The sequence below is a fragment of the Oncorhynchus tshawytscha genome, linkage group LG04 (assembly GCF_018296145.1).
Source record: "Oncorhynchus tshawytscha isolate Ot180627B linkage group LG04, Otsh_v2.0, whole genome shotgun sequence".
NCBI classification, from domain to species: Eukaryota; Metazoa; Chordata; class Actinopteri; order Salmoniformes; family Salmonidae; genus Oncorhynchus; species Oncorhynchus tshawytscha.
This window is the reverse complement of record NC_056432.1, coordinates 32,873,446-32,943,445: the sequence shown is the minus strand read 5'-3', so window position 1 is coordinate 32,943,445 and position 70,000 is coordinate 32,873,446. Positions and strand designations below refer to the sequence as shown.

Sequence of the window (70,000 nt, the reverse complement as noted above, 5' to 3'; positions counted from 1 at the left end):
TGGCAGGATAGCACAAACAGACTGGCCCTCAGTCTAGGAAACGGGGTTATTGGCATTATTGGCATTGCTGAATTCGATTTTCATAATTATAGGGTGTCCCCGGCTGGAGCTGTCCCCGTTTTTAACTATGCGTTAAAAACAGACTGCAAAGTGAAATAATATTATACGTGTCAAGACCGGGCAGCAGAGCCTACCGGTTGACGTCTCAATCGCGTTGTGCTTGTTTCGTCCAGCAGAGGGGGCTGCTCGCTATGGTAGCTTCACTCACTCTTCTTCTACTAATTACTTGCTCACGCTAGTTTTACAGAAAACTGCTGTGGAAAACTCGGCCAGAAGCTAGCAAGTGTCAAGTGAATCCACAATATCACCACAAACAAACAAAGTTACACTTGTTTGAGATACTAGCTAATGATGTTATAATGTCACAATTTATTATATAGATAGATGCTCTGCTTTATAAGGTTTTAAATAGGTTATGCTAGCTAACATTAGCTATGTCGACTAAGTTATCTAGCTAGGTTAGCCAGCTACTGTCATGGTAACTAGGTTAAAAAAAACGTTCACATGTAAAAATGCAGTGGACGGGCTATTATGAAAGTATGATTATATTAAATTCATGCACAATTAATTATGAGAATATTTATTTGTAGATTACAATTTTAATGGTTTGGCATTATAAGTAGTGTGAAAATATATTTAGACATTTTCATGGATAACATTAGCATAATGTTTTCTGTTAGAGAGTGGAGAGGAAGAAGAGTGAAAGAGATAGAGGAGGAAAGGTAAAGCTATGATTACAGAGCCTGCCAATGTATTATTGCAAACCATTTTCTTTTTAGATAAAATACAAAAATGAGGCAAGCAATGGGAATCTGTTAACCAAAGTATTTTATCTAATAGTGTACTATTTATTATTAAAGATTGGAGAAGGAAAAATTAAGGGAGTAAAAAGAGTGAAGCGAGGAGAGTGTGGAAGAGTGAGGTGGAAAGGTGAAGAGAAGGAAAGGAAGAAAGATCAGGAAGACGAGTGGAGAAAGATTGGAGGAGAAGAAAAGGTTAAGAGAGTAAGAAGAGTGACACAAGGAGAGTGAAGAAGAGCAGACAGGAGGTACAATGGCTCTTTCCCAGAAACGGAAATGCCATTTTAATGACAACATGATGAGAGAATTTCCATTTATGTGCTCAGGTCAAGATGATAGAATGGTTCACTGCACCCTTTGTAATTCCTCTCTTTCAATTGGCAGTGGAGGAAGAACGGCAGTGGTAGAACGAAAAAGCATGAAGCCTCTCTGATTGCCGTGTTGGTATGCCCTCTGTCACCACATTCTTCAAGAAGGTAGAGCCTTCCCAAGAAGAATATGATTTAGCTGTGCAGGAGGGTGTCTTTGCATACCACACTATGCGACACAATCGTGGTTACAGATCTATGGACTGCACAGCACAACTGACACGAAAGCTTTATGAGCCCGAAGTTTACATGTGCTCGGACAAAATGTGACGCCATAGTGAGTAACGTGTTATCATCATGGGCAACTACTTTGGTAACACAGGACCTAGACCAGGTTGAATTTGTGTCCCTGTCCATTGATGTGTCCAATCATGGACATGTAAAGCTGCTGCCAGTAGTAGCCAGATATTGTAAGATATATGGTGGCAACACATCTGTGGAAACAAAACTGCATGATTTTGTTGAATTGAAAGGAGAAACAGCAGAGGAGATTGCTGCGGAGGTCCTGGTGGTCATCCAAAAATGTAACCTGCAAAACAAAGTCGTGGCATTGTCTGCCGACAACACAAATACCAACTTTGGAGGACTGAATAGGCTGGGGAGGGTCAATGTCCATACCAACGTTAAAAATGCTCTGCAGCAGGAGGTGATTGGCTTAGGTTGTCCTGCCCACATCATTAATAACACGGCCAGAACAGCTTTGGATATGATTCCCCTTGATGTTTAGTATCTGCTCACAAAGATATTTTCACCGTCAGAGTAGGAAGACTGAAGAGCTTTTGTGAGTTTGTTGGCCAGGAGTACCATAACATTTTAGGACACAGAAATGTTCGCTGGCTGTCCATGCTCCCTGCTCTAGAAAGAGTGCTGAAAAGGTACATGTATGTGTCATTGAAATCCTTTTTTCTTTCTGAAGACAAATGCCCTGTTGTCCCGTGAGCAATGTTCAAAGATCCACTGACTGAACTTTGGCTGGCCTTTGTCCATGGACACTTGACCATATTCAGTGGCATGATCAACATGCTTGAATGCCAGGACTGCTGTGCTGTGGAGTCAGCTGCAATTCTGAGAAACATTGAGGCAAAATTGACTGCATGATGTGATGACCAACTTCATTCCAGTTTTGGTCAGAGGACTTCTGAGAGAGCTAGAGGGAAATGGAGCCATGTCTAAAGAGAGCTTTCTCAAACCATCCCAATCATTCTTCACTACAGCTGTGAATTACTTGCAAGCATGGGGAAAGCACACAGATAATCTAAAATATTTACATGGTCTCCTTTTAAAAAGGCAACCTCAGCATGAAGAGATCCAGAAGGCAGCAGGCACACTGCAGGAAAAATGCCCCAATGTGACCATCAATGAGGATGCATTGTTTGACGAGGTTACTGGCCTGCAAGAGTTCCTAAAGGGGGGATCGCTTGAAGAATGGAAAACATCTGAGCCACTGCTCAGTCAGAGATGGAGCACGGTGGTTACCCACTTCAAAGAGAACGACATCCCACACACTAACGTGGCTAGATTAGCGTCTGTTGTCATGTGCTTACCTGGAAGTAATGCACCAGTCGAGAGAGTGTTCTCCCAAATGAATGATATATGGACAGCAGCAAGAAATAGGTTCACTGTTCCTAACATCAAGGCCATGCTTATTGTGAAGACAAACTTCATCCTCCCCTGCCAGGAGTTCATGGAGAAGCTGGCAAAAGACAGAGAAATCCTGAGAAATATACAGATTAAGTTGGTATAAGTATATATGTAGTTACCAATCTCATCATCGTCTTATTTCTTTTAAGTTGTTAATTATTTCACATATACAATTGTCTGTTTTTTTCAATTTTGCTCATGTTCTATTCTGCTCCTATTCTACCCAGACTGCCAGGACCACTGAATGGCTGTTCAGATTGGACAGTTCTGTCTTGTCTGTAGTGTTTCTGTAGTATAGTTGTTTTCTCTATCACAGTGGGCCTGTTAGACTAAATACATGAAACCGGAATTGTCCCCCTTTTTTATTTCATAGATAATAACATGGGATATTTTAATTATATATTGACTGCCGAACTGGAAATGTCCCCGGTTTTCATTTCAGAAATCTGGTCACCTTATAATAGCAAGCTAGGAGTGATGGTTTGGTTAGCTAAACTAGCAAGTTTTTTTGGTAACCAAGGCAACTACTGTAGCTTCAGTGGATGTGCAAGTGAACACATTTCTAGGGGAAAATGTGTTGAATTATAGCGATGGTATAAAAGGGATATTCAACTCGGGGCTCTATGCTTTCTCTGAAAAAGAATGCAACTTCGTGGAAGGTTTGTTCCACTCGGCAAGCGCGTCATTATTTTCCATGGAACGCATAGCCCCTCGTTGATTATTTATATACACTGAATGAACAAAACATTAGGAACACCCGCTCTTTCTATGACAGACTGACCAGGGGAATCCAGGTGAAAGCTATCATCCCTTATTGATGTCACCTGTTACATCCACTTCAATCAGTGGAGATGAAGGGAAGGAGACAGGTTAAATAAGGATTTTTAAGCCTTGAGACAATTGAGACGGATTGTGTATGTGTGCGATTCAGAGCGTGAAGGGGCAAGACAAAATATTTAAGCCTTTGAACGGGTATAGTAGTAGGTGCCAGGCGCACTGGTTTGAGTGTGTCAAGAACTGCAACACTTCTGGGTTTTTCACGCTCAACAGTTTCCTGTGCGTATCAAGAATGGTCCACCACCCAAAGGACATTAAACAATCTTGACACAACTGTGGAAAGCATTGAAGTTAACATGGTCCAGCATCTCTGTGGAACGATTTCGACACCTTACAGAATAAATGCCCCGACGAATTGAAGCTGTTCTGAGGGCAACAGGGGGTGCAACTCATTATTAGGAAGGTGTTCCTAATGTTTTGTACACTCAGTGTATTTGACTTACCAATTGTGTGTTCTACAAATATTTGACTTACCACATAAGCCCCATTCTTCTTTTGAAGGCATCATGGAACACAGATAAAGCACTCCAAGACAAGCAGCAAAGCATTGTTTATTGATTTCACTGTACAGTTATAGGGGCCTGAGCACATTCGTGTGAATGAGATATACCTTGAGTCTTCTTGGTACTTTGCAGAAGTCAGGAAGGGAAAACATAGTCCATATCCCATAGAGGCCAACGAGCAAAGCCCCAGTGGAGGCTGTCAGGATGGGGTTGTCCTTACTGCCATGGACCGTTCTGGAGCCTTGGTCCTGAAGGATGAATTCTGTGGAGTCCTCCATGATAAACTCTCTATTAGGCTACATAAAACAGTGGTTAGCATCCATATTAGTACTTTAGGCTAACCAAAACAGCAGAGGCAACAGTAAGGTAAACAGGGATAGGCTTAATGTCTTGCTATTTTTTTATTTTGACACAATCATGAAAAAATACCTGAACAAAAGTTTTTTACAGGTATTCCAAATATTTGTGAAGCATTGCAAATGGAGCTCCTCTAATAATGACATTTGCAACTTGTCATAGGCATCGAAATGTAATACTGTAATTCAATATCTAGACATGCAAGAACTCAAGCCCCCAGCAGAGGGTGCCATGGCACTATTATCGTGCAGAGTACTAAATAGAAAAGTTCTATTTATGAAACCTCCGTCATCAAAACCTTTTCAAAGAATTGTACAAAGAGAACGTGCTACTATATCAATGCCTCTATTCATTTTGGTGAGTGGATATTACGCAAGATATTTCCCACATCGTTTTATGCACTTTGATTCTGTAAGCCGTATGTTTTATAGAACATACACATTTGCAGAAATATTTGGAGACGAGAAAACATGTGCTGTAATATTAAACGACATGCAAGTTGATCCGATCGGTTACTTTATAAGATTTTTGCATAAATGTTGCACAGTAAGTACAAATATCCTAGAATTTAGTAAAACGAGCACATGAGGCTTTGCAACTGTGACCTACTTCAGTCGCCCCCTTTCAAGCAGCAATCCAAACGGTCAGTGGACACCAATCAAACAACCCGGTCTCTCATTAATTATGCACTATAAACAAAACGGCCAAAGGCTTAATTCCTGCCAGGAGATGAATCATTAACATACCCAATCAAATCCGTTTCCCGGTACATGGATAGGTAATGTACTTTCCATAACTGAGGTGGACAACAACTGTCTGTCCGATTATATAACTTTTTTGGTGTGTCTGGAAGTCGTTAAAGGGATAGTTGACCCAAATTTCAAAATTACACATTGGTTTCCTTGCCCTGTAAGCAGTCTATGGACAAGGCCTGATAGCAATCCATGCTTTGGTTTTATTTCCATGGTACTGTTTCCAAATTCTAACGTTTTAGCTTTTGTGGCACAAATCCCATTTAAGTCATGGTACCGATATTATAATTGTTTGTGCATCATGTCCAAATCACCCGCAAGTATCGCAATTTGATGGTGAAGCTCAACAAAGTAATTTACAAATGATTTGAGCATGACGCGTGCAAAATGCTAATATCGGTCCCATGACTTGACTGGGATTTGTGCCACGAATGCTAAAACGTTAGCATTTGGAAACAGTGCCAGAGAAACTAAACCAAAGAATGGATTGCTGTCATACCTTGTCCATAGACTGCTTACAGGGTAAGGTAACCATTATGTCATTTTGTAATTTGCGTGAACTATTCCAACATTTTAATCAGATATATTGATTTAAACAATTCTATTTGACATAACACAATTTGTTCAGATGTAGACCATAGGGCAACATGCGAGACTTAACGGTCATATTTATATTCACAATGGCATGTGTAAAATACAGAAAGTTATTGTGACTTTAATTTAAAGACTAATCTGACAATCTGATTCCTCCCAGCATGTTTTTTCCCCTCAGGACTGTAAGAAATGTCAACACAGATGACTGGTGGTGTCTAGTTGATCACAACAGTAATAATGTGATAGACTGGTCCTCGAACATTGCTGGCATTGTTTGGCAAGGCAATGAGTGCCAAGTAGTTGGCATGAAAGCACAAACAGACTGACACTCAGGCTAGTCAGATCAGAAATAGCAACAGAGAACAGGTGTGGTCCAGTAGTCCAGAACAGCAGCCATGGGAGCCTGTCACAGATGATAATGGGCTGAGTGAAATGTTGACTAGGATGATATATTATTAAATATTGCATAGTGTGTGTGTTTAGATTTCCAGGTCCCAAATACCATGTCTCAGTAACTTTGAATTTCAATGTAGGCTTATTTTAAAACGGAATGGTCTTCATTCCTATTCCTAACAGTAGGTGGAGTGACAGAAATACCTACAAATGTGAAATCTTACCAAGAACTGAAAACAAGTCTCACAAAACAGCAATCCATGCTTTGGTTTTGTTTATCTGGCCACTGTCTCCAAATGCTATCTTTTAAGCATTTGTGGTGCGATCCAACAGGTTAATAACCCCTATGTTTGCATTTGTCACAATTAATGTCTGAATAAAATGTTGTATTTTAGACCTATACAAAGAATAGAATCTACTTTTCTAGGGCCTGTTTAATAAGGGCTGGTTTCCCAGCCTGGGCCTGGACTGTCTTAATGGAGAATTCCCATTGGAAGTACATTTTGGTCCAGGTCAGGACCAGGTTTAATCTACACCAGTGTTTGGCATCTATTACTGTAGCTTCAGTCTCAGCATCCTGTGTGTGTGGTGCTGAGATGAGAGGTGCAGAATCCAAGCTTGTACGTCAATAGCAAAATATTTCCCACATTATCTCATATCCCCCCTCCAAGTATTGCAGTTCCCATAGTCATATGGTACCTAGATGAAACCCGTTGACTTCAGAATGACTCAACACACATCATCATTAGGCTACATTGAACAAATTAATTTAGGCTAAATGCACATTGTAATTGTGCTTTACATTTCTGAAACGTTATATTGTCTTTTCTAAGAGCAAGCATATTTTTTTGGTAATGCAACAGAGGAAATTGTATAATTGTCAAAATACATTATTAGATGAATGAAAATGTTCACAAAAATATCAATTTTTGAAAAATATTATAGTCTGTAGTTGTCAAAATGAATGTTGTCAAAGTGACTGTGTTGCATGCTGAATAATGCAGTCACCCTTTTGGAATTATAAAGACTACAAGCTCCATATTGTGAACTTTGACGTCGAATGCGCTTACTACGCTCTACAACGAACGAACACTGGCGCGTGCTTGGGCCGGACAGTTCAGCTTCGGAACACAGGGACAGCTCCCAGGTGCTGAAATTGTCGAGCATCAAACCGAACCGTCTTCTACAGTAAAACATTTATATAAAAACAGAAAAAGCCACTGACTGACACGAAGCCTTCGACGCAGGTTAGTTTGCTATGATTTAAAATATTTTTTCTGCATCATGTCAATTTTTTACTAGACTGTTATAGAATTCCGCAAAGAACTTGATTCTAAGCGGCATTTCCGATGTTCCAAAATTCTGCAAGGTTTTATCCAATTTACGAGAACTAGCCTACGTTTGTGTAGCAAAATGGAATAGTGTATTTTCGTCGTCCTCGTAACATTTCTAAATTGAATTAGCACATAAAACACCTAAAATGCAGTGCCCATGTATTTCTAGATGATTGTTATCGGTAATAGGACATTTGGTTTATGAAACATTGTACATAGACAGTACAGTGTTGTTAATAGTGCAGTTTAGGCTTGATGTAAAACCGAAAGAATCCTTCTCCGTTTAACAGAACAGGCACATGCTTGAAATGGCAAATTGCTGATGCACAGTGAAAACATTTAGGCTACTAGGAACAAAGATGTCTGCTGTAGCCCAGTTCTATTTATATAGAATGCTGACAAATGCAGACGAATTTCGCAAGAAAGATTAAACATTCCACATTTGTTTTTTGTCAATTATTGTTGGATTGTTGAATGGATTGGCATAACCATTGATAAATCCAAGCCTAATTGATCATACACCTTCCACACCCTGCTGGGAATGGTATAGATTGCTTGGGAAGGATCTGACTAATGTTCATTGGCAGGCACACATATGTGAAGATGTAGAACACAGGTGGACTCTTCACCAACCCCAGGGTGTGTAGTGCTCTTTTTGTTTATCCAACTCTGCCATCAGACAGAGTCTGTATGCTTTTAACACCAAACTCAGAGGCTGGTGTGTTTGCGTGTGATCATTTGAATAATATATTCTTCTTTTACACGTCTGTGACATCCGTCTTCCATGCAACATATCTAAACGTTAGAGTGACATTTCTAATGCCAATGAGTTGATTCCATGTTTGTCATAACCTTTGGCACTGTGACTCCTGGTCTTTCCAGATGGCTGCCACTCAGGGGACCACTCAAGGGAAGGAGGGCGGGGACCAGAACTTTGACTACATGTTCAAACTGCTGATCATTGGCAACAGCAGCGTGGGTAAAACCTCCTTCTTGTTCCGCTACGCTGACGACGCCTTCACCTCAGCCTTCGTCAGCACCGTGGGCATTGACTTCAAAGTCAAGACCGTCTACAAGAACGACAAGAGGATTAAACTGCAGATCTGGGTAGGTCTGTCGCTAGAGTCAGGGGTACTAACTATTGTGATAGATAATGTCTAGTGTACTGTAAGTGAAGCTGTTCAACTACAGTGTGCACAAATATGAGCTATTCATTCAATTGCAGTATTTGCCTTATATATCCCCCCAAATGTATGTTTGTTAAGTTTAACTACAAGTGTGCATCTAGTCACAACCTGTCACAGGTTAGTCTGCACATTGGCTGTTAGAAGTCTATAACAATGTAGAAGGCAGTATCGTTTCAATCTTTAAGGGATTGGGGCTTATAAATCACTTCCAAGCCCAGTCCCTTAAAGCTTGTAACGATACTGCCTTTCTACGTTGTTATAGATTTCTAAAAGCCAACATGCAGACTAGGATCCAGTCACAATAACATTAAATGTGACATTTGACATGAAACATTTGAGTTGGATTGTGCTGCTAAGATGTAGGAGCAAGGCCTACCGTGATGGAACGCGAGGCAGGGCAGTGTAGAGAACAGAGGCAGATGGATGTGTATGGATCACTGAACAACACTCCTCTCAGACTGTGTTCTCCTCCTGTGTGTGTCCGACCTCGCCAACAGCTTTTTTTTATTAGGAGATTTGGAGTTGAAGGAGTTTGTTTCTGAGCACCTCTGAGATTGCCAAGGTGACAATTCAAAGCATGCTTCCTCCAAACACCCGCTCTCTCTCTTTCCTAGAGAGGCAATGCTGTTCGCTGTCATATTTACTGTCTGTTCCACCAATTCATTGGTCCCAGACAGGACTGTAGCAGTTAATCAGCTGAGGGTTGAATGTAAACAGTTTAATTAGTGAGTAATAAGGGTAATGGGTTTTTGTCAGTTAAGCAAAAACAAGCGGGTTCTAACAGACGCAGGATTGCCAGAGAGAGCATTCAATTGAATAGCTCTAGGTTGTCTAATTGGGCTGTTTGGGTACTGTACTATTCCCGACGAGCCACAGTACCAGTAAGATTCAAATTTACCAGTAAGATTCAAATAAGATGGCCTATTGTCAATCTTCACGGACTGTACTAAAGATTCTGTCCATTTGTTGGGCTTATTCACAGTGTAAACTGCTCTGTGGTGCCATGGCGATGATTAAATAAAACTCAGTCAATTCGTTTCAAATGGAGCTCCTGTTCATTGGACTCAGCAGGATTTTTCTGTCTCGCTGTGTCTTTTAGCTAAGAACAAGCAAAGCTGCCCACTCAAATAGCCTCAAGATGAAATGAGTCATTGGCAAGCACTTGGCCCTGAATCGATAGGGTAGTGAAATGTGTGGATGCATACAGTATGTCTTCAGTATTCAGCCAAGAGGAAAGTCAACAGTCAAAGCATTGTCTAGAAGATGAATGTTTAATGTAAAGCAATGTCACAGTCTGCAAAGAAAAGAAAACCATTTTCATAATAATAAAAAAAAACGATAAAGAAATGTACTTAAAAAACATTATGTAGAAGTAGGTAATGCTATGGCCTACTGAATTGTATTGTACAAAAACATTCTACAGTTCATTGTTCGCACTAATATATAGACACACACACCTGAACATCTGCATGCAGGTGCACGTACGTCCATGCTTTACTGTGTATATTTGTGGGTTTCCATTACTCAGCCCAGCTGCTGTATGAGGGAGATTGAGGTAGACAGCCTCTGAGCTGTGTGTGCTTTTGAAGGTCAGAGATGTCCGTTGGCTACCACACAGACACAATTATAGCCATATTCACAGAGAGAGCAGAGCAGGCCTCTCTCTGTAGCTAATGTAACCCAGCACTGTTTGGCCTCACAGTGGAAATAGCACACTGCTGAGTGCCCCTATACAAGAGGTTTGTTGTAAAAACCCATAGACATGACATAATCAGTATAATATGGCCAGTAGGTCTCAGCCACCACAGTGACTAATCAGCATGGCGTTGGAAATGTCTCTCTATTTAAATGGTTAGCTACGGTATATGGGATCAATGGTCTGCTTCCCATGGGGTGTGGAGACATCACCAGACACCCTGTTGTGCTTATATCAATAGCTCTGTTTGGGATGGGCCCTGCAGGCATGGATAGGGATTTGGATTATTTGATTTATTGATCATAGTGCATTATTCATTTACTGGGGAGACTTGAACCTCTAGAATTTGTGAATAGATAATGACCGTCATGATCATCACAGCTAGCCAAACCAGCCGGCGATGCAGGATACATGATCATCACAGCTAGCCAAACTAGCCGGCGATGCAGGATACATGATCATCACAGCTAGCCAAACCAGCCGGCGATGCAGGATACATGATCATCACAGCTAACCAAACCAGCCGGCGATGCAGGATACATGATCATCACAGCTAGCCAAACCAGCCGGCGATGCAGGATACATGATCATCACAGCTAGCCAAACCAGCCGGCAATGCAGGATACATGATCATCACAGCTAGCCAAACTAGCCGGCAATGCAGGATACATGATCATCACAGCTAGCCAAACCAGCCGGCGATGCAGGATACATGATCATCACAGCTAGCCAAACCAGCCGGCGATGCAGGATACATGATCATCACAGCTAGCTAAACCAGCCGGCGATGCAGGATGCATGATCATCACAGCTAGCCAAACTAGCCGGCGATGCAGGATGCATGATCATCACAGCTAGCCAAACCAGCCGGTGATGCAGGATGCATGATCATCACAGCTAGCCAAACCAGCCGGCGATGCAGGATACATGATCATCACAGCTAGCCAAACCAGCCGGCGATGCAGGATATATGATCATCACAGCTAGCCAAACCAGCCGGCGATGCAGGATACATGATCATCACAGCTAGCCAAACCAGCCGGCGATGCAGGATACATGATCATCAAAGCTAGCCAAACCAGCCGGCGATGCAGGATACATGATCATCACAGCTAGCCAAACTAGCGGGCGATGCAGGATGCATGATCATCACAGCTAGCCAAACCAGCCGGCGATGCAGGATATATGATCATCACAGCTAGCCAAACCAGCCGGCGATGCAGGATACATGATCATCACAGCTAGCCAAACCAGCCGGCGATGCAGGATACATGATCATCAAAGCTAGCCAAACCAGCCGGCGATGCAGGATACATGATCATCACAGCTAGCCAAACTAGCCGGCGATGCTGGATGCATGATCATCACAGCAAGCCAAACCAGCCGGCGATGCAGGATGCATGATCATCACAGCTAGCCAAACCAGCCGGCGATGCAGGATACATGATCATCACAGCTAGCCAAACCAGCCGGCGATGCAGGATACATGATCATCCCAGCTAGCCAAACCAGCCGGCGATGCAGGATGCATGATCATCACAGCTAGCCAAACTAGCCGGCGATGCAGGATGCATGATCATCACAGCTAGCCAAACCAGCCGGCGATGCAGGATGCATGATCATCACAGCTAGCCAAACCAGCCGGCGATGCAGGATACATGATCATCACAGCTAGCCAAACCAGCCGGCGATGCAGGATACATGATCATCACAGCTAGCCAAACCAGCCGGCGATGCAGGATGCATGATCATCACAGCTAGCCAAACCAGCTGGCGATGCAGGATACATGATCATCACAGCTAGCCAAACCAGCTGGCGATGCAGGATACATGATCATCACAGCTAGCCAAACCAGTCCAGAATAAATACACACATGGATGGGAGATTTTCTGTGTGACTTACTGTGAGTGACTGTGTGTGTGTGGGTGTGTGGGTGTGTGCGTGTGTTTGTGACCAGCAACAACAATGTTCTGTATCTCTCTCCAGGACACAGCGGGACAGGAGCGGTACCGGACAATCACCACTGCATACTACCGGGGAGCCATGGGCTTCATCCTTATGTATGACATCACCAACGAGGAGTCCTTCCATTGTGTGCAGGACTGGTGAGTTCTACTGGGGTACAACACATTTTCATCCTCTCTAGGAGGAACATTTGTGTTAAATAGCACAGTTGATTATATGATTGAAAACCAGTACGTGTCAGCATTAACAGCTTTCATCAGCACGTTGGAAGGACTGCAATTTTGTCAGTATATCATGTGTCATGAAATACAGGAGGGAAGGAAGCAACTTCAGATGACATGTTTTGTTTTAAGTATTGTTTACATACTGTATATCTTAACACAAGATTCTCAGAAAGACTACATATCTTTATGGACAACAGTGTGTTGTTGGGTTGTATTGAGACAGGATGAGTAGAGGAGCTCTCCCTGTGAAGAAACAGACCCAAATAGCTGACCTTCATCTCTGTCAGTATCTCCTTATCTAAGCGTATTGATTAGAGCGCTTGTTCTCAGAGAGCCACTGGCCCATCTGTGTGTGTGTGTGTGTGGGGGGGGTCCTGGGTAGGCCAGGCAAAGTCACGAATCACTGTCTTTGTGAGCCACAAAATCTATTTCCATCCGAATACTGAATACCTACACAACTGGAACCTTGTTCTGTATCTTTCCTGTATCCTGGATTCAACATGATTTATTCCTAGAAATAAGAACAAGAAGTCTATTTCATCAGTCACAATTACCAGGTTTCTGGGATAAACTCTACAAGAATAGTTTAAGAAAAATAATGTTTTGATGGATGCACTTGACAAAACGATTAAATGTCTCACGTTGAAACAAAAAGAAAAATGTTTTCTCAATTGTGTAGAGAGAAAGTGATTTTGACTACCATGTCCTCTTTTGTGTACAGAATGGGCGTGTCACATCAACCCTAGTGTTGGTATGTTGAGTAGGGCATCTTTGTAGAAAGTAGACGGGTTAAACATCTCTGTCTCCTTTGGTTGTGTAGATCCAGGTGTTGTGGCCAGACGGTGTGACCCCTCCCTCTCTGTAGCATGATTACAGCTCACTGCTATAGCCTTATCTCACCCTCACGGCCCAACAGGATTACGCGAGCACAGAGAGGAAAGGGGCGCTCGCGATCACTACGGCAACGCGCTGATGTACTGTCGGATGACTAACTGCTAAGAAAGGAAGAAAACACATTTATTTAACAGGCTCTCTGTATGAGACATTGCAATGCAATCAAATTGAACAGCAGCTACTGTAGAGTCATGAACTGCTCTATTCTGAAGTCTTGATACCAGTCAGCTAATGACTGTTATTATCTTGGAGCTGTTCAAATCAGTGAGCTTGTTCACTAAAGCCATAGCAGTGACAGAGCACAAAAATACTTTATTAGTTAACACTTTCTATGCAGTACATACATGTAATGCTTTATAACATCCTTTATAATGTGTTATAACTGACTATAAGCATCCATAATAACTGATAAGTGGTAATGAAACCATGTATGATGTTTTAAATATCATTAGCTATAATTACTTATGAGACTATATATTTGGTATTTGATTAGGATCCCCATTAGCTCTTGTAATATCAGCAGCTACTCTTCCTTGGATTCACACAGAACATGACACATGACATAATACAGAACATTAATATACAACAACAGCTCAAGGACAGAACTACATAGATTTTTAAAAAGGCACAGGTATCTTACGTATCAATGCATACACACAAACTATCTAGGTCAAATAGGGGAGAGGCGTTGTGCCGTGAGATGTTGCTTTATTTGTATTTTGAAACCAGGTTTGCTTTTTATTTGAGCAATATTGCATGGAAGGAAGTGTGTTGAGTTCATTTGAGGGGACAGCAAATGTACACTGTTATACAAGCTGTACACTCACTACTTTACATTGTAGCAAAGTGTCATTTCTTCAAAAAATATATACTCAAATATTTACAAAAATGTGAGGGGTGTACTCACTTTTGCGATATACTGTATATATATATATATAATTTTTTTGTATCATCCCCGTAAGGGTCATGGGATGTTACAAAGCATGAAACATATGTATATTTCTTATTCTGAATTAAGGACCTAAACAGACTTCTTATGGTAGGCTTTTATTCCATTATTATTTCCCATTATTCATCCTGGTTAGAAGGTTGAGGGTAAAGATGCATGTTTTCCATCCCTGCCAGGATGTGTCCTAACTCACACTCATTTCCTGTGTGTGAATGAGTTCCTGTCCTAACTCACACTCATTTCCTGTGTGTGAATGAGTTCCTGTCCTAACTCACACTCATTTCCTGTGTGTGAATGAGTTCCTGTCCTAACTCACACTCATTTCCTGTGTGTGACGCAGTTGTCTCCTGACAAGTGACAGAGTCACGCTGAGCACTAGACACTGCTGCTTCTCTCCTCTCTTGGTTATTGGCCATTGAAACACAAAATGAATAATTGTGAGAGATAAACATAGATATCGGTAATAATTTCACCATTGAATATAGGCTAGACTAGAGATAGATTATAAACATTCAGCACAAAAACCACATTTCAGAGCAGCTGTTTTTGACCAGGATGTCACTGTGATTAATATCATTAGTCAGATGTCAATTGACCTACATCTGAACTCATATCACCAGTCTGACCTCACTGTACACTCCAACAGTACAGTAATACTTAGAAATGCAATAACAATACATACATAATACAAAAAGTTAAAAACAAGAAACTAAATTAAGAAACATAAGAACGAGCAACGGCAGAGTCTGGAATATAATTACACAGTGCATTCGTAAAGTATTCAGACCCCTTCCCTTTTTCCACAGGTTTAGAGACATTTTTGCCAATGTATAACAAAAAAAACGGAAATACTTTATTTACATAAGTATTCAGAAGCTTTGCTATGAGACTTGAAATTGAGCTCAGGTGCATCCTTTTCCCATTGATCACCCTTGAGATGTTTCTACAACTTGATTGGAGTCCAACTGTGGTAATTTCAATTGATTGGACATGATTTGGAAAGGCACACACCTGTCTATATAAGGTCCCACAGTTGACAGTGCATGTCAGAGAAAAATCCAAGCCATGAGGTTGAAGGAATTGTCCGTAGAGCTCCAAGACAGGATTGTGTCGAGGCACAGATCTGGGGAAGGGTACCAAAAAAACTCTGCAGCATTGAAGGTCCCCAAGAACACAGTGGCCTCCATCATTCTTAAATGGAAGAAGTTTGGAACCGCCTAAACTCTTTCTAGAGCTGCCCGCCAGGCAGCTCTAGAAAAGGGCATTGGTCAGGGAGGTGACCAAGAACCCGATGGTCACTCTGACAGAGCTCTAGAGTTCCTCTGTGGAGATGGGATAACATTCCAGACAACAATCTCTGCAGCACTCCACCAATCAGGCCTTAATGGTAGAGTGGCTAGACAGAAGCCACTCGTCGGTAAAAGGCACATGACAGCCCGCTTGGAGTTTTCTAAAAGGCACCTAAAGACTCTCTGACTATGAGAAACAAGATTATCTGGTCTAATGAAACCAAGAGAGACTAGTCAGGATCGAGGGAAAGATGAACAGAACAAAGTACAGAGAGATCCTTGATGAAAACCTGCTCCAGAGCACCCAGGACCTCAGACTGTGGCAAAGGTTCACCTTCCAACAGGACAACAACCCTAAGCACACAGCCAAGACAACACAGGAGTGGCTTTGGGACAAGTCTTTGAATGTCCTTAATTGGCCTAGCCAGAGCCTGGACTTGAACCCAATCTAACATCGCTGGAGAGACCTGAAAATAGCTGTGCAGCGGCACTCCCCATCCAACCTGACAGAGCTTGAGAGGGTGGGAGAAACTCCCCAAATACAGGTGTGCCAAGCTTGTAGCGTCATACACAAGAAGACTCGAGGCTGTAATCACTGCCAAAGGTGCTTCAAGAAAGTACTGAGTAAAGGGTCTGAATACTTATGTAAATGTGATATTTCCGTAAAAGGAAATACTCAAATTTGCAAAGATGTATTAAAAACTGTTTTTGCTTTGTCATTATGGGGTATTGTGTGCAGATTGATGAAGGAAAAAAACGATTTAATCCATTTTAGAATAAGGCTTTAACGTAACAAAATGTGGAAAAAGTGAAGGGGTCTGAATAATATTTGAATGCACTGTACATATAAATGGCGTGTATAGACAGAACACAAAAAAAATCTCGCTAGGAGCTAGAAGCAAGCGGACGGTGTCTGTCAGCGCCGTTCTGTAGTAAACCTGGGTTTGATGGAGGAGATATGTTGTTTACTGTATCAGCTTGTCGCCTATAGCTTCTAGTAGATAGATGCAGTGCTCTGTTTTCTTCTCTGTATATGTATGTGTGCGTGTGTGTGCAGGTCGACCCAGATTAAGACCTATTCTTGGGACAACGCCCAGGTGGTGCTGGCTGGGAACAAGTGTGACATGGAGGAGGAGAGGGTGGTGGCTTCAGACAGCGGGAGACAGCTGGCAGAACAACTCGGTGAGCTGCTATCATTTGTTTGATCAGGGACACTTTATAGTGGCAGAGATAAAATAATGAACACATCGAATGGTCAACAGTCAGATACGAAGCATTATAATGCGTTAGCTCATACTGATTCACAGCACCGGTACCTACATGGGCTTTTGTAAGTTCATTGACTTATTGTAAACATAACGTACAGTATTTGACAGGCTTTCATTTTCACTTAGTCATTGTCAAGAGATTTCTGAATGTAGACAATTAACTTCTTGTCAACATCATCTACAATGTTCATATACTATTTCTCTCTTCTCCCTCGCTATCCCTCCGCAGGTTTTGAGTTCTTTGAAACGAGTGCCAAGGACAACATCAATGTCAAGCAGACCTTTGAACGCCTCGTTGACATCATCTGTGACAGGATGTCCGAGAGCCTGGACACTGATCCTGCCGTTACCACGGGAACACCTAGCGCCAAACTGACAGACAGCGCCCCGCCGCTCCAGCAGTCCGCCTGTAACTGTTAGTGGCTCCTCCCGCTTCCTGTGTTTCGAAGATACCCAGTCCCTTAGATATAGGGTGCATCCTAAATGGCACCCTTTTCTGTACATAATGCACTACTTTTGACGAGGGCCCATAGGGCTCTGGTCAAAGGTTGTGTACTTTATAGGAAAAAGGGTGCCATTTGTGACTCAACTGTAGTCTTAAAGTAGGGGTGCACAACTAAGGTCCTGGATGGCTGCAGCAAAGGCAGATTTTCCTCCTTGCCTTTTAATCAGAGATTGACTTGTATAAATACTGTAGGTGCTCTCTGGCCAATCAGTGACAGTAGTCCATCAGTTAAGTGCCAGGATGGAAGGAAACTCAGCAGGACTTCGGACTGGAGTTGTGCACCCCTGTCTTGTAGTATTCTGATGTGTCATCTGACCACTTTTATCATCGTACATCAGCCAGGGCTGCAGACTGTTTCTGTTCTCTTGACAACTCCTTATGGAATTGTCAAACATGGAGTTGGCAAGAGCACTGATCTGTGACCAGGCACGCAATCAATGTCTGTCCCTCTATAGCTGTGTTGAGGTACAGATCTTTACACCTTTACCTAGAAACACAGAGGGTCTGAATATGTCTGATGAGTATGTCTGTGTCGGCCTTACAGGATGGCTAATGATATGACACTACAAACATACATTATCCTCTTTAGCTTACCTTACAACATTAAAAATGATGCTTGTAAAGGCGATTAGAATTCAACATGTTGTCCATGCACTGCACATTAGCCTTCCAACTGGTTTCAAATACTTGTAATCGATTCAAATTATATTAGGAGAACCCAGAGCTTTGTCACTGTTTTTATTGTCCATCCTAAAACTTGCAGGGGATAAAGTTATAATCAGTGCATTTATTTATTTAGCCATCTATTTATGCATTTATTATGTTTGTGTTACATATTGTCTTCTGCCGAAGCCAAAAGCTATTCCGTGTACTGTAGACAAACTGGTAGATGGTAGCTGATTTCTGTGTGTGTGTGTGTGTGTGTGTGTGTGTGTGTGTGTGTGTGTGTGTGTGTGTGTGTGTGTGTGTGTGTGTGTGTGTGTGTGTGTGTGTGTGTGTGTGTGTGTGTGTGTGTGTGTGTTTTAGGAAGAGTGAATGAGTGTGGCAGTGTGATAGATTTCAATCATCTACCTTGGGATAAAAAACAAATGTGGCCTTTTAGTATTTCCAACATGGCCTCTTCTCCTTTATGGTCACCTGCCACATTGATTTCATTCTTCATGAATATCCTACATTGTATCTGTGAGTACTGTATACTGTACATGTGCATTTGTATTAGTAGTCCTGATATGCCATCTGATGAGTGTGTCCACATTTCTGCAAAACTGAATAGATCCTCTTTTTCTAGTCTTATTAAGAAATTTGACAAGTGTGCTGTCAAATAACCAATAACCGAAGTTATGTTGTTCTACCCAGACCATTACAGTTATCTTTACCCAAACTACAAACTGACCCTCGTATCCACTTCCCGAAGAGAAAGAAAATAAAAAATGACCACAGCCAAGATGTTATGACAGGTGAATACTGAAGCCATGATAGAGTCTGTCTGACTGGATAAACATCAATATCCTCCGAAACAGTATTTTTAGGGAGAATGGTGTCCATATTTCATATACCTAAGAAAGTGCACCTTTTCCACATCCTTGAACCACGTTGTTATTGTCTCCATCCTTGGCTGAAGCAAATTGTCCTTTACATATAGGATGTCGTGACAGTCCTGTACCTCCCAGTAAAGATAATCTACCATATAATAGGGGAATAAGTACATAAAACATTTGATAACTGTAATTGTGCCAACAAAAAAAACTGTGTGTTTTACATCGTGTCTTTGCATAGAAAATGGAAGGTTCAAAAAAGAAAAGTAGCATGAAGACATTGAATTATCTATATTTATATATCTAAGGGTGTATGTTATCTATGTTATAGATATAGAATTAAGTGCATCTTCATAGCTTTGGCTGTGTGATGCAATGGGCCAACAAGTGCAATATTTTAGGAATTTATTTCTGTACATAGTCCTTCTAGTACCGTATACCTGCAGTTGAGTGACTGGTCTGATGTTGTTGTTGTATTGTATGGTACTGCAAGCATCACACTAAGTGTGTGTGTGTGTGTGTGTGTGTGTGTGTTGTGTGTGTGTATGTGTGTGCGCACGCTTTATCTGGGATTTGCAGTGCGGCGAAGTAGTGTAATGGGTGTTTATTACTTATTGTATGCGTGTACCTTTTCTACAGATGTATTCATGCACTATATACTGTTCCTGCTAGCTATCTGTTGGTGAACTCGTACTATACGTCAAAATGCAGTATTATGGAAGATAGAGAAATTAGGGTATGCCCAATGCTGTACTGATATTAAGTCTATGTTATAAAAAAGGGAAATATCTCTACTCCAACAGGATGTTGTCTGTGTGAGATTATTATTTACCTGTACATGAATAGTAGCCATTACCCTGCTGAGATTGAAACCTCAAACATCTCTACATTCAAATTCCCTGTCATCTACTTCCTCATCTGTGATTATGCATATTCATGACCTCCACTATTCAGCCCACTGGGCACAGACGTCAATTCCACGTTGTTTTGTGCCTTCAAGTGCAAGCAATGTACAAACTATGTGTTTAAGATTATAGGAAATAAACCAATTGTATTCATGTTATGTGTGTATTGTGTTTTTGTGTGTGGAGATCCATTGGCTCCCACCTTGTGATTGAAGGTGTTCAGCTTGGTGTATTTTTGTGGTCTCTCACTATCTTTAGAGAAAGCATGCCTCCTAATGGAAAAACCAGGTAAGTTCATGTTTTACATGATGATTTTCTATGCCCAGCATTAGGTTAAGGCTATGACCATAGGTTGAGGTCAAGGAAAGGGTTGAGGCTAGGGTATCCAGTAGTGGTGCATGGGTAAAATCACTGAGGAAGCCAAGCCAGGAGGAAATAGCCATATCACAACCTATGTGTTGTGATAATTGCATTGTTTGCTCTAACCTGTTTGTTCATATGCCTTGACAACGGGATATATAGGCCTAAGGCTGAGACAATAAGACACAGTGGCAGATTAAATTCAACCACGGCTGAACCGGGAGGTAGACTTAAAGCTAGGGTTAAGGCAAGAGTTAGGGTTCTGGTTGAGGCTAGGGTTAGGGTTGAACCTAGCCTCAAACACCACCACAACCCTAGCTTCATGTCTACTAAGAAGCAGGACAGAGATTTTGGTCACGTGTGGTTTTGGTAGATGGCCATTTTCACCACTAGAGGGCCTCCTTTCTGCACACACTTCTAGTCTGGAATGAAACGTACAAATGGACAAACGCTTCAAAAGTCCTCTTACCACTGCTGATCTATTAATAGCACACTGTCTAACACAAGCCTAAATCCTAACGTTATGGATGGACTGGGACATATTACATTAATGGACCCAAGGGCCCTACACAGGTGAAAGACTCTTCACTGCCCAGAGTAAACACACGGATGCCTCCTGATACCTTCTGGCTCGGATAAACAGACAGATAGACAGACAGACAGATAAACAGACAGACACACACACACACACACAGAGAACGTACTTTAGAAAAGGCAAGAATAGTGGAGTTAATTTTTTATTCTTCACATATCAACTTGAGCCTTTCTCAAGAATATCCAGATTTGATGGCTATAGTTGGCTAAAACAGACACAAAATGACACCCAGGCTACTGATAGTTTTATTGCTTGTTGGAAAAGTTAGAGAAAAGGTTTTAGATCCACTTTAGGCTGTAAGCGTTGATACTTGGTATTTAACATCTTTAAATGTTCTAATAAACAACTATTAGCAGAGCTGGCCTGATCTAAAACCTAATCTCAGAACTATGCTGAGGCCTTCTCTTTTTCCAAAGGAAATATATTATCCCACTCCCAACATAATTACATGACTCTTTTCCAGGCTCCGCACCACCTGACTGTCCTTTGATTACTTCCCTTCATAAAAGAGAGAGAGGTAAGGAGAAATTATTTAATTTATTTCTGCATTGTTTTCATGGTGCATGTGCAGAAGTGAAACGTGTGGCTGGTCAGAAAACACTTAATGGCTTCCATGTGGAAGGCTAAAGCAGAAACACACAGGCACCGGGCTAGAGCAGAAACACACAGGCACCGGCTAGAGCAGAAACACACAGGCACCGGCTAGAGCAGAAACACACAGGCACCGGGCTAGAGCAGAAACACACAGGCACCGGGCTAGAGAAACACACAGGCACCGGGCTAAAGAAACACACAGGCACCGGGCTAGAGCAGAAACACACAGGCACCGGCTAGAGCAGAAACACACAGGCACCGGGCTAGGCAGAAACACACAGGCACCGGGCTAGAGCAGAAACACACAGGCACCGGGCTAGAGCAGAAACACACAGGCACCGGGCTAGAGCAGAAACACACAGGCACCGGCTAGAGCAGAAACACACAGGCACCGGCTAAAGCAGAAACACACAGGCACCGGGCTAGAGCAGAAACACACAGGCACCGGGCTAGAGCAGAAACACACAGGCACCGGGCTAGGCACCGCAGAAACACACAGGCACCGGGCTAGAGCAGAAACACACAGGCACCGGGCTAGAGCAGAAACACACAGGCACCGGCTAGAGCAGAAACACACAGGCACCGGCTAGAGCAGATACACACAGGCACCGGCTAGAGCAGAAACACACAGGCACCGGCTAGAGCAAATAGGGTTATTTCTGAGGTCAGGGCTTTGCATCATTTCCCATTGGTTTAATCACTTTTATTTTCCAGGCTGATTGCCAAGACAAAACAAAGAGGAGATTTACCCACCCAGCCACAACACAACCAGAGGAGAGAGAGAGTGAGAGTGAATGGGAGAGGCAGGGAAGAGCACATTGGCAATTTTGTAAATTAGGTTGTTCTTCATTTTACAATAGACTCAAATTAAATGGGTGGTTAGGTTATACTTTTATTAAATTGAAATGAAAGCATTCATGTGCAACCATGCACAAAGAATGAACCAGGAATATGATATTACAATGGCAATATCATGGTTAAAACTCTGTTTTTCATCCCATCACAAAACCTCAGGAGAATGAATTTACTAAAGTTGTTTGAACTTCAAGTATTGACCAGCTAAGGACAATGGGCCAAATCCTAACTGTGACTTTCTGAACTTGGATAAAAGTGACAATAGTGTTATTACAATTCCAAACATGAGTTTAATCTGAGAAAGTTGGTTACAGTAGTTTACAGCTATACAATCGCTTCTGCAGTCTTATCAAGACACACAGTACCAGTCCTTCCTAATACTGTCTCCCTTTCTCCTATACATGTATTTCTTCTCTTTCTTACACAAACCAAAACAATGAATACAGTTGTAACTAATTCCATAGCGCTTAAAGGGAATGTATCCATGAAGTGAATAATATTCATTGCTTAAAGGGAATATTCACTACATGGATACATTCCCTTTAAGCACTGAACAGTCCCTGTTAATCCTGTCAACAAAGGAAGTAAACAACAGCAAAGGCAAAGCACAGGAAACAACATGGAACATTCAGGTGAATAGAGCCACTATTACAGTAGCTGATGCTGGATGTCACCAGAGTCATATAAATATATGGCTCTGGATGTCAGTGGGAGACAAATGACATACTTCAAACATGCAGTAATGACATACTTCTGACATCTGCAGGCAGAGATGGCGTACAGTATGTTAGCAGAGTTCTCCATCATTGTCTAATGCACAGCATGTTCCCGAATAGATGGACCTGCTCATAACAGACAAGGCGATGGTGATGTAGGCACAGCATAACTAATATAGACAAAATCATGATCAACAAAACACATCTTTACAAAAACAACTCCACAACATGGGGCGAATTAGAGATCAAAAGAGAAAATATGCAACGTCTTTTGAGTCAGAATCCATTACACCTTTTTTGTTTGTGTTTGAGATCAGACTTGATGGATTTGATATCAAAAGTAAAATACCTCACAATATACTGCCTGCCCTACAAAGGCAAAACGCAATAACTACAAATTTTGATCAGAATATATCAGAAATGGCTGTCTTCTACATAAAAAGACTTTGAAGTCAGATTTTGCAGTAAAAAACAAACAAACATAGGTACTGCGTTTTGTAGGGCAGTATACAAACGTAGTGCTTTTTGATTCTGCTGAACAATAATCTAAAACGCCTAAATGAACCCCAACTGTAGAATCAATAACTTACTTCAGTCTTAGCTAAAGAAAGAAAACACACGAGGAGAGTTGAGCCGCATTCATCTAAGCAGCACCGTTATAAAGAAACAATACCGAATGAAATGCATTGGATTCGTATTTAAATGTATTTACAATGATACAACGTTACGATCACGACGACTCGATCTGTTAATGAAGAGGCAGGACGATAGCTAATTAAACGGGCTAACTTCTACAGCGATATGATAGCATACATACTGTACATATATACTTCAAGTCTATTCACAGAGCTACCTTAACAACAGTTGTAAAGATGATCTATTTGTTAAAGGGAAAACTTTAGGCTTAGACATCTCCCTCAGTAAAATAAGTGACATTCTAACAAACAAAATCATCTGCATTGTATTAAACATTCCCCCATTCAATATGAACACAAATGAACTGAAACTAGACAGCTGTACAGCACATGCCCTCATAAAGTAATAGGAACATTTAATGATTATGTACATAGATACATCAGGTCTGGATGGAACCACCACAGACAGCTAGAAATACAGCTTTGCACTGGCAAAATCCTCGAGGAAAACCTGTTTCAGGCACTGTAGTCCCTTTATCGTGCACTGCTTTTCACCAGGGCCCATAGCGCTCTGGTCAAAAGTAGCCCACCATGTAGGGAATAGGGTGCCATTTGGGGCGTGCGTCGAGTCTCAGCAGAGAAACGGTCGAGTCAGTCCTCAGGTGAGGAAAGAGCATTATTCTGATCATTTAGGACTGTGCAACAGCAACTACAGTAGCTATGACGTTTCAAAGCTCAAGTAGACCAGTGTCAGTGTCTGCCTGTCAGTAATGACCTCATTTACACCAGAATCTCTCAAAATGATGCATCAATTCAACCTGTACTGTTCATTACAAACATGTAGATTAAGTGACCCATACATTTTATTTCCCATTATACCACAGAGCTAAAGAATAACTGCCTCGTATATTTAGCATAGACTTAGCCCTTATCTATGAATAAATTCCAGCAAACCTGCCATATTAGTGTTTATGCAGTAACCTTGTTTACACGACCACTGCCCACGAACACAACCTATTTCTGAAACCTGAGAGCATCGACAGTACATGTACCTGTGGGAGGAGTTTTGCATTTGGATATTACCCAACCACAGGAAAGAAAACATGTTCACATGTTCCTGTGTTTAATACATACTACAATGCAGGTTGGAATGAATTGGGGCCTCAGTCATTTCAACCCTTTAGAATCTGTTAGAAAAGGTTTTCCCTATCTTACAGCAGGTCAGTAGAAAGGCAGTACCTCTCTCTCAGAGCGTTTTAAACCAACTGGCCTTCTCATTTCCTGCCTCTTGCCTTTCAATGTTTAAAGGCTTCTCGTTTGGTAGCAGTCCTCAGCATTCCGCTCTAAACCACTGAAACCTTTCCATTTCGCCGTGCACTTCTCCCTCATTTCATGAAACCATATCTATTTTACAGACGTCATCATCTCTAAATAGTCCACAATTCTGCCATTATTTTTCTTCATTGATAGTTTCCATTCAGGGCAGTTTTAATTACACTTGCAAGGCATAAACTCTCTAAAACTATCAAATGCATAATTTAAAGGATAACCTAGGGTATTTGTCGCCTGATCCCAGATCTGTTTGTGCTCTTGCCAACTCCATTGCTTGTCAATGAGTAAGAAAGAGTTGGCATGCTAGTACAAACAGACTGGCACTCAGGCTAGGGCATTTACAGAACCAGGTTTAGTATAATACAGCACCCATCCCATCCACCAGGCTGGTCGGGGATGAGAGGTCGAGGGCTAGAGGTGAGGGGTTAGGGGTTAGGCAGGGGTAGAGCTCTTGTCGTTGCCCGGGCTGGGTCTGGGGTCTGCTCTGAGGGGTTTGTGCTGAGGGCTGCTCCTCAGGTTGTCATCCATCTGCAGGAGAACAAACACAGTCAGTAACCATACATTGAGATTTTGTGTCACTGACCTACACCCAATAATATCCCAAAATGTAAAAAACCTTAATAAAAAATGAAAAGCTGAGATGTCTTGAGTCAATAAGTATTCAACCCCTTTGTTATGGGAAGCCTAAATATGTTCAGGAGTAAAACTGTGCTAACAATTCACATAAATTTTTTGGAAAGACTACCCCAATTATCTGTAAGGTCCCTCAGTCGAGTACTGAATTTCAAGAACAGATTCAACCACACCAACCAGGGAGGTTTCTCAAGGCCTCGCAAAGAAGGGCACCAACTGGTAGATGTGTAAAAATACAAATGCAAACCCTAAATATTATTTGAGCAATATCCCTTTGAGCATATTAACAATGCTTCGGATGGTGTATCAATACAGCCAAATACTACAAAGATACTGGCTCCTTCCTAACTCAGTTGTTGGAGAGGAAGGAAACTGCTCAGGGATTTCACCATGAGGACAATGGGGATTTTAAAACAGTTACCGAGTTTAATGGTTGTGATATGAGAACTGAGGATGGATCAACAACATTTTAGTTACTCACCAAATACTAACCTAAATGACAGAGTGGAAAGAAGGAAGCCTGCACAGAAGAAAAATATTCCAAAACATACTTCCTGTTTGCAACAAGGCACTTTTTTTTTTAATTCTTAAAATTTTGTAACCAATTTCGTGGTATCCAATTGTTTAGTAGCTACTATCTTGTCTCATCGCTACAACTCCCGTACGAAGGTTGAAGGTCAGGCGTCCTCCGATACACAACCCAACCAAGCCGCACACAGCGTGCATCCAGGGTCTCTGGTGGCAGAGCTGGCGCTGCAGTGCAGTGCCCTTAACCACTGCGCCACCCGGCAAGTCACTAGGCAAGTCAGTTAAGAACAAATTCTTATTTACAACGACGGCCTAGGAACAGTTGGTTAACTGCCTTGCTCAGGGGCAGAACGACGGTTACTGTCAGTTCAGGGATTCGATCTAGCAACCTTTCGGTTACTGGCCCAACGCTCTAACCACAAGGCTACCTGTCGCCCATACTTAAGTAATACTCCCAAAAATATATTATATATAATATCCTGAATATGTTTGGGGCAAATCCAACACAACACATCACCAAGTACCACTCTTCATATTTTCAAGCATGGAGGTGGCTGCATCATGTAATGGGTATGCTTGTCATCGGCAAGGACTAGGGAGATTTTTTTTAGGATAAAAAGAAATGGAATACAGCTAAGCACAGGCAAAATCCTAGAGGAAAACCTGGTTTTCTGCTTTCCAACAGACACTGGGAGACAAATTCACCTTTCAGCAGGACAATAACCTAAAACGCAAGGCCACATCTACACTGGAGTTGCTTACAAAGACGACATTGAACGTTAGAATTTTGACTTAAATCGTCTTGAAATCTATGGCAAGACTTTAAAATGGCGCTCTACCAATGATCAACAACCTACTTGACAGAACTTGAAGAATTTTAAAAAGAGTAATGGGCAAATATTGTACAATCCAGATGTGCAAAGCTCTTAGAGACTTACTCAGAAAGACTCAGAGCTGTAATCGCTGCCAAAGGTGTATCTCACACGTATTGTCTCAGGGGGGTGAATACTTATCTAATCAAGATTAGTGTTTTATTTTTCATTAAATGTTACAATTTTTCCTCCACTTTGACATTAGAGTATTTTGTGTAGATCGTTGACCAGAAATGACAATTCAACTCTTTTTCATCCAACTTTTTAACACAACAAAATGAGGAAAATAACAAGAGGTGTGAATACTTTCCGAAGGCACTGTATAACACAGTTACTAACCACAATATAAACACACTCACGGACGCACATGCATGCGAGCGTGCACACACAAACAGAAGAAGTGAACTAATCTTGAAATACGTACAACAACAAAAAAGTGTCTAACTAATGCTCACAATATACTCCAATGACTAACACAACACACGCAAATACACACGGAGACGAGAGCAGCAGGACCTTCTCTATGAGGTTGGACTCTTTGTTTACAAGCTGAGTGAGTTTCTGCAGGTTGGCATCCACCGTCTCCTGAACCGGCTGGGGAGACCCTGGAGAGAGAGGGTGGGTGGAGCAGGAACAGAAACAAGGAGAGAGAGAGAGCCCATTATACGAAGAAAGCCCAGATACAGAGAGCAGAGAGAGATATGCCAGAACGCAGCAGAAGTTCTCCATCACAGCCCAGACAAAAGAAGCAGTAAACCGTGTTCGTTCGCCGACGCACCGACACAGGCACATACACAGACGGTTAGGTATTGCTCCTGCTGCAAATGACAACTTGGCAAAAGTTGTACGTCCTTTGTTTAGAAAAGGCTTTGCAGGACCTGAAGTTCACCAGATTTTCACTGACACGTTCTATTAAAAACACAGCAGGATCTTTGTAACCCTTACCCAATAACCTGGACCTGAAGCAATCATCAATGTATAAACTGACACACACACGGCATAGAGCGCTGGTCTCACCGGGATGACTGCTGAAGTGAGCGTTGAGTATGTGGTCACAGAAGCGCTGGAGGTTGTCCAGCTGTCTGAGGTGGCTCTGCAGAGGGCTGCTGGGTAGGCTGGCCTTGTGGAGGGGAGCTACAAAGCCAAACACAAATGCATCCAGACTGCATGGCCTGGGCCACAGAGAAAGACAGCTACATTAATACACCACACAGAATATAATCACACCCAGCCTAATCTAGCATCTGACCAAATTACACAAGAACTCACGTGTTCCCAAAGAAGTAGTAGGCCATCCCCAATCTGTGGGAAAGCAGATTCAGACACTCCTTAGCTTCACTGTAAATCTGACGAGAGAGGGGACGGGGAAAGGTGAATTTACTTAGAATGCAGGGTTGGGATATCATTTGGTATCAAGTTGTCCCCACATTGTATGTTCCTGTCCTACCTTTCCCTCCATGGTGTGTAGAGGGGATCTGTCCTACCTTTCCCTCCACCTCAGTGATAGTGTGTAGAGGGGATCTGTCCTACCTTTCCCTCCATCTCAGTGATGGTGTGTAGAGGGAATCTGTCCTACCTTTCCCTCCATCTCAGTGATGGTGTGTAGAGGGAATCTGTCCTACCTTTCCCTCCATCTCAGTGATGGTGTGTAGAGGGAATCTGTCCTACCTTTCCCTCCACCTCAGTGATGGTGTGTAGAGGGGATCTGTCCTACCTTTCCCTCCACCTCAGTGATAGTGTGTAGAGGGAATCTGTCCTACCTTTCCCTCCATCTCAGTGATGGTGTGTAGAGGGAATCTGTCCTACCTTTCCCTCCATCTCAGTGATGGTGTGTAGAGGGGATCTGTCCTACCTTTCCCTCCATGGTGTGTAGAGGGGATCTGTCCTACCTTTCCCTCCACCTCAGTGATAGTGTGTAGAGGGGATCTGTCCTACCTTTCCCTCCATCTCAGTGATGGTGTGTAGAGGGAATCTGTCCTACCTTTCCCTCCATCTCAGTGATGGTGTGTAGAGGGAATCTGTCCTACCTTTCCCTCCATCTCAGTGATGGTGTGTAGAGGGAATCTGTCCTACCTTTCCCTCCACCTCAGTGATGGTGTGTAGAGGGGATCTGTCCTACCTTTCCAGTGATAGTGTGTAGAAGGGATCTGTCCTACCTTTCCCTCCACCTCAGTGATGGTGTGTAGAGGGAATCTGTCCTACCTTTCCCTCCATCTCAGTGATGGTGTGTATAGGGGATCTGTCCTACCTTTCCCTCCACCTCAGTGATAGTGTGTAGAGGAGACTCTCCCTTGGTCAGCAGGATCCGGGACAGGGCTGTGTTGGCATGGCGACCAGGGACCAGGAAGTTGAGGGGAAAGGGAGAGCGGGAGGCGAACCACGGCCGAGTCAGGTTAGCATAGTTCTCAGCATCCACCCAGAATGTGTGTAACTACAGGACAACACACACACACACACACACACACAGAATACATATTTAGAATACAGTACACAATACAGGGCACATAACACTCAGTACACAAACAAAAAACTGCTGGACTTTCAAAATGTGTCTCAGTGCAAAACAACATACACACCCACAACAATCAGCACACAACAACTACACACACAGGTTGTTCCTACCAGGGCTGGTCGTAGTTTCTCCTCCAATAGAGCGTGTAGGCCATGGTGGATCTGTCCACACGGCCTTTGTTGTTAGCACTGCAAATACAACTCATAGTCCACCTTTGTTGTTAGCAGTGACTGGTGTGTAAATACAACTCAATCTGCATTAAACCTCCCTCCATCACAGGATGTTGTTAGCAGGGCTGTCATAGTTTCCCTCCAACTCAGGATTTGTGTTAGCACTGCACTGCAAATACAACTCATAGTCTGCATTAAACCTGCTAGACAACACACAGGCTTTGTTGTTAGCACTGCAAATACAACTCATAGTCTGCATTAAACCTCTGCTAGACAACACACAGGCTTTGTTGTTAGCACTGCAAATACAACTCATAGTCTGCTTAAACCCTGCTCAGACAACACACAGGCTTTGTTGTTAGCACTGCAAATAGGGACTCATAGTCTGCATTAAACCTCTGCTAGACAACACACAGGCTTTGTTGTTAGCACTGCTCAAATACAACTCATAGTCTGCATTAAACCTCTGCTAGACAACACACAGGCTTTGTTGTTACACTGCAAATACAACTCATAGTCTGCATTAAACCTCTGCAGACAACACACAGGCTTTGTTGTTAGCACTGCACTGCAAACACAACTCATAGTCTGCATTAAACCTCTGCTAGACAACACACAGGCTTTGTTGTTAGCACTGCAAATACAACTCATAGTCTGCATTAAACCTCTGCTAGACAACACACAGGCTTTGTTGTTAGCACTGCAAAATACAACTCATAGTCTGCATTAAACCTCTGCTAGACAACACACAGGCTTTGTTGTTAGCACTGCAAAACAACTCAGTCTGCATTAAACCTCTGCTAGACAACACACAGGCTTTGTTGTTAGCACTGCAAATACAACTCATAGTCTGCATTAAACCTCCACTAAATACAACTCATAGATTAAACCTCTGCTAGACAACACATGGCTTTGTTGTTAGCCTGCACTGCAAATACAACTCATAGTCTGCATTAAACCTCTGCTAGACAACACACAGGCCTTTGTTGTTAGCACTGCACTGCAAATACAACTCATAGTCTGCATTAAACCTCTGCTAGACAACACACACAGGCTTTGTCTGTTAAACCTCTGCTAGACACTGCACTGCAAATACAACTCATAGTCTGCATTAAACCTCTGCAAGACAACACACAGGCTTTGTTGTTAGCACTGCAAATACAACTCAGTCTGCATTAAACCTCTGCAAGACAACACACAGGCTTTGTTGTTAGCACTGCAAATACAACTCATAGTCTGCATTAAACCTCTGCTAGACAACACACAGGCTTTGTTGTTAGCACTGCAAATACAACTCATAGTCTGCATTAAACCTCTGCTAGACAACACACAGGCTTTGTTGTTAGCACTGCACTGCAAATACAACTCATAGTCTGCATTAAACCTCTGCTAGACAACACACAGGCTTTGTTGTTAGCACTGCAAATACAACTCATAGTCTGCATTAAACCTCTGCTAGACAACACACAGGCTTTGTTGTTAGTCATTAAACTGCAAATACAACTCATAGTCTGCATTAAACCTCTGCTAGACAACACACAGGCTTTGTTGTTAGCACTGCAAAATACAACTCATAGTCTGCATTAAACCTCTGCTAGACAACACACAGGCTTTGTTGTTAGCACTGCAAATACAACTCATAGTCTGCATTAAACCTCTGCTAGACAACACACGGCCTTTGTTGTTAGCACTGCAAATACAACTCATAGTCTGCATTAAACCTCTGCTAGACAATACACAGGCTTTGTTGTTAGCACTGCACTGCAAATACAACTCATAGTCTGCATTAAACCTCTGCTAGACAACACACGGCCTTTGTTGTTAGCACTGCAAATACAACTCATAGTCTGCATTAAACCTCTGCTAGACAACACACAGGCTTTGTTGTTAGCACTGCAAATACAACTCATAGTCTGCATTAAACCTCTGCTAGACAACACACAGGCTTTGTTGTTAGCACTGCAAATACAACTCAGTCTGCATTAAACCTCTGCAAGACAACACACAGGCTTTGTTGTTAGCACTGCAAATACAACTCATAGTCTGCATTAAACCTCTGCTAGACAACACACAGGCTTTGTTGTTAACACTGCAAATACAACTCATAGTCTGCATTAAACCTCTGCTAGATAACACACAGGCTTTGTTGTTAAACACTGCAAATACAACTCATAGTCTGCATTAAACCTCTGCTAGACAACACACAGGCTTTGTTGTTAGCACTGCAAATACAACTCATAGTCTGCATTAAACCTCTGCTAGACAACACACAGGCTTTGTTGTTAGCACTGCACTGCAAATACAACTCATAGTCTGCATTAAACCTCTGCTAGACAACACACAGGCTTTGTTGTTAGCACTGCACTGCAAATACAGTTCTTAAAAAGGTCATTTATGGTGAAGGCAGAAAGGAGACTTTACCTGTTTTCTCAGGAAGTTGAGAATCTGAGCAGGTTCGGTTATTGTGGATCCCTGGTAGACCAACTCTGGCACTGTGCCTGTAGTGTTGGATAGGGGAAACAGTGGGCCAGTAGTGTTGGTTATAGGGGAGTTTGACAGTGTGTCTTTCATCCTGTGCTACTGCACAATCCAAATGTCATGGACTACACAACTACAGTAGAGCAGGCATAGAGACAACACCTCAGACTGACAATGTGCTATATGTATAGTAAGCAGTCAATTTGATAGTCTTGCATCAGATAGTCATGTATCTATTCCTACCTACTGTAGTAGCCTAGTGATGTTTTTTACATGGTGAAATGACATAATAATTATCATGTTATTACTTGTATAAGAACAACTGAATTATGTTTCTTTGGACTTTAAACCAAGCAGCAGTACCTGTCAAAGTCTTCCACGTCCAGTCTATGGGAGCTACTGTGATCGTGGCTCCAGAGAACTTGGCATAGGCCTGAGAGAGAGCATAGATACGTTAGTTGTTCAGAGGAATGACAAGAAATAAGAGTATTTGACAACTTTACTGAACAACACTTTATTATAAAGCCAGCATAATAATAATAACCATGAGTAATGGTAGAAGACATGACAGTCATTTGTCATGAACTGTCCCTTGCTTTAGCCAGGTAAGATCATATCAATGTTGTCAGAGTACTATGAACTTTCATATCAATGTTGTCAGAGTATTATGTAGGCTTTCCTATCAATGTTGTCAGAGTACTATGTAGGCTTTCATATCAATGTTGCCAGCGTACTATGTAGACTTTCATATCAATGTTGTCAGAGTACTATGTAGGATTTCATATCAATGTTGTCAGAGTACTATGTAGGCTTTCATATCCTTGTTGTCAAAGTAGTACGCTTTCTGGGGTATGGCATGTTAAGCTCTGTAAGATATGAGGGCTGTGACGATACCAGAATCACAATATTTTTCCATGGCAAAAATTAAACCACGAAGCAGACCAAACTCGTTGGTCCTTTAAAAAACTGTATGTAAAATAGTGTGTGCTATAGTTTAGAAAATAAGTACATTTGACTCTGGGTGACAACTTAAACATGTTTGTTTGCAGAATTAGTGCAGTTTTCCTCCCAAAAGTTAAAGTAACACTTTATTTGGATAGATGCTCTATTATAGACTATCTACAGATGGACTATCAGTAACATTTGAACTAACTATCTACTAACCCTAGCATTAACCTCAACCCTTTCCCTAACTTTCCCAACCTTAACCCTTATTATAAACCTTACCCTAACCCGTACCCTTATTACCCTTACCCTAACCCCAGCAAGCAGCTTCTTATCAACAGATAGTCAGTTGCTTATCAACAGAATGTTTGTTGATAGAGCATCTACAGATGGACTATCCAAATAAAGTGTGCCTGAAGCTTCGCGTTTTGTTTCCACTGCACTAACGAGTAGGGCTATACTGGTATCGTCACGGCCCTACAAGATATCACTAAGTATCATTTGGCATTGGCTCCAGTTCTAAAAGCAGACTATCAGCATGGTGGGTAAGCACCAAGAACAACCATTCAGATATGGCAGTCCTAGTGGACAAGTGACAGTGATAACACACATGGCAAGGTGAGGCCATATCTATTGACTTAAAAAAGAGACAACATTTAACAATCTGAGTTCTTTGTATCTCATTTTTAGTCAATAGATATGGCTAGGCAAAAAGTAGCCCAGAAAGGTAGCTATGAGGAAAAGTGTAGTTCAGAGGAAGTGCAGGAAACATGTAGGCTTATAGTAATCATGCCAAATTGTTTTGTTGACACTGTCAGCCAGCAAATTAGCTGGCAGCTGTACACCTTTTTCAACAGGAACGGTGTCACCTTGTTATGAGAGCTTGTGCAAATTCGTTGCATTGTTCATACAGTATCTGCAACTAGCCTATAGGGAACGGGATCATGCAAGTGTCCTAGCAAAATAGGGATATGTTCAAATTAACTACTGGGATACATAACTACACAGTTCAGCATAAGAAGACAGGAGAATGGTCGTACCGAGGACAGTAGTCGTAAATCAAGATAGAGCTGACCTTGAACTTGAAGAAATGTTAGCAATGAGAATGGCATCTGACAGCTATTAGCTACTGTAGCTAGTTAGCTACAGACAGTTAGACACATTCTGAACAGTGCATGTTGTTAGTTGGTTCAAGTTTTCATTGAAAAGCCTCTAAAAGGCTAGATGATTAGAAAAAACAAAATACCAAATATCGATTCTACCACTAATACTTAGCTAACTTTCCAGTTTGTTAATGTTAGCTAGCTAGCTAAAATAGCTCAGTCTTGTTGATGGTTTTGCATCATCAGAGGTGAATATTGTCAGATAAAACAATGAGAAATGTAGCCATGCAGTACAACATTCGTGACACAAAGATCATATCATAATTTCGTATTTTATGAACGCATTTACCAGCACTATGAGAGACTCTGTGTGGACGGAAGGCAAACCCCAATCACCTCCCCAGCATCTCAGCTCCATGGTGGCCGCCATGTTTGTTTGCTGCCGTGATCAGGAAGTGGGTGATGTAAAAAAACGTCTATTCAAATAGTATATTTCTACGACAAACAGGACTGATGGCTTACTCCTCCTGGGTTGCTGGTCATTAGCTGCTGGCTAACTCCTCCTGGGGTCCAAACACATTAGCTCACTTACATCACACACACACACACACACACACACAAAAAAAAACTGTGCCTCATAATATTATTACACCACTGCATATCTACAATACAAACTGTTTAATACCAGTATGCAACAATTTTACAATGTGTGTGTGTGTGTGTGTGTGTGTGTGTGTGTGTGTGTGTGTGTGTGCCTCTTCACAGTCCGCATTGTTCTGTTTTTTAAATATGATTTTACTGCTTGCATGAGTTACTTGATGTGGAATAGAGTTCCATATAGTCATGACTCTGTGTAGTACTGTGCACTTCCAGGAGTCTGTTCTGGACTTAGGGACGGTGAATAGACCCCTTGTGACATATCTTGTGGGATCAATACCTCTCACAAATACAAGTAGTAATGCATTCAATCCCTCCTCTACTTTGAACCAGGAGAGATTGACAGGGATGTAATTGATGTCAGCTCTCCATGTACATTTAACTGTAATTTTCCTATGTCCCTCTTTGTGACACTTGACCATATGACTGGGTCAAGGTGCAACAAACCTAGGGCCTGTAGGACTTGTTCTGTTGATAACAATGTCAAGAAAGCAGAGCAGCGCTTTATTACAGACAGACCTCTCCCCACCGCAGACCTCTCCATAACGTTGCATCATTATGTTTTGATCATGACCGTTTACAATCCAGGCTTACACCAAGCTGTTTAGTCTCCTCAACTTACCAAATGATTCATTACACGATTTAGTTGAGGTTTAGGGTTTTATTGAATGGTTTGTCACCAATTACAATGCTTTTAGTTTTTCACTTATTTAATACTAGTTTATTACCTAACACCCATTCTAAAACGGACTGCAGCTCTTTTTTAAGTGTTGCAGTGATTTCACTTGCTGTGGAGGCTGACGTGTGTAATGTTGAGTCATCAGCATACATAAACACACACGCTTTACTCAGTGCCAGTGGCAGGTCATTAGTAAAAATGGAAAAAAGTAAGGGGCCTAGACAACTTCCCTGGGTAATGCTCGACTCTACCTGGATTATGTTGGTGAGGCTTCCATTAAAAAACACCCTCTGTGATCTGTTAGACAGGTAACTCTCGATCTACGATATAACAGGGGGTGTAAAGCCGTAACACATATGTTTTTACAGTAGTAGATTATGATCAATCGTGTCAAAAGCTGCAATGAAGACTAACGAAGCTCTCACAAGCTTCTTTTTATCAATTTCTTACAGCCAATCATAAGTCATTTGTGTAAGTGCCGCACATGTTGAGTGTCCTCCCCTATAAGCATGCTGAAAGTCAGTCATTTGTTTACTGTGAATAGTATTGTATCTGGTCAAACAATTCTTCCCCCAAAAGTTTACTAAGGTTTGGTCGCAGGCTTATTGGTCAGCTGTTTGGGCCAGTAAAGGGTGCCAGTAAACATTTGCTTCCCTCCAGGGGGACACACTTTCCTGCAGGCTTAGATTGAAGAGATAAAAAAAATAGGAGTGGCAATATAGTCTGCAATAATCCTCAGTAATTTTCTATCAAAATTGTCAGACCCAGGTGGCTTGTCATTGTTGTTATATAACAATACTTTTTTCACCTCTTCCACGCCCACTTTACGGATGTGTGTTCTTCAATGATTGTCCTTCAATTACATTGCAACCTGCAGTGCCCGTATTCATTAACTGCAGCTCTATTGACCATAAAACCTATGATTATGAGGGGGTGACTCCATTACTAGGAAGTTACATAGCGGAACAATTATGGCAGTCAGACTTGACTGGTCTAACTCTACATGTCCATGCATATGGCAATGGACTCTCCATGTCTTAAAATAGTCATTCTTTTAAAGGTGGTTTTCTACTACAGTATATAGGTCTCCTGGGCCCTATATCTTTACAAGATATTAAATATCATAAGTGCTATGTCAAGGAGAAAGATTGTGAAGTATTTATGACATGGTCATGCATTGTGTAATTTTCAGTAACTCTTATTCCTTCCAGCTGGTTTTATCTGTATTTTTCCCTTTGTGTCATAGGCAAAGGCTCCAATATGGCGTCCGTACAGCACCTGATGGGAATAGGGTGGGCCAGTGACCACAGCCAGAATATTTATTTGGGTGAACTGAACTACGGACACTTGAACTATAGGAAATTGTGTGATTATCTGATAGATTTAATTTCTCTCTCTTAAAAGACTTCCTGGTCAAAGAAAGGTCAAATAAAATGAGAAAATAGAAAAACAGACAGACCGACACACAGAACGTGGTAAATGCATCTGGGAATGGTCTGTTTTTCTGAAGCCTCTAAGATGTAGAAATATCTTGCGGTTACCAAAAGGAGCCCAGAGATGAGGACCAGACTCTCAACTTGAAACTCCTCCAGAGTTAAAAACTGTCTCAAAGTCCAAGGTCTGGACATCTCCCTCCTGGATCAAACACACACACACCGACTCTTTAAAAACACAGTCCCTACAGGAACACTGAGACGTTACCCTCCCTTTTCAAAACCCCTCTGCAGCTACAGGAATGCAGGAACACACCCCTCTACTTTAAAGTCTGGCCCCTTTAAAAAAGCCAGTCTGTAGCCACAGGAGAATCTCCCCACTGCTACTGGGACTCTGCTTTCAACATCTGTCTGTCAGTTTGTCAGTCTGTCTATCAATCAGTCAGCACCAGGGGTATTCTAAATAGATAGCTGCTATATTGATCCCTGTCTGTAGGACCAGGTGTACTGTGTACTAGTCGTGACGGTGACCCAGCCTGGGCTCTCAGGACTGGTTTGTGCTGAAGGCTGAAGACTAGGAAGTGTGAGGATGGGGGTGTGGATCAGAAAAGTGGTCCTCTCTCTGCTGATGCTACAACTGGCCACGACTGTCACAGCACAAGGCATTGGTGAGTACCTCAACCTATCACCTATCAATACCCCTCTCTGACTTATCAAAATGCTCCTAAAATAGTAAACCAGTCACCTTTATTTGTTGTAGTACCTTATCAATATACTCAATCTGTACCTTCTTAATCTACTGAGTCTGTAATTTCTTAATCTATAACTTCTAAATCTACTCAATCTACACTAAATCTGAATATCTAACTTTGCTTCTCTGAATCTGTAATTTCTCCATTAAATCATGCATTTTGCAGTGATTTTCTGATTAATTATAATGATATATTTAGCAGCGCCTCAGTTAAAATGATCTGTAAATAGCCCACCCAACTACCTCATCCCCATATTGTTATTTATGTTTTGCTCCTTTGCACCCCGGTATCTCTACTTGCACATTAATCTTCTGCACATCTATCACTCCAGTGTTTAATTGCTAAATTGTAATTATTTCGCCACTGAGGCCTATTTATTGCCTTTACCTCCCTTATCTTACTTAATTTGCACACACTGTATATAGACATTTCTATTGTGTTATTGACTGTACGTTTGTTTATTGAATGTGTAACTCTGTGTTGTTTGTGTTGCATTGCTTTGCTTTATCTTGGCCAGGTCTCAGTTGTAAATGAGAACTTGTTCTCAACTGGCCCACCTGGTTAAATAAAGGTGAAATAAAAAATAAAATAAAATAAAAAATGGACTTTAATGGGTTCGGGTTTAATGCATTGTGTTGTGGAAAAGGTCACATACTTACACATCTATCGATAGGGTGATCCAAATAGAATGACACTGATTGGCTTTAGGAATGTGTGCAATAACTTAATTTCTCTGGAGTCCAAACGCATCAATTTTTCCATACAAACACACATCTCTTAGTATTATTCCAGAATTTGGGTCATGGCTGTAGAAGCAGTGGATTTGTTCCAGTGGAAAGAGTTTACTGCTGGCCCTTTGGTCAATCTGCCATGCCATAAAACAGTGGCAACACACACACACACGCACGCACGCACACACACACACACACACACAACCACTTCATAAAGCCCTGACACTCAGCACGAGCAGCTCTACAGCTCATCAGTAATTGCCACAAGCATGACGTCACACACTTAATAAACTCACTAATAACAGTCACACACGCATGCACACAGGCACAAACACATGACTTCTGAATAAACGTTGTCTCTGTGTTGTTTGTGTGTTTCCTGTGTTAGTGTACGACCTGCTGGTGTCTCCAGACTGCCTGCCTGACCTGACGCAGGGAGGGCTGAAGAATAAAGGTCTGGATGAGGCCTTCCTCCTCTCCTCCTTCAGGCTCCATAGCAAGTCCCCCTCTCATCTCTACAGCATCATCAACCCCAGGGACAACAGCAAGTACCTGGAGTTCACCCTGCAGGCCAAACTCAACAAGGGTAAACACTGCCGTGCTGCCTGTCTCAATTTACAAATGGGATCATACATCTAAATCAAACCTTCCTCCTTCTCTCCCTCCCTCTTCGATTATCATTCCTAAGCAACTAACTGACCTTTCCCTCAGTGACGATCCGTTACCAGAAGACTGATGGTAGGGCTGGCACCACCAGCTTTAGCCACCCCTCTCTGGCGGACGGCAAGGAGCATCATGTGATGATCCATGCCAGCGGTCTGCAGAGAGGACCAGGTCGTATGGCGGTCTACGTAGACTGTAGACTAGCTCACACTGTGGACGAGCTGCCTGCTGCCTTCGGGTCGCTGACACCTGGACACAACAAGGTGGCGCTTAGGACCCTGCAGCCCACCGGGCAGGTAGGACACAAGACTAGCATAGGTACAGATGAGTACAATTTTTTTTTTGTGTTGTCACTCACCAACCACTTGTCCACCTGTCTCTGTCAGGATGAGTTGACGGACCTGAAACTGGTGATAGAGGACACGTTAGATAACGTCGCTACGCTCCAGGACTGCAGCATACAGCAGAGCGAGTCTCTGGGTACTATTCAGATACTGGGTAAGAACACACCCCTGTTATAAGCTGCCTGAAACATGACTTGACCGTTTCTGACGTCACATTGTGGGTCTCTGCCATACTGTACATTTGACCCACTTGAGACCCGCATTTTGACACAAGTTATCATAAACCATCAAGTCATGTAGTCTGTATGATGGAACATAGAAATACACTTTAGCTAAACTGTAGCTAAAGACTACATTTCCCACAGGCCTCCAGGCAGGCGGACAGGATCCGTCTCAGATGTTAGAGCTCCACAAGATGATGTCAGAGATGAAGGACCTGCTCCTCCAGCAGGTACATCACCTGCCTTACAGTAGACATGCTATTGTACCCTCACCTTTCAAGGCACCGCCATTTGTCTTTTTCTCTGTATCTACAGTAAACTGGTATTTTCTTTCCCCCGTAAAAGATTAAGGAGACCACATTCCTCAGAAACACCATCTCAGAGTGTCTGGCATGTGGTAAGCTGTCCTCTTAGATCTATTACTACTAATACAGTGCTACTGTTACTGCTTAGGACTAATGCTTTCTGATGATAATGAATGACTTCCTTATGTGCATGCTCTTATTTTAGCTGTCAACTGAAACCGGATCAATAAGATACTGATGAGACGAATAATGATTGAGGATACTCAGGTTGTGTGTGATGTTATATTATACATGCGTGTGTCTCTGTCTGTAGGTCTGGGTGACAACATGGCGTCAGGCCCAGGTACAGGTCCACGGTCAGGCCCGTCCAAGTGTAGTCCAGGTATGTGTTTCAATCAGGACATGTGTATCCCGGCCGAGGGAGGACGCTTCACCTGCGCCCCCTGCCCCGACGGTTACACTGGAGACGGAGTTCACTGTGATGACGTGAACGAGGTAGGGGGTGTTACCGGGTCAGTTTAACCTTTAACCCCTACTTCCCCAGCGTATGGTGTGAACGCTAACGTGTGTGTGTTGCAGTGCCAGTTTAACCCCTGCTTCCCCGGCGTGAGGTGTGTGAACACAGCTCCTGGGTTCCGCTGTGAGAGATGCCCTCTGGGATACACTGGTCTTGAGATCAACGGAGTGGGAGTGTCCTACGCACAGTCACACAAACAGGTAAAAAAACAGTCAGACAAACAGGTAACGTATAGTCCCTCAAACAGGTAAGGTATAGTCCCTCAAACAGGTACCACACAGTCACACAAACAGGTACCACACAGTCACACAAACAGGTATCACACAGTCACACAAACAGGTACCACACAGTCACACAAACAGGTACCACACAGTCACACAAACAGGTACCACACAGTCACACAAACAGGTACGACACAGTCACACAAACAGGTATCACACAGTCACACAAACAGGTACCACACAGTCACACAAACAGGTACCACACAGTCACACAAACAGGTACCACACAGTCACACAAACAGGTACCACACAGTCACACAAATTGATACCACACAGTCACACAAACAGGTACTACACAGTCAGACAAACAGGTACCACAGTCACACAAATTGATACCACACAGTCACACACAAACAGGTACCACATGTGCAAATTGCTGATGAACAGTAAAAGGCACATGGTATAGAGTGTGTTATACTTAAGAGAGCTGCTGTTTTTTAAACAGTTTTCAACCTTTTTAACTAGGCAAGTCAGTTAAGAACAAATTCTTATTTTCAATGACGGCCTAGGAACGGTGGATTAACTGCCTGTTCAGGGGCAGAACGACAGACTTTTACCTTGTCAGCTCAGGGATTCAATCTTGCAACCTTTTGGTTACAAGTCCAATGCTCTAACCACTAAGCTACCTGCCGCCCCACTAGGCTGTCTGCTGCCTTGTTACAGTCAATGGTGTAGTGGAGGGATTATGCAGGTATATACCATAGACCCACTTTTTCTGTGGCCATTGCATATATTCACTTCTTAATACACACAATGAGTATCAAAGTAGTGTGGTGGAGGTATAGCCTGTATCAATTAATAAGGCGGATGAAACCGATTCAAAGAATGCTTAGCTTAATATGTTGATCAACTATTATTTCTTCTCATTTTAAGTACAGAAATGTGCAGATGGCTAAAAAACGTTCTATAATGCGCACCACACATACGAGAGGTATCATGGGCAGAGATTGAAATATCCGTTAGTAATTTAGAATGCAACAACTATCATGGGTTGCTAATATGACTACAATAATGCCTTTGCCTGCAAGACAATGAAAGAAAGTTAATTTGAAAACTAATAGAACAGGAGAGCGCATATGAGGAAGTCTTTATAAAATAATTACCTCCACGTTTATATGGTGGGATTTTGGCTATAGGCTTCTTTGAAGCAACGCAAAACAAGCTTAATAATATGAAGTAAAACATATATAGCGATGCTAATGATTGGCCTAATTGTCTTCTGGTGGATGGAAAGGCGTTCTCAAAAACCTTCTCAATTAAATGTTAACTAGCTACAATGTAGCCCATGCCTACCTGGCAGAATGATATCATGACTATTTGCATCAATCCAGTGGCCATTTGTTTTGCCAACTTGTGCTCTACAGAAACACTGCTAACCAAACAACAGTACTATAAACTCAAAAAATGTAAATGTCTTAGATTTTTCCCAGACCTCAAAAGTGGTCTCCTGATGTGGTTTAAACATTGCTGTGGACTTAGAACATCAAATATTGTTGATTTCCCCCCCCCAAAAATGTAATAGACTTTGAGAGACCTCTCTAGGTTTCTTCCTAAGTTTTGGCCTTTCTAGGGAGTTTTTCCTAGCCATCGTGCTTCTACAACTGCATTGCTTGCTGTTTGGGGTTTTAGGCTGGGTTTCTGTACTTTGATATATCAGCTGATGTACAAAGGGATATATAAATACATTTGATTTGATTTGAGAGCGAAACCTGTGAATTTCTGACTCAGTTGACAGCCTCATTTATCAGCCTACTTGCACAGTACAGCTTGGGTTGGCCTGACTGTGAAAGACCAATATGGGATTTATCATTTTAGGTCATTCAGAGTGTATGTCACTGTTTGTCACAGAATTTTTCACACAGGGTGCCTTTCCTTCATTGGGTGGGCCCTTTGGTAATTTTTACCCACTTCTCCAAGCACCACTACACCACTGGTTACCGTGTGTGTGTGTGTATTCCTCTCCATGTGTGTCGGTAGGTGTGTGATGACATAGATGAATGCCAGGGTCCTCCAGACAACGGAGGCTGCACCGCCAACTCTCACTGCCACAACACCAGGGTAAGAGTCACAGCAGCTTGAATATTCCCATTCAAGCCTGTTGATAATAGGCCTGAGATGAAGCCTGGGCCTGTATTTGTTGTCTCTCCCAGGGTTCATTCCGTTGTGGGGAGTGTAAGAGTGGCTTCTCTGGGGACCAGGTGAGCGGCTGCAGTGGTGGGAGGCTCTGTGGGAATGGCCAGCCCAACCCCTGTGACAGCAATGCACAGTGTGTAGTTGAGAGAGACGGGAGTGTTAGCTGCGAGGTGAGAACACACACACACGTGACACTAATGCGCAGTCAATCCAAGATCAAATCCAAAACCTTTCCTCTTCTGTCCGTCAGTGTGACATAGGGTGGGCAGGTAATGGCTATGTGTGTGGGAAGGACACAGACATCGATGCTTACCCAGACGACAAGCTAAGGTGCAGGGACAACAACTGTAAGAAGGTAAAATCCAGCTCCATCTACTTCTTTACCTCTCCTTCTACCTCTCCCTCCTTCTTACCCTCTCTCTCTCCCCCATAGTAAGGCAGCCTCCATGTTTGTTTCCAGGACAACTGTATGTTTGTTCCTAACTCTGGCCAAGAGGACGCAGACAGGGACGGGCTCGGGGACGCCTGTGATGATGACGCTGATAGCGACGGCATCGTTAACATAGAGGTACAAGCACACAACTGTTACACGCCTTTCGGGTATAGTGCATTCACAATCAAGTAGGATACAACTTTAACATGTGCAGTAACTCTGTCTCTGTGTAACTCAGGATAACTGTTGGCTGCATCCTAACGTGAACCAGAAGAACAGCGATAAGGATCTCCATGGTGACGTGTGTGACAACTGCTTGACGACGGAGAACCCTGATCAACGAGACACTGACAAGGACGGGCTAGGCGATAACTGTGACGATGACATGGATGGAGACGGTGTGTGTGTGTGTGCTTTGACGTGCCTTCCCCAGGCTTTTGTCATTAGAGAGTTGGAGACGGAAGGAAATTCTACCACAGCTAGTGATTTATTTTAAGGTAGTGACCGTAGCAGTACTCTTTCACACCGAGACGTCTTTATCCATGACGTTTTTCCCAAAACCACAATTAGTCTGAGGTCAGTCAAGCTGTCTGGTTGAAAACAGTCTCCTGTCTCCAGCGGTTCCAGACATTTTCACTGTCTTCAACAGAGCAGAGCCATATCTGTTGAATCCATTCACATCCTCTCAGTCTGTTTCAGTCTGTCTTCCATCAAAGTCTGCTACCTATTAGCTCATCTGTTTACAGGGAAAACAGGAGCTGGGGTTCCGCCTCATAAAGTTCTAAACACTAGTAAAAACATTAATTTAAATGAGTTCCCATTTCTCAATATAATTGATCCATTTGGAATTGTGCTCTTTAGCTACTAGATTACCTTTTTTTTACGCTCATTTGTTCCATTGGCAGATGCAGTGAAACTGTGCCCTGGTTTAATGTGTTTGTGTGTGTGTTTGTGTGTGTGCGTGCGTTTGATGTTTCCTGCCTGTGCACTGGGGCAGGTCTCCAACCTTGATCGTTTGGTCATGTCTACCCCTCTAACACTTGGTCATGTCTGTCTCTGCTAAAAAAAAAAAATCCATTATAAACCCTGCCAGCAGCCAGTGGAAACTATTCAACTCTGCCCTGAACAAACACTGTCATCTGGGGCCCGAGGACACTAAACACTCAGACTAGAAAAATAACTGTGTCTGTGTTTTTATCTGTATTTGTGTTTTTGTGGTCAGGCCTGAAGAACATTCTGGATAACTGCCAGCGTGTGGCCAACCTAGACCAGAGGGACAGAGACAACGATGGGGTGGGAGACGCCTGTGACAGCTGTCCTGACATGGTCAACCCCAACCAGGTAACCATAAAACAACAACAACTCAACCACAACAGAACCATAGCACAACTACAACACAATCACAACACTGCACAACACAACCACAACACAACTACAACACAACCACAACACAACCATGCCACCACAACCTACAGGTAAAATATCCTACCAAATATCAAACCTTTACCCCAACCCCAGACTGAAACCCACTGTTAATGTAGCCAGTATCAGGGTAGTGCAGCCTCATGACATTATTGAATAATATTTATGTTTCTTCTCCCACAGTCAGATGTTGATGATGATCTTGTAGGAGACACATGTGACACCAACATAGACAGGTAGATCCTTCTATAAACATATCCACACCTTTAGAAGTGAATCTTACTGATAGTGAGTGTACTGGGTTGACTTTGACTCTCCTCTCTATCAGTGATGGGGACGGTCACCAGAACACTAAGGACAACTGTCCTACAGTCATCAACTCCTCCCAGCTGGACACAGATAAGGACGGACAGGGAGACGAGTGTGACGATGACGATGACAACGACGGTATCCTGGACCAAGCAGACAACTGCAGACTGGTGGTCAACCCTGACCAGACAGATGAGGACAGTCAGTCACAACACTGATCCTCTTCCTTCCTGCTGTATTATAGCAATGCTCTCTCTAGTCTAGTTGTTCTTCAGTGTGTGTGTGTGTGTGTGTGTGTGTGTGTGTGTGTGTGTGTGTGTGTGTGTGTGTGTGTGTGTGTCTCTGTGTCTCTGTGTGTGTGTGTGTCACAAAGACCTAGCTGGCTCAATGATGCATTGATGTACAGTACTAATCCGACGTATGTGTGTGTGTGTGTGTTCCAGATGACGGCGTGGGTGATGCGTGTGCAGGGGACTTTGACCAGGACAAGGTGATTGACAGGATAGACAACTGTCCAGAGAATGCTGAGGTCACCCTGACAGACTTCAGAGCCTATCAGACGGTAGTACTGGACCCTGAGGGTGACGCCCAGATTGATCCCAACTGGGTGGTTCTCAACCAGGTGACCTTATCGTCATTAAACATGCTAACATTTTAGTCATCTAGCAGATATTGAGTAACAATAACAGTTGTAGGGTCAAAGAGTATGCAAAAATAAGAGCATGAAGTACACCATTCGATCCTCGATTGAGTTATTTGATTAAGTTTGATCTATGCTGTGTACAGTAGGTAGTGGAGTACTCTCTAGTATGTCATCTGTAGTATCATAACTTTCTCTCTCCTTCTCTCCCCAGGGTATGGAGATAGTCCAGACTATGAACTCTGACCCTGGCCTCGCTGTAGGTAAGACAACTCTCAGTTCCCATTTGACAGGCGGATGTCCACCCTCTCTGCCACTCACTCTGTATGTGTAGGCCCCACATTGTTCAGTGTGTGTGTGTGTGTGTGTGACAAAGGAGCTGTTCGTGGACTACAGGAAAAGGCGGGCTGAACAGTCACCGTTGACATCGATGGGGCTGTAGTGGAGCGGGTCGAGAGCTTCAAGTTCCTTGGTGTCCACATCACCAACAAACTATTATGGTCCGAACACACCAAGACAGTCGTGACGAGGGCCCGACAACACCTTTTCCCCCTCAGGAGACTGAAAATATTTGGCATGGGTCCCCAGATCCTCAAAAAGTTATACAGCTGCACCATCGAGAGCATCCTGACCTGTTGCATCACCGCCTGATATGGCAACTGCTCAGGCGTAAGACGCCACAGAGGGTAGTGCGTACGGCTCAGTACATCACTGGGGCCAAGCTTCCTGCCATCCAGGACCTCTATACCAGGCGGTGCCAGAGAAAAGCCCCCCAAATTGTCTGAGACCCCAGTCACCTGCTCTGGCAAGCGCTACCGGAGCGCCAAGTCTAGGACCAAAAGGTTCCTTAACAGCTTCTACCCCCCAGGCAATAAGACTGCTGAACAATTAATCAAATGTCCACCCGTGCTATTTACATTGACCCCCCACTTTGTTTTTACACTGCTGCTACTCGCTGTGTATTATCTATGCATAGTCACTTCACCCCTACCTACATGTAAAAATTACCTCAACTAACCTGTACGCCCGCACGTTGACTCGATACCAGTAACCCCTGTATATAGCCTTAATATTGTTATTTTATTGTGTTACTTTTTATAATTTTTTACTTTAGTTCATTTGGTAAATATTTTCTTAACTCTTCTTGAACTGCACTGCTGGTTAATTAAGGGCTTGTAAGTAAGCATTTCATGGTAAGGTCTACACTTGTTGTATTTGGCGCATGTGACAAATACAGTTTGATTTGATGTAATAAGCCTGTGTTGTGTGTATGTGTGTGTGTGTCTGTGTGTAGGCTACACAGCGTTCAGTGGGGTGGACTTTGAGGGGACGTTCCACGTGAACACGGTGACTGATGATGACTATGCAGGCTTCATCTTCGGCTACCAGGACTCCTCCTCCTTCTACGTGGTCATGTGGAAACAGACTGAGCAGACCTACTGGCAGGCTGTACCCTTCAGAGCTGTGGCTGAGCCTGGCATACAGCTCAAGGTAACAAATACAAATAAATGGTCACATACACCAGATAGGTGCAGTTTTACAGGGTCAGCCATGGTAATACAGTGCCCCTGGAGCAAATTAGGGTTAAGTGCCTTGCCCAAGGACACATCGACAGATTTTTCACTTTGTCGACTCAGGTATTCAAACCAGCAACCTTTCGTTTACTGGCCCAATGCTATAATGGCTAGTGTACCTGGTGCCCTATAGGTCTAGGGAAGGTATAGGGGGGTGTGTATGCTACTGTGCTTATACATCTGCATTGCTTGCTGTTTGGAGTTTTAGGTTGTGTTTCTGTATAGCAGTTTGTAAAAAAGGCTTTCTAAATATTGATTGATTTACATGGGCTCCTGAATGGTGCAGCGGTCTAAGGCACTGCATCTCAGTGTTAGAGGTGTCACCACAAACACCCTGGTTTGAATTCAGGCTGTATCACAACCGGCTGTGATTGGGAGTCCCATAGGGCGGCGCACAATTGGTCCGGGGTTGGCCGGTGTAGACTGTCATTGTAAATAAGAATTTGTTCTGAACTGACTTGCCTAGTTAAATAAAAGTTTAATCAATCTTAAAAGGCTTCTGACCTTTCTTTCTTACCGTGTCCTACCTCTCCCTCCCTCCTCCAGGCAGTGAAGTCTAAGACAGGTCCAGGGGAGTATCTGAGGAACTCCCTGTGGCATACAGGAGACACCAACGACCAGGTACGCCTGCTGTGGAAGGACAAGAGGAACGTGGGTTGGAAGGACAAGGTGTCCTACCGCTGGTATCTACAGCACAGACCACAGGTTGGATACATCAGGTGAGAGACACACAACCACACACTACAGTCTGGAAAGCTCGACCCTAGGCAACACAGTGACTAGGCAACACAGTGACTAGGGTCTGGTTTAAATTATGGACTCTTTTGTCATACAGGAACTACGTCAGGCAAAAAATCTTTGCAGTGGTTTTAGTTAAGGTAGCCACTTGCGAAATGCACTCATTAAAAAACCCTCCGTGATCTCTATCTTGCTAGTTACTATTTTGTATTTGATTACAGCAGATTAAGTAGTGATGTAGCCAGTGAGGTAGTTCCTCTATGCCTAGAGTCCATAATTGAAACCAGACCTTAGTCACTGTGTTGGCTAGGGTTGGGTTTGGAGACGACACACCCACACAAACACTCTGAACCATGTGTGTGTTTTCTGTTCAGGGCGCGTTTCTATGAGGGTCCCAACCTGGTAGCAGACTCTGGGGTGAAGATAGACAACAGTATGCGAGGAGGGAGACTGGGAGTCTTCTGTTTCTCCCAGGAAAACATCATCTGGTCCAACCTCAAGTACCGCTGCAATGGTGAGTGACAGCCCACTCAGCCAACTAGCAGACAGATACAGAGACTAGCGCCGGTCACAGCACTCTGATAGGACAGAAGCTGTCTAAGTATTGTCATTGCTACAGGATGTTTAAGTCAACACCTTTCTGTTCTGTTTGTCCCTCTACAGACACCATCCCTGAAGATTACCAGGAGTACAGTGCCCAGAACACTGAATAAACACACTGAGCGTGGAAGAGGAGAGAAGGAACAGAGAAGATATATTGGGAGGGGGTGTTAGAGGACAGAAAAATGAGGATGGGACAGAGAAGAGAAGGGGAGAAAGAGAGGAAGAGGGAAAAAGAGGAGAGAGGAGATTGTGCATTTCTGCATTTCGGGGGAGCATTGTGAGAGGAGCAAGGCTTTTAAAGGGACTTTTCACAAGCAATCATCCCTTTTATAAAAGCATTATTATTACTGCTAGACTTTTGCCTGGTATGAAGACTGACGTCTACTCATCAGGGCAACAGACTTCCAGACATGACTTGTTAATGCTGTGTCTACACACGCTATACTGTACTGTACATGTGGAATTGGTTCAACTAAAAGACTGATGTAGATTGTAGTGAACCTGTATATGTCTACTATCTGAGGGGAGGGTTATTGTATCTAGGGGTTCAAACTGTAGTTAGGGTCTCTCCTATTTCTGCCATTGGAGGAAAACAAAGACAAGGGAAATAGATGAAGGAGCTGGTATTGACTGCTCTTACATTAAAACAACCGATGTCCATCATACGTTACATTCAATAGATGTCATTATTTGTTCAGTTAATCTATGAATAAATATTCTGAGCATTTGGTAAAACACCCTCTCTGAGTCTTTTGTTTGGTGTTACTAAATGGAACATATTGCCAGTTGTTGTTGAATAGAATGCATTGGGATATCTACCCCAAGCCACTGTATTTCAAGCTGAGGCTATCAATGATCACTTTACACAAACACACAAGACGAAATGAAAAGGTGTTCATTTTATTTTTGTGTTTAGGACTAAATCAAATTGTGTACAGAGAATTAGTGCGAGCAGTGTTTGGAAACATGCACGCACACACACACACACACACACACACACACACACACACACACACACACACACACTCAATTTTCTTCACAGGGCAAAACTCACTAACGCAAGTGCTCCTGTGCAAATAAAATGAGACAAACACACTCACATTCCACTCACACTCCTGTACACACACCTAGTGGTCATCTTAACAATGGAGAACATAAAATGGACCACAACATGTCATGTATGGCAGCGCACAGCCCAATCAGAAGGTTTGGTTTTGATCCCTAATGAGTTAACATGAGGTTGACCAGTTGGTGTAGAGCTGAGCTGCAGTAGAGCACCACATCCTGTCTATCTGGATCCTCCACAGGAGACAGGATAAAAAAACACAACTGGTCTGAAATGACATGTGGACAGAATCTGCTAATAGCAAAAAGGAAGTGATCAGTCAACATGTTTTACACCAGGGTTACAGTCAATTCAGCATCATTCAGTAAAGGGAAGTGAAATTCTATTTCACAATTATTGTACTTCTTTTAATGGAAGCATTTCATTGTTTAATTGAAATTCCAATAACCCTCCATGACATCACTGAATGGATAATGAATTGAGCCTAACCCTGTACACATCCTATCCCTCCAGACGGGTTTAATCCCTTCATAACAACGGCTGAGGTGAAGAAACTTCAGTCCCAGTGGAAACGTTATGGCATAAATATGCATCAACAAACTGCTGGCTCATAGGGTTATCTGATTATTCTATTCAGCAAAGTCCACTGATATTTATCTCATCTGAAATCTAAGGGAAAAAAGACATACATCTTAAATATCACAATTTTCAAGTTGTTTTTCTTCAACAAATACCAATATATTAAACCAAAGTGTACATATTTCATATTAGTATCAAAAGGGTTATATACTGTAGGCTTGTAAGTATGAAAACAGAAAAGCATAATAGCTGAATGGTTTGGAGTTCTGGAGAATAGTTTCTTGCTCCCTGTCAGGCAAGTCTTAGTCTGGGTTTGTTCAGTCAATAACATCAACAACCAGTGTTGAGTAACCACCACTACACACTAAGGTCCCGGTTCATGGCCCATATCCCCTTCCCCTTCTATTTTCACACACCCGAAAGGAGCTCTGTAGGTAACCCTTCATCAGCAACAGAGAGCACACCAAGCACGTTTCTAGGGCCGAGGAGTTGGAGGATTGCAGCAGTTATAGAGGGAGAAGATACTCGGGTGAAAAACTTGAGCATGTCTGTTCCTTGTTTCTGAGATCTACCTTTGGCAAACGTTTTAAATCAAACTGTTGATTTTCCCCTCCATGATTGCAGCTCCCTTCAACAGTAGTGACTCTCTGGTCCCACAGTCCTCTACCTGCCAGCCGGCGCTCTGCTAGTCAGAGAGGCTTATTTGGAAAACACAACTGTACATGAAATGTGTGTGTACAAACGACTGGCATTTAAAGTTCTGGCTCAAAAGGAGCGTTGATATAATCGATCCTATTTACTCCTAACTAACACGTTTCACATGACTGTGTGACCTAAAGACAGGCAAATCAAATCAAAACAGCTTGTTTAATTGCATAGAAAAAGTATTCTACAAAAGGGTTCAATAACAAGCAAGCTGGGCCTCTCGAGTGGCGCAGTGGTCTAAGAGAGTAGCTAGCAGTGGTCTAAGAGAGTAGCTAGCAGTGGTCTAAGAGAGTAGCTAGCAGTGGTCTAAGAGAGTAGCTAGCTGTGGTCTAAGAGAGTAGCTAGCTGTGGTCTAAGAGAGTAGCTAGCTGTGGTCTAAGAGAGTAGCTAGCAGTGGTCTAAGAGAGTAGCTAGCAGTGGTCTAAGAGAGTAGCTAGCAGTGGTCTAAGAGAGTAGCTAGCAGTGGTCTAAGAGAGTAGCTAGCAGTGGTCTAAGAGAGTAGCTAGCAGTGGTCTAAGAGAGTAGCTAGCAGTGGTCTAAGAGAGTAGCTAGCTGTGGTCTAAGAGAGTAGCTAGCTGTGGTCTAAGAGAGTAGCTAGCAGTGGTCTAAGAGAGTAGCTAGCAGTGGTCTAAGAGAGTAGCTAGCAGTGGTCTAAGAGAGTAGCTAGCAGTGGTCTAAGAGAGTAGCTAGCAGTGGTCTAAGAGAGTAGCTGGCAGTGGTCTAAGAGAGTAGCTAGCAGTGGTCTAAGAGAGTAGCTAGCAGTGGTCTAAGAGAGTAGCTAGTGGTCTAAGAGAGTAGCTAGCAGTGGTCTAAGAGAGTAGCTAGCAGTGGTCTAAGAGAGTAGCTAGCTGTGGTCTAAGAGAGTAGCTAGCTGTGGTCTAAGAGAGTAGCTAGCAGTGGTCTAAGAGAGTAGCTAGCAGTGGTCTAAGAGAGTAGCTAGCAGTGGTCTAAGAGAGTAGCTAGCAGTGGTCTAAGAGAGTAGCTAGCAGTGGTCTAAGAGAGTAGCTGGCAGTGGTCTAAGAGAGTAGCTAGCAGTGGTCTAAGAGAGTAGCTAGCAGTGGTCTAAGAGAGTAGCTAGCAGTGGTCTAAGAGAGTAGCTAGCAGTGGTCTAAGAGAGTAGCTAGCAGTGGTCTAAGAGAGTAGCTAGCAGTGGTCTAAGAGAGTAGCTAGCTGTGCCACTAGAGATTCTGGGTTCAAGTCCAGGCTCTGTCGCAGCCGGCCGCGACTGGGAGACCCATGGGTCGGCGCACAATTGGCCCAGCGTCGTCCGGGTTAGGGGAGGGTTTGGTCGGTAGGGATGTCCTTGTCTCATCGCTCACAAGCGACTCCTGTGGCGGGCCAGGCGCAATGCGTATGGTGTTTCCTCCGACACATCAGTGAGGCTGGCTTCTGGGTTAAGTGGGCATTGTGTCAACAAGCAGCTTGGTTGGGTTGTGTTTCGGAGGATGCACGGCTCTCGACCTTCGCCTCTCCCGAGTCCGAACGGGAGTTGCAGCGATGAGACAAGACTAACTACCAATTAGATACCACGAAATTGGGGAGGAAAAGGGGTAAACAAAATCAAGACAATAACAAGCTGATGTATGAGCCTGAGAAATGAAACTTCTCTTCATGGGAATAAAAGAATAACAGAGACAAGTATGGGAATCACACATATAAGCAAACATGTAAACAGGGTTGAAATGATATTGGTGCTGGACACTCCCATAAAAGAATATGGGCACCTCTAGGACCATGGGGAGCCACATACATTATTGTATGAACATTGGTCCAGCCCATTGTTTTAGGCACCCCCAAGAGTCAAGCTATGAGTCCAACCTGAATGTAACCCCATACATCAATAATAGTAAAAATGAAAGACATCAACTGCCTTCCCGGCAACAATAGCTTAAAGTATTCATAACTGGTCAAAAATTCAATATAAAACACTAAAACATTAAAAACAAAACGCAACACAAAAAACCCATGTAGAAAGCTGAAAATAATGTTGGGCTGTGTTTCGGTGTCTGCATGTGTGTGTGTTAGGCCTCGAAGCGTTTGGGGCAGACCATGGGGGCGAGCAGGGTCCACATGTAGAGGATGAGACAGACCCAGCAGGACGCCATCTTGATCCAGAACACAGACCAACTGCCATCCAGCAGCTTCTCTATCTTATGGTTGTCATAGCTACGGGAAAACAAACATAGCTCTTAGCTTTACACAACATTTTAATTAGTGGAATAAATAAAGAAACAAAGTTTCCCTAGTAACTCTACCACTAACTGGGACCTAGTTAAAGTTTCCCCAGTAGGCTAACTCTTCTACGAACTGAAACAATAATTAAAGTTCCCCAGTGACTATTCTACTAACTGGGACCTAGTTAAAGTTTCCCCAGTAGGCTAACCCTTCTACGAACTGAAGCTATAATTAAAGTTCCCCAGTGACTATTCTACTAACTGGGACCTAGTTAAAGTTTCCCCAGTAGGCTAACTCATCTACGAACTGAAGCTATAATTAAAGTTCCCCAGTGACTATTCTACTAACTGGGACCTAGTTAAAGTTTCCCCAGTAGGCTAACTCGTCTACGAACTGAAGCTATAATTAGAGTTTCACAGTAACTCTTCTAGCAGCAAGAGTTTCCACAGTAACTCTACTAGTAGTAAGGGTTTCCACAGTCACTCTACTAGTAGTAAGGGTTTCTACAGTCACTCTACTAGTAGTAAGGGTTTCCACAGTAACTCTACTAGTAGTAAGGGTTTCCACAGTAACTGCGCTAGTAGTAAGGGTTTCCACAGTAACTCTACTAGCAGTAAGAGTTTCCACAGTAACTCTACTAGTAGTAAGAGTTTCCCCAGTAACTCTACTAGCAGTAAGGGTTTCCACAGTAACTGCGCTAGTAGTAAGGGTTTCCACAGTAACTCTACTAGTAGTAAGGGTTTCCACAGTAACTCTGCTACTTACTGGAACCAGTTTGTGACAGTCATCATGACGTAGAGTGAACCCAGGAAGAAGACAAAGTGGAAGTAGGTGTAGCTGTAGATGGTTCCCTGTCTCTCATCATATAAAACATTTTGTCCTCCTCCAGTCTGCTCCTCATCATAGTCATCTGGACAACACAACCACAACAACACAGCAACGTTTTTACGACCTTACATCATAGTCACAACACAATCACAACCACCCCACCCCTGGTCTCGGGCTCCAGTATCTATGCGGCAATAGTATATGTGCCAGGGGGCTAGGGACAGTCTGTCCTATCTGGTGTAATTCTCCTGTTTAATCTGGTGTCTTGTATGACCTTAGGTATGCTCCCTCTAATTCTCCCATCCCTCTCTCTTTCTCTCTCCCCCCTCCTGGAGTACCTGAGCCCTAGGACCATGCCTCAGGACTACCTGGCCTGACAACTCCTGGCTGACTCTGTCCCCAGTCCACCTGGTCGTGCTGCTGATTCAATTTCTGCTGTTCTGCCTGTGGCTATGGAACCCTGACCCGTTCACGGGTCATGCTACCTTGTCCCGGACCTGCTGTTTTGAATTTTTCATCTGCATTGCTTGCTCTTTGGGGTTTTAGGCTGGGTTTCTGTATCAGCACTTTGTGACGACTGCTGATGTAAAAAGGGCTTTAGAAATGCATTTCACTGATTGATCACAGCAACTTAATTACGACCTTACATCAGTCAACACAACCACAACACCACAGCAACATTACATATAACACTTATGATGCAAAGAAAACCGTTGTTAAAATCATTATTATCATCACGATAAACTCAGCTCTATCCAATAAAACTCTCACTAATATTCCTGTTTTCTTTCCTTTTTCCTGGTCTCTAACCTCTATATTTCTCTCTCTCCGCTTTGCAGGACAGGAAACTCTCTGAAAATTACTATGTCTACTGAGAAGGGCTTAAGTTTGTTTTTAAATCAAATGTATTGTTCTTAACTGTACACTTGTTACCCCCCCCAAAAAAAAAATATCTGTATAATACATTCATAAATGAAGTGACATGCTCTGCTCTGTTATTTCCCTGGCTGCAGTGCTGCTTTACCCCACCAGAGGGCAGCTGCAGCCTTCCCTCAGTTCTACTACTACTACTATCTGACTAGTCTATCTCCAACCACTAGTCATAGTCTCCTCCTGGTAACACTGACATCATTTCTGTTTACTGACCAATGCTGTTCCTGCATCTTTACTGGTACTATGTGTATGAGAGAATATACAAGAACACTGCCTGTTTCTGGTGGTATTACAGTAGTACAGTAGAATACTGAGAGCGATGGTATTTTATACAGAAAGCAGTGAGAGAAGGAGAAAGAGAGGGAGAGAAAGAATATGTTTGTATTTACCTGTGTCATCTCCAAAGCAGAAACAGCAGCGCGCTCTCTGCCGGAGAGAGGTGAGTTAGTACTTGTACAGGAATGAATCAACTAATCAACTATACATAGCCGAGCTGGAGCAGATCGAGGAGTGGAGTGTGCCCAATTCGACTGGAGCCCAGAGTGAGTTTCCCAAAGGCTGGAGGGTCGGCCTTTTCGCCCGCTCCAGTAGCACTCACTTCACTTCACGAGCTCAGGGCATTCCTGGCCCAGCATGCATTTCTAGTCCACTTGTGTGCTGCTATAGCCCCTTTCTTTAGCTACTGTCATGGAGTTCACTAAATATTTTCATAAAGAAACTGATAAAACACACAGATATGTTCGATCAGCTTCAAGTACAGGCTCTGGCTGGGCCTTTCAGGGGCATTCAGAGACTTGTCACGAGGCCACTCCTGCATTGTCTTGGCTGTGTGCTTAGGGTGGTTGTCCTGTTGGAAGGTGAACCTTCACCCCAGTCTGAGGTCCTGAGTGCTCTGGAGCAGGTTTTCATCAAGGATCTCTCTCTACTTTGCTCCATTCATCTTTGCCTCGATTCTGACTAGTCTCTAAGTCCCCACAGCATGATGCTGCCACCATCATGCTTCACCGTAGGGATGGTGCCAGGTTTCCTCCAGACGTGATGCTGCCACCATCATGCTTCACCGTAGGGATGGTGCCAGGTTTCCTCCAGACGTGATGCTGCCACCATCATGCTTCACCGTAGGGATGGTGCCAGGTTTCCTCCAGACGTGATGCTGCCACCATCATGCTTCACCATAGGGATGGTGCCAGGTTTCCTCCAGAAGTGATGCTGCCACCATCATGCTTCACCGTAGGGTTGGTGCCAGGTTTCCTCCAGACGTGATGCTGCCACCATCATGCTTCACCGTAGGGATGGTGCCAGGTTTCCTCCAGACGTGATGCTGCCACCATCATGCTTCACCGTAGGGATGGTGCCAGGTTTCCTCCAGATGTGACACTTGGCATTCAGGCCAAAGAGTTTAATATTGGTTTCATCAGACCAGAGAATCTTGTTTCTCATGGTCTGAGAGTCTTTAGGTGCCTTTTGGCAAACTCCAAGTGGGCTGTCATGTGCTTTTATTGAGGAGTGGCTTCCGTCTCTGGCCACTCTACCATAAAGGCCTGATTGGTGGTGCTGCAGAGATGGTTGACCTTCTGGAATGTTCTCCCATCTCCACATAGGAACTCTAGAGCTCTGTCAGAGTGACCATAGAGTTCTTGGTAACCTCCCTGACCAAGGCCCTTCTCCCTCAATTGCTCAGTTTGGCCAGGCAGCCAGCTCTCGGAAGAGTCTTCTTCCATTTAAAAATGATGGAGGCCACTGTGTTCTTGGGGACCTAAAATGCTGCAGAAATGTTTTGGTACCCTTCCCCAGATCTGTGCCTCGACACAATCCTGTCTCGGAGCTCTACGGACAATTCCTTTGACCTCAAGGCTTGGTTTTTGCTCTGACAGGCACAGTCAACTGTGGGACCTTATATAGACAGGTGTGTGCCTTTCCAAAGCATGTCCAATCAATTTAATTTACCACAGTTGGACTCTAATCAAGTTGTAGAAACATCTCAAGGATGATCAATTGAAACAGGATGCACCTGAGCTCAATTTCAAGTCTCATAGCAAAGAGTCTGAATACTTATGTAAATAAGGTCTTTCTGTTTTTATTTTTTATACATTTGCAAATATTTATAAAAACCTGTTTTTGCTTTGTCATTATGGGTTATTGTGTGTAGATTGATGAGGAACATTTTTTATTGAATCCATTTTAAATTAAGTCTGTAAAGTAATAAAACGTGGAAAGAGTTAAGGGGTCTGAATACCAAATAGGCACTGTATATGCTTATCAAGAGCTTATATATGCTGTATATGCTAAGACATGTAGCCTATTTGAAATGATGAGCACTTCTGACAATCACAGTTTGTTGTTTATTAAAATACTTTTCATTCAAATCATATGGTTTGGTTTCCATAGGCTACTTCAAAACCAAATGGTAGGTCCAGGTAGTCACAAAAATAGATGGTGTTGGTTAAATGGGGATTTTAGTGAATTTGAATTTGGAGCAGCAGTTTTTTTCCCTGTGAGTGAGGAGGGGGATTCCGACCGCTCAACTCTGCCCACATACTCTGGTGCAGACACACACTGAGCTGTTGAAAGGATGTGTGTGATTGGCTGGACCACAAATAACTGGAAAAATGTATTCTGACAGATCTGTAATGTTTGTGTGTGTGTGTGTGTTTGTGTTCGTGGATGGTCTTACTTCAGTCTCAGGCACGCTGTTCCTAATCACACGCATCGCTGCAGAGCTCCGTCTGGTGGTGGACGTCAAACTACACACACACACACACACACACACACACACACACACACACACACACACACACACACACACACACACACACACACACACACACACACACACACACCGATTACAAATCTGTCAGAAGACATTTTCTAGGCTTGGGCGATTTACCGTATATACCACATACTGGGGTATTTGGAAAAAGCCACGGAATGGTTTTGTAATACCGTCAATAGCATTGAAACAATTTCTTTGAAGTGTTGAATTCCATTTGAATTCTACCTTTAAAGTAAATACCTGCAGTCAACTTTTGTAAACTTTATAAAAAAATAACATTGTGTTTTTTCATATCACCTGCCACATTATTATGAAGCTTACAGTAGTCCCCAGTCACATGTCATGTGGTGTTTGTTTACAAGCACACAACAACTAGAGACCGGAGCCTTGTGAGTCACTCACTGTTGTGCAACATGTGTCAGGTGATCTAATTACAGTATGGATTTCACAACTAAATTGCCAGCTAGATATCTCATAACTATTAAGTTAACTGTCTAAAATGTGCTAAATGCTCTGCAGTTGTGTATTGGTTTGCAAATTTAGTAGCTTGTTAGCTATTTAGCTAAGTGGTTAGCTTCTTCCAAATTCAAGCATTTGCTTGGTAACAGCAGAGAATCCCCTCTTGAATCAAGAGCCTTGCTGGCTAATATTTGTTTTGTGTGTGCAGCAAACCGTGAGTAGCATTTTTGAGTGATTTGTATAGGTTAGAAACTGTACAAAATGTTTGCAATCCACTCGTTATCATTGCATTTACTTAGCATTCTCTATGGGATTTTATATGTACTTGTTGGCATCGCTAACTTTAGGATTACAGAGTATCAGTGGGGTTTGAAAGCAGCACCCCTTGTGTTCAGTGCTGGTATTACAGAATATCCCAGGAATGGCACAAGGTCGGTATGAAGGCATGACAATCTGGATACCGCCCACGCCTACATTTTCCCATAAATTTCTGGTTGAGAATAGCTGAAGTCTTTCACAGAGATTAACACAGGATAAGCTGTATGTCTGAGCTTAATGTGAAACACATGTGGACACCCTCACTACAAATCCAGGCTATCACACACACCCTCTCAACAGATTCATCCAATCACACGAACCCTCTCAACAGCCCCAGCCAATCAGAAACAATATAACTTTTCCTCCAATAAATAACAAATTACCTCACTGCAAAAAGTCTAAAAACACAGCCCCCTCTCCTCTCTGCACAGATCTAAAAACAGGGGATAGGTGAAAGCAACACGGGGTGTGTGTCTTACCAGGAGTAGAGCACACAGCCGAACAGGATGACAGTTCCCACTCCTGTTACGATCCTCTTGTCGCTCTCTGAACCAGAGTTGAAAGGGAACACACACACTGTCGTATTCACCCCATTAACCTCCAACACTATACAGAGAAAGAGAGAGAAAGAAGAGTAATAAGAGGATGATGTTAATACTGTAAGAGGCACATTGGGCCAAACAGAGCATAGCATTCATGGAGGCATTTAAAGTGTAAATTAACAAAATGCAAACACATGAAACCTGTTAATAGGCAATTCATATAGGCAATGAAACACTAGAACGCTATGGGCTGAGCCTCCGGTATACTTACTCTCTTTGGGCTTGCTGGAGAAGGCTGAGAAGGTGAGGTACATGACGTACACACTGATCACTCCTGGCTGGAGCAGGCCAGACTTAGGCTGGACTGGAGGAGAACAGATGGACTGTTACCGTATGTGTGTGTGTCCCTGTTTGTGTGTGTGTGTCCCTGTTTGTGTGTGTGTGTGTGTGTGTGTGTGTGTACTCACGTCTCTGTATGAAGGGAGATATAGCCAGCATAGTGACTATGAAACAGAGGCTGCCGTTGACCCCCAGGAACACCTTATTGAGCAGACAGGCCTGAGAGTGTGTGTAAAACAGAGCCATGAACACCACAGCTCCTACGGCGACACTGAACAACACCAAGGTGGCCAGAGCCAGCGCCCCATACCACAGACGGTTGTCCTTCACACCTGAACTCCTAAAGAGGGGGGACGAATAGGAGGAAGAGAGAGGAGGGAAGGATAGGAGGAAGAGAGAGGAGGGAAGGATGGGAGGAAGAGAGGGGGAGGGAAGGATGGGAGGAAGAGGGAAGGATGGGAGGAAGAGAGAGGAGGGAGGGAGGAAGAGATGGGAGGGAAGGGATGGGAGGAAGAGAGAGGAGGGAAGGATGGGAGGAAGAGAGGGGGAGGGGAAGGATGGGAGGAAGAGAGGGAGGGAAGGATGGGAGGAAGGATGGGAGGAAAAGGGAGGGGGGGAGGGAGGAAGGATGGGAGGATGAACAGAGGGGAGGGAAGGATGGGAGGAAGAGAGAGGAGGGAAGGATGGGAGGAACAGAGGGGGAGGAAAGATGGGAGGAAGAGAGAGGGGGAGGTAGGGTAAGGAAAATAGAGGAAGAGAGAGGGGGAGGTATGGTAAGGAAATGAGAGGAAGAGAGAGGGGGAGGTAGGGTAAGGAAAATAAAGGAAGAGAGAGGGGGAGGTAGGGTAAGGAAAATAGAGGAAGAGAGAGGGGGAGGTAGGGTAAGGAAATGAGAGGAAGAGAGAGGGGGAGGTAGGGTAAGGAAATGAGAGGAAGAGAGAGAGGAGATTGCTATATTTTATTCCTGAGGATACTAAAAGACAGGTTTAGGGTTGCTGGAAGATTTTCCACATTCGTAGTACTTTTACTCAGGCAAGCCAACCAGAGCGCCTCCTCCACCCAGGCACACACACAAAAATACATTCCCAGTTAGTGAAAATACAAAAACAACCTTTAAAATGGTCCCCTTTCATGCTAATTGCTACTGTGTGTGTGTGTGTGTGTGTGTGTGTGCGTGTCTCAGAGGGGGAGAGGAAACTGTGAGCATACCCTCCTCTGCCATGTGCATCCTGTCTGAAAAAGACTCTCTCTCTCCCTCTGTTCCTCTCTCTATCCCTCTGTTTCTCTCTCCCTTTGTTTCTCTCAATTCAATTTCAATTTATTGCCATGGGAAACATATGTTTACATTGCCAAAGCAAGTGAAATAGATAATTAACAAAAGTGAAATAAACAATAAAAAGTGAACAGTAAATACTACACTTACAAAAGTTCCAAAAGAATAAAGACATTTCACATGTCATATTATATCCATATACTGTGTTGTAACGATGTGCAAATAGTTAAAGCACAAAAGGAGAAATAAATAAACACAAATATCGGTTGTATTTACAATGGTGTTTGTTCTTCACTGGTTGTCCTTTTTATGTGGCAACAGGTCACAAATCTTGCTGCTGTGTTTGCACACAAATTGGATTTGTTTTTGAAATCTTTGTGGGTCTGCGCAATCTGAGAGATATATGTGTCTCTAATATGGTCATACATTTGGCAGGAGGTTAGGAAGTGCAGCTCAGTTTCCATCTCATTTTGTGGGCAGTGAGCACATAGCCTGTCTTCTCTTGAGAATCAGGTCTGCCTTTGGCGGTCTTTCTCAATATCAAAGGCTATATGCTCACTGAGTCTGTACGTTGTCAAATATTTCCGTAATTTTGGGTCAGTCACAGTGGTCAGGTACACTGCCACTGTGTACTCTCCATTAAGGGCCAAATAACATTCTAGTTTGCTCAGTTTTTTTGTAAATTCTTTCCAATGTGTCAAGTAATTATCTTTTTGCTTTCTTATGATTTGGTTGGGTCTAGTGTTGCTGCCCTGGGGCTCTGTGGGGTCTGTTTGTGTTTGTGAACAGAGCCCCAGGACCAGCTTGCTTAGGGGGCTCTTCTCCAGGTTCATTTCTCTGTAGGTGCTGGCTTTGTTATGGAAGGTTTTGGAATCGCTTCCTTTTAGGTGGTTGTAGAATTTAATTAACGGCTCTGTCCTGGATTTTGATAATTAGCGGGAATTGGCCTAAATCTGCTCTGCATGCATTACTTGGTGTTTTACGTTGTTAACGGAGGATATTTTTCCAGAATTCTGCATGCAGAATCTAAATTTGGTGTTGTCCCATGTTGTGAATTTTTGATTGGTGAGCGGACCCCAGACTTCACAACCATAAAGGGAAATGGGTTCTATAACTGATTAAAGTATTTTTTGCCAGATCCTAATTGGTATGTCAAATTTTATTTTCCTTTTGATTGTATAGAAGGCCCTTCTTGCCTTGTCTCGCAGATTGTTCACAGCTTTGTGGAAGTTACCTGTGGTGCTGATGTTTAGGCCGAGGTTTTGACCTTTTATGTAACACCATTATTTTTGTCTGACTGAGATTTACAGTCAAGGCCCAGGTCTGACAGAATCTGTGCAGAAGATCTAGGTGTTGCTGTAGGCCCTCCTTGGTCGGGGACAGTAGCACCAAATCATCAGCAAACCGTAGACATTTGGCTTCAGATTCTAGTAGGGTGAGGCCAGTTGCTGCAGCCTGTTCTAGTACCCTCGCCAATTCGTTGATACAGTGCCTTGCGAAAGTATTCGGCCCCCTTGAACTTTTCGACCTTTTGCCACATTTCAGGCTTCAAACATAAAGATATAAAACTGTATTTTTTTGTGAAGAATCAACAAGTGGGACACAATCATGAAGTGGAATTACATTTATTGGATATTTCAAACTTTTTTAACAAATCAAAAACGGAAAAATTGGGCGTGCAAAATTATTCAGCCCCCTTAAGTTAATACTTTGTAGCGCCACCTTTTGCTGCGATTACAGCTGTAAGTCGCTTGGGGTATGTCTCTATCAGTTTTGCACATCGAGAGACTGAAATTTTTTCCCATTCCTCCTTGCAAAACAGCTCGAGCTCAGTGGGTTGGATGGAGAGCATTTGTGAACAGCAGTTTTCAGTTCTTTCCACAGATTCTCGATTGGATTCAGGTCTGGACTTTGACTTGGCCATTCTAACACCTGGATATGTTTATTTTTGAACCATTCCATTGTAGATTTTGCTTTATGTTTTGGATCATTGTCTTGTTGGAAGACAAATCTCCGTCCCAGTCTCAGGTCTTTTGCAGACTCCATCAGGTTCTTCCAGAATGGTCCTGTATTTGGCTCCATCCATCTTCCCATCAATTTTAACCATCTTCCCTGTCCCTGAAGAAAAGCAGGCCCAAACCATGATGCTGCCACCACCATGTTTGACAGTGGGGATTGTGTTCAGGGTGGTGAGCTGTGTTGCTTTTACGCCAAACATAACGTTTTGCATTGTTGCCAAAAAGTTCCATTTTGGTTTCATCTGACCAGAGCACCTTCTTCCACATGTTTGGTGTGTCTCCCAGGTGGCTTGTGGCAAACTTTAAACAACACTTTTTATGGATATCTTTAAGAAATGGCTTTCTTCTTGCCACTCTTCCATAAAGGCCAGATTTGTGTAATATACGACTGATTGTTGTCCTATGGACAGAGTCTCCCACCTCAGCTGTAGATCTCTGCAGTTCATACAGAGTGATCATGGGCCTCTTGGCTGCATCTCTGATCAGTCTTCTCCTTGTATGAGCTGAAAGTTTAGAGGGACGGCCAGGTCTTGGTAGATTTGCAGTGGTCTGATACTCCTTCCATTTCAATATTATCGCTTGCACAGTGCTCCTTGGGATGTTTAAAGCTTGGGAAATCTTTTTGTATCCAAATCCGGCTTTAAACTTCTTCACAACAGTATCTCGGACCTGCCTGGTGTGTTCCTTGTTCTTCATGATGCTCTCTGCGCTTTTAACGGACCTCTGAGACTATCACAGTGCAGGTGCATTTATACGGAGACTTGATTACACACAGGTGGATTGTATTTATCATCATTAGTAATTTAGGTCAACATTGGATCATTCAGAGATCCTCACTGAACTTCTGGAGAGAGTTTGCTGCACTGAAAGTAAAGGGGCTGAATAATTTTGCACGCCCAATTTTTCAGTTTTTGATTTGTTAAAAAAGTTTGAAATATCCAATAAATGTCGTTCCACTTCATGATTGTGTCCCACTTGTTGTTGATTCTTCACAAAAAAATACAGTTTTATATCTTTATGTTTGAAGCCTGAAATGTGGCAAAAGGTCGCAAAGTTCAAGGAGGCCGAATACTTTCGCAAGGCACTGTATATAAGTTGAAGAGGGTGGGGCTTAAGCTGCATCCCTGTCTCACCCCCCGGCCCTGTGGAAAGAAATGTTTTTGTTTTTTGCCAATGTGTACATGGATTTGATAATATTGTATGTTTTCCCTCAATAGCATTTTCCACCAACTTGTATAGCAGACCCGCATGCCAAATTGAGTTGAAAGCTTTTTAAAAATCAACAAAGCATGAGAAGACTTTGCCTTTGTTTTGGTTTGTTTCTCAATTAGGGCGTGCAGGGTGAATACGTGGTCCGTCGTATGGTAATTTGGTAAAAGGCCAATTTGACATTTGCTCAGTACATCGTATTCGCTGAGAAAATGTACCAGTCTTGTCGCGATCGTCGATAAGAACGGACCAAGGCGCAGCTTAAGTTGAGTTCTACATACTTTATTACACAGTTAAACTCAGAAAACAATAAACATAACACGACCATGAAAGCCGTAGTGCTCAAAACACTAACACAAACAATATCCCAAAAAACAGGTGGGAACAAAGGACAACTTAAGTATGATCCCCAATTAGAGACAACGATAATCAGCTGCCTCTAATTGGGAACCATACCAAAACACCAACACAGAAATATAACAACTAGAACACCCCCGAGTCACACGTGACAAGTCTGCTGTTAATGGTAATGCAGAGGATTTCCCCAAGGTTGCGGTTGACACATATCCCCTGGTAGTTAATGGGGTCAAATTTGGGGTGATCAGTCCTTGGTTCCAAATATTGGGGAAGATGCCAGAGCTGAGGATGATGTTAAAGAGTTTAAGTACAGCCAATTGGAATTTGTGGTCTGTATATTTTATCATTTCATTTAGGATACCATCAACACCACAGGCATTTTTTGGGGTTGGAGGGTTTGTATTTTGTCCTGTAGTTCATTCAATGTAATTGGAGAATCCAATGGGTTCTGGTAGTCTTGAATAGTTGTTTCTAAGATTTGTATTTGATCATGTACAGTTGAAGTCGGAAGTTAACATACAATTAGGTTGGGGTCATTAAAACTCATTTTGCAACCACTCCACAAATTTCTTGTTAACAAACTATAGTTTTGGCAAGTCGGTTAGGACATCTACTTTGTGTATGACACAAATCATTTTCCCAACAATTGTTTACAGACAGATTATTTCACTTATAAATCACTGTATCACAATTCCAGTGGGTCAGAAGTTTACATACGCTAAGATGACTGTGCCTTTAAACAGCTTGGAAAATTCCAGAAAATTATGTAATGTCGTTAGAATCTTCTGATAAGCTAATTGGCATAATTTAAGTCAATTGGAGGTGTACCTGTGGATGTATTTCAAGGCGTACCTTCAAACTCAGTGCCTCTTTGCTTGACATCATGGGAAAATCAAAAGAAATCAGCCAAGACGTCAGATTTTTTTTTTTAGACCTCCACAAGTCTGGTTCATCATTGGGAGCAATTTCCAAATGCCTGAAGGTACCATGTTCATCTGGACAAACAATAGTACGCAAGTATAAACACCATGGGACCACGCAGCCGTCATATCGCTCAGGAAGGAGACGCGTTCTGCCTCCTAGAGATGAACGTACTTTGTCGCGAAAAGTGCAAATCAATCCCAAAACAACAGCAAAGGACCTTGTGAAGATGCTGGAGAAAACAGGTACAAAAGTATCTATATCCACAGTAAAACAAGTCCTATATCGACATAACATGAAAGGCCGCTCAGCAAGGAAGAAGCCACTGCTCCAAAACCGCCATAAAAAAAGACAGACTATAGTTTGCAACTGCACATGGGGCCAAAGAGCGTACTTTTTGGAGAAATGTCCTCTGGTCTGATGAAACAAAAATATAACTGTTTGGCCATAATGACCATCGTTATGTTTGGAGGAAAAATGGGGTAGCTTTCAAGCCGAAGAACACCATCCCAACCGTGAAGCACGGGGGTGGCAGCATCATGTTGTGGGGGTGCTTTGCTGCAGGAGGGACTGGTGCACTTCACAAAATAGATGGCATCATGAGGAGGGAAAATGATGTGGATATATTGAAGCAACATCTCAAGACATCAGTCTTAAAGCTTGGTCGCAAATGGGTCTTCCAAATGGACAATGACCCCAAGCATACTTCCAAAGTTGTGGCAAAATGGCCTAAGGACAACAAAATCAAGGTATTGGAGTGGCCATCACAAAGCGCTGACCTCAATCCTATAGAGAATGTGTGGGCAGATCTGAAAAAGTGTGTGAAAGCAAGGAGTCCGACAAACCTGACTCCGTTACACCAGCTCTGTCAGGAGGAATGGGCCATGTATTTGGTATATGGTGTATGTAAACTTCCGACTTCAACTGTATAGGTTTTTGCTGTTCTTTGTTATAAAGCCAAAAAGATTGTAGAAGTGGTTTTTCCACACATCTCTGTTTTGGACAGATAACTCTGCGTGTTGTTTGTTTAGTTTTACAATTTTCCCAGAAGTGGGTAGATTCTATGGATTCTTCAAATATATTGAGCTGATTTCTGAGATGCTGTTTCTTCTTTTATCATAGTGTATTTCTGTATTGTTTTAGTGATTCACCATAGTGAAGGTGTAGGCTCAGGTTTTCTGGGTCTCTATGTTTTAGGTTGGACAGGTTTCTCAATTTCTTTCTTAGGTTTTTGCATTCTTCATCAAACCATTTGTCATTGTTAATTTTCTTAGGTTGTCTGCTTGACATTTTTAGATTTGTTTAGGGAAGCTGAAAGGTAAAATGTAGTGTTTATGTTTTCTACTGCCAAGTTCACAACTTCACTATTACAGTGAAATTGTCTAGAAAGGCTTGAATTTGTTGTTGCCTAATTGTTTTTTGCTAGACTTCCACACTATTTTCCTCACATCTATAACATTTCTTAATTTGATTCAGTTCCTTTGGCTTTGATGCCTCATGTTTGAGCATAGCTCAAGTAGAGTGTGATTTTGCTGTGTTATGTTGTCATAGTTGTGTTTAGGTGGGCTATATGGGGGAGGGAATGCTGTCACCTCCAGGTAGGTGTTTGTCCCCCTGTGTGCTTAGGGTTCTTGCCCAGTTCTGGCGTTTAGGTCGCCACAGACTAGTATTAGCATACCCCCCCAAATTAGCATACCCCCTGAGTCTGTTCCCTGTTTCACACCTGGTAGTTTGGTGGGTGGGACTACCAGCTCTCTGTAACCAAGAGGGCAACTAGTGGGTCCATCTCCTTTATACCATGTTTCTTGTAAGATGACAATGTCTATATTTCCAATTTCTTTAATGAAGTCTGGGTTCCGGGACTTTACGCCAAAGGCAGATGACCTCAGACCATGTATATTCCAGGATGAGATAGTAAAAGCGTTGTGTTCCATATTGTCACAGTAGGTGTGAGCAGAGCATGTTGAGCATCTGATACATACCTCTTAGGTCGCAGGATGGCGTTTGGGCGGGTGTTTCTCTCTCTCCCTCCCTCTGTTTCTCTCTCTCTCCCTCTGTGTCTCTCTCCCTCCCTCTGTTTCTCTCTCTCTCCCTCTGTGTCTCTCTCTCTCCCTCTGTGTCGCTCTCTCTCCCTCTGTGTCGCTCTCTCACTCTCTTTCTCTCTCTCACTCTCTTTCTCTCTCTCCCTGTTTCTCTCTCTCTCCGTGTCTCTCTCTCTCCCTGTTTCTCTCTCTCTCTCTCTTTCTCTCTCTCTCTCCCTGTTTCTCTCTCTCTCCCTGTGTCTCTCTCTCTATCCCGCTATCTCTTTGTCTCTCTGTCTCTCCCTCTGTTTCTCTTTCTTCCTCCCTGTTTCTCTCTCTCTGTCTTCATGCATTCACGTGTGACTGTTTTGGCTGAGGACAGAAAGAAAGGCTGTAGGAGAAAGAGAGCTTTATTAGAAGTGTTGCTGTTCTCACCAGTTAGTGTTCCATCTGTGAGCAAAATCCACCAGCAGCATGAGCTGGATCAGCAGGAAGAGAAACCCCCCTACAGCTCCCACATACCTCCACACTGAGGGGAGGAGAGAGAGGAGGGGCCAGGGAGAGAGATAGAGAGGAGGGAAGGGAGACAGAGGGAGAGAGGAGGGGGAGAGAGGTCGATAGAGAATGAGAGAGAGAGGAGGGAAGGGAGACAGAGGGAGAGAGGAGGGGGAGAGAGACAGAGTCAGGGGTAAAGAGGGGAGAGAGACAGAGGAGTAGAGAGAGAGAGGCAGGGGAGAGAGAGGAGTAGAGAGAGAGAGGCAGGCAGGGGAGAGAGAGAGGCAGGGGAGAGAGAGGAGTAGAGAGAGAGAGGCAGGGGATAGAGAGAGAGAGGCAGGGGAGAGAGAGGAGTAGAGAGAGAGAGGCAGGGGAGAGAGAGGAGTAGAGAGAGAGGCGGGGGGAGAGAGACAGAGGGAGGGAGGGTGATCGCACATTTAAAGTATTGCAAAGCTAACCATCAAATATCTAATCTCTTGTTCCATATGTTCTGCAGGATGTGCACACTTAGCTGCTGCATAACTCCTTGTGTGTTGTCATCGCATAGACAACCACAGGGACTAGATTCTCAGGCACACATGCACACGGTAACTAAAGCCTGCAGCTGCACCGGTCCTCTCCTCTGAAGGGAGCAGATAACAGACTCCCTCTCCTCTCTTTCTCTCTCTTTATTTCCCTTCTCTCTTCTCTCAAAGCTGGTTAAGGAAAGGCATTACAAGTCAAGGACAGTCACGCTGACCTCTACAGGTAAGTATAGGTGACAGAGATTTGAGACTCCACAGTGTGATAGAGCAGAGCAGGGCTCCGGTCTCTGTCCCCTCTGAGAGAACAAAGACTATAGACAGGAGAAGGATATAAGGGTCCATACCTTCCAGAAAGGTGTCCTGCTCTGGCAGGAAGAATCCTCCAACACAGCAGGCCAACAACACTATGAACTTCGGGAACCAAAACCTGTCAGAGAGAGATAGAGAGAGAGAGACATAAACGTCACTACACACACACACACACACACACACACACACACACACACACACACACACACACACACACACACACTTACCCATTGTGTATGGCGGCGCGGCAGCCGGTGGCAGAGTTGACTCGTAGGGTGAAGATAAAGAAGAAGAAGAAGAAGCAGGCCATCCCGAAGCAGACCTTGTACACAGCAGAGTAACCCACCAAGATAGAGCAGTTCTCACCAGCATTCAGCTTCTCACACAGGTCACTGTAGAATGGGATCTACAACCGAGAGAGAGAGAGAGGAGAGAGAGAGAGATAGAGAAGAAGGAGCAATGTTAACCACTAGATAAATAAATAAATCCGTACAAATTACAGCACGTGTGTGTATGTGTTTAGTTAGTTAAGTATCTGTGTTTAATTCCAGTTTAGCTGCATTGTGAATGAAGTGTTTTATCTTCTGGGTCTAGTGGTGAGTCCCCAATGTGAAATGTGCTCCTGTATGCTTCTAGACCAGGGGTGTCAAACTAATGTTGCCTCATGGACGGCATTCGGTCTCCACCGAGGTCCGGAGGGCTGCATTTAACATGTATTATATTTTCCCTGACTGTCTAGCTGTCACGCCCTGACCTTAGAGAGCCTTTTTATTTCTCTATTTGGTTCAGTCAGGGTGTGATTTGGGTGGGCATTCTAGTTTGTCTATTTCTTTGTTGGCCGGGTATGGTTCCCAATCAGAGGCAGCTGTCTATCGTTGTCTCTGATTGGGGATCATACATATTTTCCCACCTTCAGTTGTGGGATCTTGTGTTTGTGTATAGTTGCTTTCTGCACTGCATATAGCTTTACGATCGTTTTGCATTTTGTTGTTTTTTGGTGTCATTTAAAATAAAAGTATAATGTACGCCTACCACGCTGCACCTTGGTCTCCTTCTAACAATGGACGTAACACTAGCTTTTGTTTCGATGACTGTTATCAAGCTGGACAGAGTAAAGATACTATAATGACTGTTATCAAGCTGGACAGAGTAAAGATACTATAATGACTGTTATAAAGCTGGACAGAGTAAAGATACTATAATGACTGTTATCAAGCTGGACAGAGTAAAGATACTATAATGACTGTTATCAAGCTGGACAGAGTAAAGATACTATAATGACTGTTATCAAGCTGGACAGAGTAAAGATACTATAATGACTGTTATCAAGCTGGAC

The 70,000-nt window shown here is 43.1% G+C and overlaps 4 protein-coding genes across 4 annotated transcripts in view; 2 read left to right on the top strand and 2 right to left on the bottom strand.

The window, feature by feature from the left end:
* Positions 1–7,378: 7,378 nt before the first annotated feature.
* Positions 7,379–17,946, top strand: LOC112248579 (ras-related protein Rab-3C-like). The gene is made up of 5 exons (XM_024417723.2): positions 7,379–7,552; positions 8,522–8,746; positions 12,510–12,628; positions 16,902–17,026; positions 17,342–17,946. Exons 2-5 carry the CDS (start codon positions 8,522–8,524, stop codon positions 17,530–17,532), a joined length of 660 nt encoding a protein of 219 aa, XP_024273491.1. The 5' UTR covers positions 7,379–7,552; the 3' UTR covers positions 17,533–17,946.
* A 4,532-nt stretch (positions 17,947–22,478) lies between these two features.
* On the bottom strand, positions 22,479–34,954 carry mtx3 (metaxin 3). The gene is made up of 10 exons (XM_042320657.1): positions 34,735–34,954; positions 32,701–32,770; positions 32,281–32,357; positions 30,404–30,460; positions 29,800–29,850; positions 29,426–29,608; positions 28,447–28,523; positions 28,195–28,349; positions 27,694–27,782; positions 22,479–25,672 (listed from the first exon to the last, which is right to left on the bottom strand). The coding sequence occupies exons 1-10, from the start codon at positions 34,813–34,815 to the stop codon at positions 25,577–25,579; spliced, it is 936 nt and encodes a 311-aa protein (XP_042176591.1). The 5' UTR covers positions 34,816–34,954; the 3' UTR covers positions 22,479–25,576.
* Positions 34,955–37,424: 2,470 nt separating this feature from the next.
* Positions 37,425–49,555, top strand: LOC112248575 (thrombospondin-4-B). Its single transcript, XM_024417720.2, has 22 exons — positions 37,425–37,822; positions 39,026–39,223; positions 39,349–39,596; positions 39,687–39,798; positions 40,010–40,095; positions 40,211–40,262; positions 40,484–40,665; positions 40,750–40,887; positions 42,946–43,026; positions 43,119–43,271; positions 43,352–43,456; positions 43,562–43,669; positions 43,773–43,932; positions 44,757–44,875; positions 45,140–45,192; positions 45,285–45,466; positions 45,709–45,887; positions 46,120–46,168; positions 47,200–47,396; positions 48,026–48,198; positions 48,592–48,731; positions 48,881–49,555. Exons 1-22 carry the CDS (start codon positions 37,744–37,746, stop codon positions 48,928–48,930), a joined length of 2,844 nt encoding a protein of 947 aa, XP_024273488.2. The 5' UTR covers positions 37,425–37,743; the 3' UTR covers positions 48,931–49,555.
* Positions 49,556–52,641: 3,086 nt separating this feature from the next.
* Positions 52,642–70,000, bottom strand: part of serinc5 (serine incorporator 5) — a 48,053-nt gene continuing 30,694 nt past the window's right edge. The window contains exons 3-12 of the mRNA XM_042320656.1: positions 68,892–69,070; positions 68,700–68,782; positions 67,772–67,865; positions 59,666–59,877; positions 59,470–59,562; positions 59,136–59,262; positions 57,781–57,850; positions 55,496–55,532; positions 54,111–54,255; positions 52,642–53,336 (exon numbers count right to left, since the gene is read on the bottom strand). Coding sequence (XP_042176590.1) covers positions 53,192–53,336; positions 54,111–54,255; positions 55,496–55,532; positions 57,781–57,850; positions 59,136–59,262; positions 59,470–59,562; positions 59,666–59,877; positions 67,772–67,865; positions 68,700–68,782; positions 68,892–69,070 — 1,185 coding nt within the window. The 3' untranslated portion in view covers positions 52,642–53,191. The remainder of the gene's footprint in view (positions 53,337–54,110; positions 54,256–55,495; positions 55,533–57,780; positions 57,851–59,135; positions 59,263–59,469; positions 59,563–59,665; positions 59,878–67,771; positions 67,866–68,699; positions 68,783–68,891; positions 69,071–70,000) is intronic.

Coding starts and splice junctions, on each gene's coding strand:
- LOC112248579 (XM_024417723.2), top strand. CDS start 8,522: ATGGCTGCCACTCAGGGGACCACTCAAGGGAAGGAGGGCGGGGACCAG. Junction 8,747..12,509: donor GGATTAAACTGCAGATCTGG/GTAGGTCTGTCG, acceptor ATCTCTCTCCAG/GACACAGCGGGACAGGAGCG. Junction 17,027..17,341: donor ACAGCTGGCAGAACAACTCG/GTGAGCTGCTAT, acceptor ATCCCTCCGCAG/GTTTTGAGTTCTTTGAAACG.
- mtx3 (XM_042320657.1), bottom strand. CDS start 34,815: ATGGCGGCCACCATGGAGCTGAGATGCTGGGGAGGTGATTGGGGTTTG. Junction 29,609..29,799: donor AGAAACTACGACCAGCCCTG/GTAGGAACAACC, acceptor GTTGTCCTGTAG/TTACACACATTCTGGGTGGA. Junction 28,524..29,425: donor TCACTGAGGTGGAGGGAAAG/GTAGGACAGATC, acceptor CTCTCTCGTCAG/ATTTACAGTGAAGCTAAGGA.
- LOC112248575 (XM_024417720.2), top strand. CDS start 37,744: ATGGGGGTGTGGATCAGAAAAGTGGTCCTCTCTCTGCTGATGCTACAA. Junction 39,597..39,686: donor CCCTGCAGCCCACCGGGCAG/GTAGGACACAAG, acceptor TGTCTCTGTCAG/GATGAGTTGACGGACCTGAA. Junction 40,666..40,749: donor ACTGTGATGACGTGAACGAG/GTAGGGGGTGTT, acceptor TGTGTGTTGCAG/TGCCAGTTTAACCCCTGCTT.